We start from the raw sequence: 72,089 nt of genomic DNA on the forward strand, positions 1-72,089 counted from the left end.
CTTACTATAGTGCCGCAGATCACCATTACCACTAACTAGACGAGCCTTAGGTATTGGACTATTGGAGTACACTAGTGCTCCCGCAATAAATAAAATGGAAAACCAAAAGCCTACTCATGTTTACCTAGAGGACCTATCACGAGGAAAGTCAAGTTTCATTTAGTGGTTTTCTAGGTTTGCTCAGTCTCTCCCCATTGAATGATCATCGGAACCATCACTAAGAAATGAATTGAAAATGTAGGTACAAAAACATCAATCATCATACAAAGTTGAAGTTTTGAAATAGACAAGAAGGAAAGGTATTCAGCTGCCAAAAAAATAGTAATTAGAATACAAGGAAACCTGTTCCTCTTGGTGAATTTTGTATTCTCTGTTTCTCATGTGTGAAGACATGCACTGCCATTGGACACTAAGCCACCCTAATCCTTACCTCTAATCTTGTAGAACCTATTGTGATGATTTGGATGGTCGGCTGTTGGATACACTGTTGGAGCTCTGAATAGTTGGGCTGCGCAATGAATAGGTGTTGTGTTACACACTCGCTGCAGTTTAGTGTAACCTATTAGCCTCATCTATAAATCCAACAAGTACCAGCTAAATAACCCCCTATGGTACTTGAAGTTAATCCACTGTTCACGGAAGCTCTTGACCTTCTAAACTAAAGTTGGCAATTTAACCGCGACCGACAGGGGGTCTATGTGGTATCAGAAATCTCTCTTATTAAGGCGATGTGGAAAGATGTCTTCTTTACTATCTTGTGTTCAAGTGCCGATATTTTATATGACCTAGATTTAAAGTAATTGATTATTGGTTAACGGATGCTGTTGTCCTTTGCCAGGAGCGCTACTGGAGAACTCCCTACCCGTCCAGACCAATTCCTAGAGCCCCTGAAGGGACGTCTTCATCAACTCCTGTTGCTGCCAGTACAGCTGTTCCAGCCTCCGAAGCTAACCTGACTGCATATACTAGCACATTCTTGAGCCAGCGAGCTGATACCCCATCATTGCCTCCGAAGGGTGATCCTCCTCCATCAGAGGATGATGATCTGGAACTGACTGTCGCTCCACCATCCCAACAGAATATGACCAATATGTCCTCCCAGAATGCGGTAGGCGTGATTCAAGTCATCTAAGCTAATTTTTTTTCTCTCTCTAGAAGTTACTGTGGGTATTTACAGTTCACCGAATAAGTACTAACATTCTATCAGCAAATACATCAGTATAATAAGATCATGAGTGACAAGACACAGTAGATGTTAAGCGCGTTAATGTGGGGGGTCTGTTGTGCATCTGCATCCCCTTTTCACTTGTGTTGGTACTTATCTAGGGATTGGTGCAAGCTTAGCCGATTGTTTTCACTGCACTTGTGTTGCTAATTATCTTGTGTACATGCATGGTTCTCTCTACATTAGGCCCAGACAGAAGGCATCTCACATTATGATATTGAATATTATCAATGGGGGGAAACAGAATGTTGGCTGGCACTGCCACCATTATTATTGGCTTTCCACCCGGCAGTTGGTACTGTCGTAGCACAAGAGTAGCTTGGTGTATTTCTGGTGTGCCTGAATGTAGTTGTTATGTGGAGAAGCAATACTTGGTGCAGATTGCGAGAAATTTGTAATTTTGCCACTCTCAGTTTTGGCTTCCTGTTATTATGCCATCATGTGTCTATGACTGGTGGGACCATATGTGTCTATGACTGGTGGACCTGATGGTATATTGGCGAAGCCCACAAATAGGGCTGGGCAAAATACTCGTGGCTCGTGAGCTCGCTCGACTCGTGGCCAGCTCGGCTCGGCTCGACTCGGCTCGTTTCAATTTTATCACGAGCTGATCTAACATCTCAGCTCGGTTCGTTAACGAGCCAGCTCGACACGAGCTCGAGCCAGCTCGTTAGCTCGAATGAGCTAGAATTTATCTGTAAAACAAAGCCTATACTTGTATTGGATGAATTAATAAGTGATGAACTATGTTAGTTTAGGGTTTAAATGTTGTGATATATAAAATTATGAGTATTGTTAGTCTTTTCTAGTGTTAAATTAGTATAAAATTAACTAGCAATTGATTATATTGTTGTATATATACATGTATAATATTTTTTGTTCTGGCTCGCGAGCTAAACGAGCCAGCTCGAGCTCGCAAACGAGCCGAGCCGAGCTGGTTCTCTGGCTCGGTTGCTTAACGAGCCGAGCCGAGCCAGCTCGTTTCCTTAACGAGCCAGCTCGAGCTCGGTCGAGCCGAGCCGAGCTGGCTCGATATCCACCCCTACCCACAAATCATAATGGCAAAATTACCAATGTCTCACAGATCGCATATTAGACTGTATTGTGTTATGTGGCCCGAGGCCCGTTATGTGTAATGGGTTCTGTTATGTGTTATGGGTCTAGAGCCCAATCTATGTATAGCCTATTAGATGTTTTTTGTTCGTGGTATCTATTCCCTTTCTTTTCTGTTTGATTGGGTCAGTCCGTAACGGTTCACACCGTAAATGGATACGGAACCATATCCTTTTGTTACCACTCCCTAGCTAGTGTTAATACATAATGTTAACTAACCAAACATATCTCGCTTTCTGTTTCCGTTGTCATGTAACCAATAGCAGTGGGATTCATTCATGTTATGTTAACCGCTCCCTACCGCCTTATAGTTAGAGAAAGGTGAGCGAGATCTGAGTCGTTGGATCTTATGTTAGCGATTTAATTAAACAAGGGGGTACACTAACTTGTAATTGTGATGCTCATCTCTAGCTAGATCATCAGCCACACGTCTTCCTTCCACCTCCCAACACCCAGCAGCTTCGACGAACAACAACTCACTATGCCCAGAGCACGGTGAAACAATCAAGGGTGGTCTTACCGAGGATCAAGGCGGCAATGGCGTGACCCTCGATGAATAACGACTCAGCGGCGAGGCCGACACTCTATTGAGCAATTACGATAACTTCAATCCTCCTCTCGCTTGACTGGGTTGCGGCACCCTTTTGTGTACTCTCTCGAACACCTCGGTTTCTCTTGAGGTTCAAGCTATAATACAAATAGGTCCTGGATTTTATAAAACATACCCTAAACTTTTAAATAAGTACTTGTTCGCTTCATATTAAAGTCGACTGTTTACGACCTAGTAGGTTATATCTAGATTTGTTTTCGTTATACCTTGTTTACACTTGGTTTACTTATTATTGGGTAGACTTACTAGTGCTCTACTTGGTTTTTGGGTTAATGTTATTGTCGGAGGTAAATTTCAGCCAGGTGGCGGAATGCACCCGCCTAATTCTAAGAATGAGGGGGTGCATAGGGTTTGCCTGTGGAGATGGCAAGGACACAAGAACATTCAAAGATTTAGAGTGGTTCGGACCGTCAGAGCGTAATACCCTATATCCAATGTGAGTTGTATTGCTTGAGAGCTTGAGCATGGTGAGTCTGAATGAGCTTGTCCCTTGTAATGCATGTGTTTTATCTTTTATAATTCAAGGGTGGCACGTACAAGTGTGTTGAGAAGCCCCGACAGGTGGGCCCCAGCGACCTAGTATAAAACAATGTACAACATGGAGCCTTAAATGTTGCGACCGATGGAGTTCTTCTCCCTTGGCCTTCACGTGGATCTTCTGATCTAGCTGCCTTCGTCCTGTCTGCCGGCTCAAGCCGGCTACGGAAGGGAGTCTGGTACACTGACGTATGTAGGGGCTGGCCATGCTAACGTGCACAGGAATTATGGTGATGGACCTAAGTTGTCGCCTTCGGTCGATGGTGCAGTGGGCACTTTACCTGAGCCAGTGGTAGTTCATGATTTCCGCCCACGCGTGCGGCGCTGAGACACACCGCTCGCCTCGGTAACACGTGGCTTACTGTGCGAGCCATACGCGTGGCACTGACACACAACTGTTTTCCTCGGTAACGCGCGAAGCGGTCATTCGAGCTTGCGCGACCGGCCAAAAACCTGCCCATGCCCTGTGCACAACAGGGCACGCCTCAGCCGCTCGCATTGAATGTGGGCGGCGAGCTTGCTTCCAATCGAAGGCTTGTGCCCACGGGCCACGTGGCGGCTTCAGACCTCTATCTAAGCGGAGAGCAGGGACCAAGAGCATATGCTGACTTGATGACATGCCCCCATGACTAGGCCCATATGGCGCACGGGGAGGTCCGGGACCCTCGCACGAGGGTCCAAACAGCACACGTGGAGGTCGGGGACCCACATGCGGGGTCCAGACTCATGGTAGTAGTCCCTGAGCATTTTTATCCCTGTGGCACGTGGCGGCACCAGACCCATCTCCGAGCAGGGAGCGGGTCTGGAGGCCAATGGCCTCGTTAGACGGGTATGGACCCATGGGCTCGGCTACTCAGTTTCTTAGTACGTGGTTAGAGATAACCACACGAGTGTCTGCCTTGACACAGTTGGAGAGGGTACCCTGCCGACAATTATATATGAAACATTGATCATGTTTTATTATTGTTGGTTTATTTATTATGCATGATAAGATCACCTTTTTATTTGGAACATGGAGCGACAACCCGAGAAAACAATGCAACCACAAGGACTACTATGACTTTGGTTTTGGTTGATTAATTAGGGAAGCTAGTTATGGATTAGCCTTAATCAAAAGGGGCAAGAGAGGAGGCATTACTCAAGTATAGGGAGGTTCTCGAGCTGATCTGTTATGTGGTAGTTCTTCAGACAAGGGATTCCTATACCGTCAAGTTCTGTGGTTGTTCTTGCGTATCCTTGGGAGTCGCATTTGACTACTTTCAGGTAGATCCTATGGTATCTTCAGGTTACTATCGACTACATGCTTCTTCTTCTTCGGTGCTTCTCCACATATGAGTTGGTTGTCTACACCGACGCTAATTGGACCGAGTGCACTAACACTCGCCGGTCTATCCCCGGTTGTGCGATGTTTCTTGATGACAAAACCTCATCTCTTGGTCCTCCAAGTATCAGCCTGTGGTCTCCCGCTTCGGTGCTAAGGGCTGAAGCTGAGTATTAGGATATCGCTAATGGGGTGGTTGAGGCGAGCTGGCTGAGCCAGCTCCTTCAGGAGTTTCATAGCTCCCTTACTAGGAGTACGCTTGTCTACTGCGGGAATGTTAGCGTCGTGTACCTCTCCACCAATCCCGTCCAACACCAGTGTAAGAAGCATACTGAGATCGATCTTCACTTTGTTTGTGAGTGTGTTACCGTTGGGGTCGGGGACGTTCATTTCCTGCACATCTCGACGATCTCGTGGTTCACCAATGTCTTCACCAAGGGGCGTCCATCCTCAGTGTTCTCAGAGTTTCGATCGAGTCTCAACTACTATCATGACTAAAATTTTAACGGCAGGTGAAAGTCGCCTAGAGGGGGGGTGGATAGGCGAAACCTGAAAATTAAAACTTTATCCCCCAACTAGATCCTTTGATTAGTGGTTAGAACAAGATGAACAATTATTGAAGTATAAAAACTAAGTTCTTGCTAGTAAAGAGTATAGCTTTCAAATAATGCGGAAGTGATAAATCAATACAACTAATAATTCTATGATAACAAAGCAAGAAAGCTTAGATGAAAAAGAGCACTAACTCAAGTTCTTTTCTTGCGGAGTGTTGCTTCACTTAAATGAGAGTTTAACTTGAAGCAACACCAAATGATATGAGCAAAGAATAGTGCAAGAGAACTTAGAGTAAGGGAAAGCAAACAAATCACAAGCAAAAGCACAATGAACACGGGTGATTTGTTTTACCGAGGTTCGGCCCTCGAAGGCCTAGTCCCCGTTGAGGAGTCCACTTAAGGACGGGTCTTTTTCAACCCTTTCCCTCTCTCCCGATCACACAAGGATCGGCGAGCTCTTCTTCTTCTCAAGGATCACTCTCGATCCCACAAGGACCACCACAATCTTTGGTGTCTCTTGCTAGCTTTTACAAGCCTCCAACACTTTGGAGGAAGTTCGAATGGGAGTCAAAAACTCCACGCGCAAATGAACACAAAGATGTAGCACACACTATCTCTCAATGAATCTCACAAGGCGCTAGGGCTAAACTCAATTGAGTAGCTCTCAATTGCTTGCTCTCTCTTTTGTGGCACTTGTGTTGGTTGTAGTGGACTAAATCTTGTGTATAGGATGGATCAATGAATGTATGTGGTTGGGAGGGCTTGAGTATGTCAACTAGATGACTTGGAATGTTGCTTGGACTCCCACACCTTGAAGTGGCCGGTTGGGGTGGTATTTATAGCCACCATCCAATTTTGTAGCCGTTGGAGAAGCTGCTGGCGATGGGCGCACCGGACAGTCCGGTGCACACCGGACATGTCCGGTGCCCAGCCACGTCATCCTATCCGTTGAGATTGGAGCTGGTCGACCGTTGGAGGCTTTGTCCTCATGTGGCACCGGACAGTCCGGTGCACACCGGACAGTCCGGTGCCTCTCTGATCCTCTGCTCTGACTTCTGCCGCGTGTACTGTTCTGCACTGTTTACTGTCAGAGTCGACCGTTGGCGCGAAGATGACCGTTGCTCCGCTGGCACACCGGACAGTCCGGTGCACACCGGACAGTCCGGTGAATTTTAGTGGAGCGGCTGCCGCGCGAACCCGAGGCTGGCGAGTTCTGGAGACCGCGCTTCCTTGGAGCACCGGACATGTCCGGTGCACACCGGACAGTCCGGTGAATTATAGCGCGCCGGCTTCCGAGAATTCCCGAGGGCGAAGAGTTTGAGTCTGAGTCCCCTGGTGCACCGGACAGGTACTGTTCACTGTCCGGTGGCACACCGGACAGTCCGGTGCGCCAGACCAGGGGTGCCCTCGGTTGCCCCTTTGCTCCTTTATTGAATCCAAAACTTGGTCTTTTTATTGGCTGAGTGTGAACCTTTTACACCTGTATAATCTATACACTTGGGCAAACTAGTTAGTCCAATTATTTGTGTTGGGCAATTCAACCACCAAAATTATTTAGGAACTAGGTGTAAGCCTAATTCCCTTTCAATCTCCCCCTTTTTGGTGATTGATGCCAACACAAACCAAAGCAAATAGAGAAGTGCATAATTGAACTAGTTTGCATGATGTAAGTGTAAAGGTTGCTTGGAATTGAGCCAATATAACTTCTTTACAAGATATGCATGGAATGTTCCTCTCTTATGTAACATTTTGGACCACGTTTGCACCACATGTTTTGTTTTTGCAAATCCCTTTTGTAAATCCCTTTCAAAATAGTCGAAGGTAAATGAATAAGAGTTTGCAAAGCATTTTTTAAGATTTGAAATTTTCTCCCCCTGTTTCAAATGCTTTTCCTTTGACTTCAACAAAACTCCCCCTAAAAGAGATCCACCTCTTAGTGTTCAAGAGGGTTTTGATATACCATTTTTGAAATAATACTTTCTCCCCTTTTTGAACACAATAGGATACCAAATGATAAATACTTTTGGAAAGCACTAAGTTTTTGAAATTTGTGGTGGTGGTGCGGTCCTTTTGCTTTGGGCTCATTTCTCCCCCTTTTTGGCATGAATCGCCAAAAACGGAATCATTAGAGCCCTCGAAGTAATTTCTTCCCTTTGGTCATAAGTAAATGAGTTAAGATTATACCAAAGGCGAAGTCCGGTCTTTTAGCTTTGGGCTCTTACTCTCTTCTAGAGACGAAGTCCTTTTCTTTGATGCTTATTTCTCCCCAAGGAATAGAGAGTTGCTTGGAGTGATGGCGAAGTATGATATACGGAGTGGAAGCCTTTGTTTTCGCCGAAGACTCCATTTCCCTTTCAATCTACGACTTAGCATAGTAATATACTTGGAAACATATTAGTCGTAGTCATGGTACGGGAATAATAGGATATATGCATTTGTACCAAAATGAAAGAGATATGATCAAGAGATATGTCAATTAAGCATGATCATAGTTCTATATAACATAGATTTCTCCCCTAAATATGTGCCTTGAGAGGAATACATATTTTGGCCTTAAATGCCAAGTGCACATAATTAGGTTAATGAGAACAAGTCTATATCATAGAGAAAGTGAAGTGCATTGAGTCATAGAATATGAGTGATGCTCAAGACAGTTTATGCACTTATGAAAGCATGTTGCGAACATTTTAAGCATTTTCCTTTAAGGATTTCAAAGAGACTTAAGGACCATCCACCTTTGGAACAAAGGTAGCTTATCCTCGTCACAAGGTTAAGCTTTAAGCTCTTTGACAATAGAATCACTTCATCTAGTTTTAGCAAAGATGCAATAATGCATGAGAGAAAATTTTTTTAAGAGGTTAAACTAGGTATGAAGCAGGGATAAATGCAAAGGACATGCTTTCTCTTCCTTATGTATAAGATATGCAAAGAATGCTTATAAGAGGAAGATTTAGGTACAAGTTTAAATGAAAGGAAGTGATTTTACCCTTTTGTACCTTCTCATAGAGACGCTCTCTTCATTGTGCTTTGTCCTTAGTCTTAGTTGCTTAAGACCTATACTCAATGACAATATATGGAAATACTTTGCACAAGAGAGAGTTCTACAACTAGTGATCTTCTTCAAGTTATTGTTAGCATATATCAAATGGATCACAAGTTGCATAAATGAATCATGAATTCTCCTTTTTCCTTAGTGCATATCAAGATAGATGTCAATTAAAATTACCAATTGAGATCAAATTGAAATTACATGAGGCACTAAGAAACATAAGTGATAATCGAAGTTGTTCAATGATCAACCAACATGCGATCAAGAAGACAACAAAGACATTAAATTTTCAATCAAGCTTAAAAATAGGAGAATCCAATAAGCATGCTACCTTTTTTAAAAAATGAGAGCAATGATCCTTGATAAAAGCGATATTACTTTAACAAGTTTGATAGATGTGAAGTAGCATACTATATGAGAAACATTATTCTCATGCATGAGACTATATGAAATTACTAAGATAAAGCAATAGTCTCAACATAATCAAAGTATAATAATGGACTCCCCCTAAAGATATGCATCAAGTAATTTAAAGAAATGATTTCGATGCATTCACTTTTAAGAACATAAAGGGAGAAGCATTATACATTTTGATCAAGGCTCATAAATTTAGCAATAAACAACTTAAGCCTTGCAACCTCATAATGAAAAAGGATTTAGAATGCTTACAACCACACCATTGATTGTTGTGAAAACCTTATTGTCCAAGTAGGTGTTGTTGTCCTTGATGTTCTTTCTTTTTCATTTGAGTGTCCTCCCTTTATATTTGTCTCTTTTTCCTTCCAAACTTATTGAAAATACTCAAGAGATATGTTAATAGCGCAAGGGAGTGTATGATGAAAGATGATTACTTTAGATAATTAGCATACAAAATTTATCATCCACAAGTCACACAGACATGAAGCAAAATCCTCAACATTAGTGCATTTCATTTGAGAAAAATGAGTGAGCACCTTTTAAGCATTTTAATAATCATTGGAGATTTTACTTTATCATATTGAAGTTAGTTAATCATCACTTGGAAGCAAATCAATATGATAACATGTATATAAATATCGCAAAGGCATTAAATAGATTCTAATGGACATAAGCATTAAGAAAATGATATTTGAATGCACACTTAGTTAATTTCGGTCCAATAAAGAATCTATTCCTCTCAAGAGTAGAGTATGATAACTTAGATTAAATACTCATTGAGATGGGAACTAAACTTAATTTAAGAAGATGAGTTCCCATACCTTTGCTTTTATCTTTCTTCTTTTGAGTGAAGATCAACCCATGAGGCTTGTGTACTTTCCCTTCTATGCATATTTATAAGTAAGCTCAAGAGATACGTTAGCAACACAAGCACTAGTTTCCATTTAGTAATCATTTTGATAAAGAATGAGAAGTTAGATTAACAAAACATGGAAACTCCATAGCATGAACTAGATTATTCATAGATGATGTTATGCTTAATTTTAACTCATAAAACAAGCATAACTAATCCTTTGAGATTATAGGAATAAATCTAAATCATGATTTGGAAAGCGATAAATGTGAAAGAATCATATCCAATTGAGCAATAAGAGATAGAATTTCCTAGACATGATGAGATACGCATTTCCATAGAGAAACTTATTCTCTACAAGTGAGACTACTTAAATTACTTAGATAAAAACAATAGTCTCACTTTTCTAGCTATAGAGAGAATTTTTCCTTTTATAAGTGTCCTAAGTATTTGAATTTCTTATATGACACCTTATTCTTTTAAGAACATGAAATATCTCTTTATACCTAGAACATGGCAATAATTTAAAAACATGTAGATTGTCATAATATAGAATTGATAAATACACAATCTACCATATGAAAGGAATTTCTTCAAAGAATGATGACATAATTTTAAAACATCCTTAAGTGCTTTCTATTTCTATGTGACTACACAAGACACATGACAAATTAAGATAATTGCACTTAAGAATATAAATGTTACCATCCTTTGACTTTCCTCCATGTTGTAGGCTTTGAAATTCCGCACATGATAATTCTTTAATTCCTACAACATCAATATCTTCCCCGAGATGATATGGGTTTTGAATAACATATTGAAACAACCTTGGGTCAATCTTGAATATGTAGATCATTTGAAGATTGATAGCTTGAGTTGATAAGAATTGAATTAACTTCCTCAAACACCCCAAAGGTTCATATCATCTCCTTCTCCTACAAATCTTGTCAAGCACATTTTGGTACCCATCGCTTGATGGGTCCGTTAAGGTTAGTAAACAAAGATCTAGGAACCCAAGTGTCCTTTGTGCTAGCGCTTGGTAAACTTGTTACCTTTCTAGCACAAGTTGCAATTTTGGGTTGCCTAGTTACATGAAAATTAATTGACAAGCTAGGAGTGGAATTGTTACCAATGGGACAATCCTTGCATTGATGTCCCTTTCTTCGGCATGTGTAGCATAGGCGTTTTTCAAGTTTTGAAGTTTTCTTCTTTCCTTGCTTGTTGCCTGCTACATGGTTAGTAAAAACTTTCTTTTCTAACCCTATGCCTTTTTGTTTTAAATGGGGACAAGATCTAAGCAAGTGTCCCTTCTTAGAGCATTTAAAACAAAGTCTATCATCCTTGTTAATAATCAAGCCATTAATATAGGGACATGACCTAATCAAGTGCCCCATTTCAAAGCATTCACTACACCTCTTAATGTGAAGTGTGGCTTGATCATTACCTTGGATGTTACCTTTTGTGGAGGCGTGGTTGAGGCTTTTGGAGGAGGTGTTGAATTTCATCTTTTGTTTCCTCCTCATGGCAATCCTCAAATCCTTGACATTTTCTTTAAGGGATGTAGTGCATGCCACGGTTGTTCCCGTCTCAAGCTTCTTCACCATGTGATCACGGTTATCTTGAGAAGGTTGGGCAATGCATTTCCCTTTTAGTTGTGTCAAGCTCTTCTTTAGCCTCTCATTTTCTTCTTTGAGCTTTTGATATGAATCATCATTTGTTCCTGCAAATTCTAGCTCAAAGGAAGATTTGCTTGTTGACAAACAACAAGCATTAGCACATGGTAATATAGTATTAATTTGAATACATGTGCACGAGTGAGGTTGTTGGGATTTTAAGTTCTCTATCACAACCTCATGAGCAATGTTTAATATGATATGATTATCCATAAGATTTTCATGAGAACATAAAAGCATATCATATTTATCTTGAAAAGCTAGATTTTCAACTTTTAGCTTTTCTACTTGGTCCTTGAGCAAGGTATTCCTATTTACTAATTGAGAGATACAATGTGAAGCGTTATCTTGCTCAATTGAAATAGTTTCATACCTGTGGACCAAATCAACATGAGAGCACTTTAGCTCCTCATGTTCTTTAGTCAACTCGTCAAGGTGTTGCATCTTTATGGAGAGAATATCTTCTAGCCTTTGACGAGCTTCGCTTTGTTCTCTCGCTCTTTCTAGAAGTTTGAGCATGACCGCCTTATCTTTTTGGCTTAGGCGAGTGTAGAGATGCACAAAGCTTCTTTCTTCCTCCTCATCCTCATTTGTGCTCCCGCTATCATTTTCATTAGCCACACAACACATGTGGGAATCGAAATGGGAAGACAAACCTTTTGGAGAGGTGGATTCATCGTTTGGTCTCCATTGTTCATTTTCTTCTTCTTCCTTGCAAGGGTTAGTATCACAAATACCAAAGGAAGTAGAAGCACAAAATGAACTATCATTTTTGGACTCATCAAATTTGCTTCTAATTCTAGTCCAAATATCATGCGCATCATGGACGGATTCATCATAGTTTGATATGAAGGCACGATAATCTTCTTTGCTAAGAGAATTGTTTAAGATGTCAAAAGCTAGGTAGTTTAAGCGATAACATCTTTGATCCTCCTCGGAATTAATTTTTCCATTAAAACTAGAGGGAAAAATACTCTTGTCAATAATTTGTTCTAATTGAGGATGTATGGTTCTAAAGGCATTTATCACACTAGTAGACCATGAATCATAATTAGAACAATCATCAAGTAATATCTCAAGAGTTACCTCCTTTTGAGTTGCGTTCGTTGGAGGAGTCTTCTTGTTCTTTTGGGATCTTCTACGAGCCATCACTTCGAGTTGTTAGACTCAAGATGAAGTGCCTAGCTCTGATACCAATTGAAAGTCGCCTAGAGGGGGGGTGGATAGGCGAAACCTGAAAATTAAAACTTTATCCCCCAACTAGATCCTTTGATTAGTGGTTAGAACAAGATGAACAATTATTGAAGTATAAAAACTAAGTTCTTGCTAGTAAAGAGTATAGCTTTCAAATAATGCGGAAGTGATAAATCAATACAACTAATAATTCTATGATAACAAAGCAAGAAAGCTTAGATGAAAAAGAGCACTAACTCAAGTTCTTTTCTTGCGGAGTGTTGCTTCACTTAAATGAGAGTTTAACTTGAAGCAACACCAAATGATATGAGCAAAGAATAGTGCAAGAGAACTTAGAGTAAGGGAAAGCAAACAAATCACAAGCAAAAGCACAATGAACACGGGTGATTTGTTTTACCGAGGTTCGGCCCTCGAAGGCCTAGTCCCCGTTGAGGAGTCCACTTAAGGACGGGTCTTTTTCAACCCTTTCCCTCTCTCCCGATCACACAAGGATCGGCGAGCTCTTCTTCTTCTCAAGGATCACTCTCGATCCCACAAGGACCACCACAATCTTTGGTGTCTCTTGCTAGCTTTTACAAGCCTCCAACACTTTGGAGGAAGTTCGAATGGGAGTCAAAAACTCCACGCGCAAATGAACAAAAAGATGTAGCACACACTATCTCTCAATGAATCTCACAAGGCGCTAGGGCTAAACTCAATTGAGTAGCTCTCAATTGCTTGCTCTCTCTTTTGTGGCACTTGTGTTGGTTGTAGTGGACTAAATCTTGTGTATAGGATGGATCAATGAATGTATGTGGTTGAGAGGGCTTGAGTATGTCAACTAGATGACTTGGAATGTTGCTTGGACTCCCACACCTTGAAGTGGCCGGTTGGGGTGGTATTTATAGCCACCATCCAATTTTGTAGCCGTTGGAGAAGCTGCTGGCGATGGGCGCACCGGACAGTCCGGTGCACACCGGACATGTCCGGTGCCCAGCCACGTCATCCTATCCGTTGAGATTGGAGCTGGTCGACCGTTGGAGGCTTTGTCCTCATGTGGCACCGGACAGTCCGGTGCACACCGGACAGTCCGGTGCCTCTCTGATCCTCTGCTCTGACTTCTGCCGCGTGTACTGTTCTGCACTGTTTACTGTCAGAGTCGACCGTTGGCGCGAAGATGACCGTTGCTCCGCTGGCACACCGGACAGTCCGGTGCACACCGGACAGTCCGGTGAATTTTAGTGGAGCGGCTGCCGCGCGAACCCGAGGCTGGCGAGTTCTGGAGACCGCGCTTCCTTGGAGCACCGGACATGTCCGGTGCACACCGGACAGTCCGGTGAATTATAGCGCGCCGGCTTCCGAGAATTCCCGAGGGCGAAGAGTTTGAGTCTGAGTCCCCTGGTGCACCGGACAGGTACTGTTCACTGTCCGGTGGCACACCGGACAGTCCGGTGCGCCAGACCAGGGGTGCCCTCGGTTGCCCCTTTGCTCCTTTATTGAATCCAAAACTTGGTCTTTTTATTGGCTGAGTGTGAACCTTTTACACCTGTATAATCTATACACTTGGGCAAACTAGTTAGTCCAATTATTTGTGTTGGGCAATTCAACCACCAAAATTATTTAGGAACTAGGTGTAAGCCTAATTCCCTTTCAGCAGGGATGTTAGACGGTAGGATGTTACACTGTGTATTGTATTGTGTTGTGCTGGCTGTTATGGTTTTGTTATGTGTTGTGGGCCTAGAGCCCAATACATATATAGCTTGTTAAGATTGGAGGAAAAAACTTAGAAGTGGCTACTGTACATTGTATCCTAGTTACTAATCAATGGAATCTAATTATTCCCATAGATCCTCCTCTTTCGTTGAATTGAGAGAACCCTACTATATGAATCAAGGTTGTTCGCTTCGGATTAAAGTCGCATGTTTAAACTACTGCAATCTATATAGATAAAACACTATAGAAGAAGTAGAAACCGATACAGATTAAAGCCAAGTGAACATGCTAAAAGTTGTTTAGCATTCTCGGCTTGCATCAGTCGCATCATATCCTTGGGAGTCGCACCTGATTACTGTTAAGTAGATCCTCAGGTACCTTCAGGGTACTATCGACTACATGCTTCTTCTTCTTCGGTGCTTCTCCGCATATGAGTTGGTTGTCTACACTGACGCTAATTGGACCGAGTGCACTAACACTCACCGGTCTATCCCCGGTTGTGTGGTGTTTCTTGATGACAAAACCTCATCTCTTGGTCCTCCAAATGTGAGCCTGTGGTCACCCGCTTCGGTGCTGAGGGCTGAAGCTGAGTATTAGGATATTGCTAATGGGTGGTTGAGGTGAGCTGGCTCCTCCAAGAGTTTCACAACCCCCTTACTAGGAGCACGCTTGTCTAGTGCGGGAATGTTAGCATCGTGTACCTCTCCATCAATCCCATCCAACACCAGTGTAAGAAGCATACTAGGATCGATCTTCACTTTGTTCATGAGCGTGTTACTGTTGGGGACGTTCGTTTCCTGCACGTCTCGACCATCTCGCGGTTCACCGATGTCTTCACCAGCAAGAGGCGTCCATCCTCAGTGTTCTCAGAGTTTCGATCAAGTCTCAACAACTATCATGACTAGAATTTTAACTACAGAGATGTTAGACGCTAGGATGTTACATTGTGTATTGTGTTGTGTTGTGTTGTGCCGGCCGTTATGGTTTTGTTATCTGTTGTGGGCCTAGAGCCCAATGCATATATAGCCGGTTAAGATTGGAGGAAAAAACTTAGAAGTGGCTACTGTACATTGTATCCTGGTTACTAATCATGGAATCTAATTATTCCCGTAGATCCTCCTCTTTCGTTGAATTGAGAGAACCCTACTATATGAATCGGTCGCATCCCCCTTTCCCCCCACAATTGACTGGCCATCCAAATTATTAGAACGCGCATGCACAAAAGCGAAGAAAACTCAAAAGAATTAAAAAAAAAAGCGGCACCCGCGCACTCATCACGTACGCTAGAATTAAGTAATATACAGCAAAAGTCTCGGCATGCATCAAACTGCTGTCGGTTGTGGTTCTCGAGCCGAAAAAAGGTGAAACTGGAAGAGGACCGGAGAAGACGATCGACGCAGAGACAAGGCAGCAGGAACGACGACTGAACAACAGTGATGAACTGTCGGCTAGAATTGATGCCCACTATATACTACTACACGACCACACTGCGTTTCAAACCCTAACAAACTCTGATGTTGCAAGTGCCGAAAACGAAGGATGGATCGGCCGGTCGATGGTCGTTGGATATGTACATGTCAAAGTGATCGATCGGTCGATTGCTTCGTCATCGCACTATTATTCTGTGGCTAGCCCTAGCTGCATCCTTACGAAAACTAAACCCAGAGACCACCGCATGCTGCAGCTGAGAGACAGAATCATGACACACTAGTAGCTAAGCTAGCTAGTATAGTAGTCGTGCTGATGTATGCGGCTATATATTATTACGAAAACTTATGTGTAAAGTCTTCATCGAATGTTTTTCAGATTTTGCCAAGTAATTCAGACACTCGACAAATCAGCTGTTTCCGTAGTGAAGCTAAGGCTCATCGTCTGTCATGCCGCAGCTGCCCCTCTTATTTATGGAATAATATATAAGCAATTAGGGACTGAAGGAGTAGTACATGTATGTGAAGTAAACCTATAGCAGTATTATTCATATGGTATATATAGTAAAGATATAAAAAAACCGAAGGAGAGAAACTAAAGGGCGCTTTATTTTTACTTTAATCCGTCGGTCGTCCACAGTGACATGCGATGGATCGTATCGATCAGCTGCATGTGACGCTCCAGCTAATTCCTTTGCTTTGCACAAGTCCAACCCCCACCTAATTAATGACCCACACGCACGCAGCTGAATATCTATCTATGTATGCGTGCAAAAGTTCTCTCTCGCGTTGTTTCACCGACGAAATTAATCTACTCCAGTTGTATATTTATTCACACACGTACTCATGGATTATGCATGCATATACATGTGTGTAGTTGGATCGAATGAGACATTACTGTTCATTTCCACATATTTTTTCCTAGACAGTTATACATGCATTTCCACATATTATCCCTCCTCCCATGTTGTTGAGGGACTTCAGCAAACACACTTACCACTACCGGAATCGACGGCTTTGTCGAGTGCCTGAAGCACTCGGCAAAGCCTTAAAAACACTCGGCAAAGGTTTTGCCGAGTGTGACACTCGACAAAACACTCGGCAAAGAGGGCTCGGTACACAGTCCATCGGCAAAACCTTTTTTGCCGAGTAATTTTTCTCGGGCACTCGACAAAGAAAAGCAGCCGTTACGGCGTCGGGTGACGGAGACAGTGTAACGCCCTGAATTAGGGGGTAGAATTTTTTCTTCTTTTCTCTCACCAAATTCAGGCGTTACTCTTTCCTTTTTCCCTTTTCTTCTCGCTAAGCCTTGTTTTTTTTCAAAAGTTATAGCGAGAATTAGCTCGACATCTTGTGTAAGCAAAACCTAGAACTATTTTTATTTGTTGCATCATACCGGATTATGCACTCTTTTGTTTGTGGTTGAGTGAAGTGGAGAACTAGGCATATAAGAAATTGTGGAAATTAGAAAAAGAAAAGCCTTTTCTTTTTCTCTCTCCCCCCTTCTCCCCTTTTGGCCCAGCCACCCCCTTCCCCTTGGCCCATGCGGCCCAGCCGCGCGCCCCCTCCCCCCTTTGGGCCCAGCCGGCCCAACCGCCCCCTCCCCTTTTCTTTTTTCCAAAAATCCTCCCCGCGGGCCCCGCCCGTCATCCCTCTCTCTCCCTCACCCTAACCCTAACCCTAGCCGCCGCCGCCCCTCCCCGGCGCCGCCGCCGCCGTCCTCCCCTCCGGTGAGGCCCTCCCTCCTGCCTCCCCCTCCCTCCCCCTCCCCTCCCTCCGGCGCCCTCCCCGCGCCTGGCCCCGGCCCCGGCGAGCTCGGCCCCGGCCCCGACCTCGCCCGCCCGGCCGCTCGGCTCGGCCGCCCCGGCGCCCCCGTCCCGCGCCGGCGTCCCCCGTCCCCGACCCCGCTCGGCCCCGCGCCCGGCCCCGCCCGCCCGCCCTGCGCCGCTCTCCGGCGAGCCCGGCCTGGCCACCCCCGGCTCGGCCGCCCCGCGCCCGGCCGCCCGCTCGGCCGCCCGCGCCCAACCGCCCTCGGCCCCTCGCGCCCGGTCGCCCGCCCCTCGCCCCGCCTCGGCCACCCCCGGCCCCGGCGCGCCCCGCTCCGGCGACCCCGCCCCCGTCCGCCCCGCCCTCGGCCGCTCCAACGAGCCCCGCCCCCGTCCGCCCCGCCCTCGGCCGCCTCGCCTCCGGCGAGCCCCGCGCCGCCCCGGCTCGGCCGCCCGCCTCCCGGCGAGTTCGGCCGCCCCCTCCGGCGAGCTCGGCCGCCCCGTGCCCCGGCTCGGCCGCTCCCGTCGCGCCCCGGCTCGGCCACCCGGCCTCGCCCGGTCGTGTCCTTGCCCGGCCGCGTCCTCGCTCGCCCGTGCTCGCTTGCCCCGGCGCGCTTGCCCGCTCGCCCCGCCGTGCCTTGCTCGCGTCGTGACGGCCCCGGCGTGGCCTCGAGCTCGGCCCAGCGTGCCTTTAGCGCGCGGCTTTGAGCTCGGCTAGCGCTCGGCCCCGACGTGCGCACGGCTAGTTCGTGGCGTGTGCGTGCGGCCTCGCGCGCGTGCTCGCGTAGTGCGCGTGCCTTGGCACGACCCGTCGTGCCCCGTCTACCCCCCCCCCTATGTCCTATGTGCGCTAATCACGTGTTTATATTTATAAGATAGGAGTCTCAATTTGGAAATTGGTTACGTTAGTTAATTTGTATAGCTAATCATCTATCTCATTCAATGATAATCTACTAAAAGTGGTCACGTTTACATTAGTGCATGTAGCTAATTCTTTTGTTAGAACCAATTGGAACTAGAGCACGTGACGTCTAGTTATTCGTTTACCTGTAGTGCGTCCCGGGCATAAGCTTTAACTCTCGCGAGACCTTTTCTCATTTCTTTCTAACCATGGTGAATTCATTATCGTATGTGATATTCTATGCATATTTACTTTATTTGTTCTCTTGTATGGTGTACTGTTTGTTTCCTAATTTGAATGGATGGATGTATGTATGCTTGCAATCGCATAGAGAACGATCCGGTTGAAGAGCCCGAGGAACTCGCAGGAGAAGCCCCTGAGCAGCAGTCGGTTGGTGGAGGCAAGTGTCCCTTGACCTATCTCTGTCCTATTCATTCTTTAATTCACCTCCCGCTTTACACATTTATGCCTAAGGATTGACTAGCTTTGTTATCCATGTCCTTGTTTACCTATTTGGGTTGGATTATTATTGTCTAGCTTTATGCTATTGCTTAACTCTAATCAATGAACATGATGAGATTATCTATGATACGCTGTTTCCCCTCTCTTATGATGATGTTATACTTGTGGTCTTCAAGGGGGCTCGAGCGGTTTCTCGAGTGCCTCTCCGTAAGGACCTGTTCTATGGATGACCGCCCGGGAAAACAGTGCAACCATGAGGGTGGAATGGGATGCCCTTAGCTGAATAATTAGAGGATCCAGGGTGTAGTTCACTTAGCCGTCGTGCCGTCAATGGGGCTCGGTGTATGCGGCTCGCTCTGCCAAGTTTGGGTTCGCCCCTTGGGGAGGAGTGCGGTGCATTTAGGAAACCTAACGGGTGGCTACAGCCCCGGGGAATCTTTGTAAAGGCTACGTAGTGATGCCCTGCTAGGCCACCTAGGTAGTGGTTAATGGGGAGTAGCTCTCTCCGGGCAGAATGGGAATCACGGCTTGTGGGTAAAGTGCACAACCTCTGCAGAGTGTTTGAAAACTGATATATCAGCCGTGCTCGCGGTTATGAGCGGCCAAGGGAGCTCCAGTGATTAGTGGTACTTGATCAGAGACATTATGGTATAGGTGGCTATGAGATCGATGGTTCTGGTTATGACTATGGTGCTGGTAAGTGGTATTCTTTCCGTTTGGAAAGGGTACATCGGGCTAATAACTTGGGTTAATGCTAAAACCTGGCTTTCTATTAGTAAATAATAATCTGACCAACTAAAAGCAACTGCTTGACTTATCCCCACATAAAGCTAGTCCACTACAGCCAAACAGGATACTTGCTGAGTATGTTGATGTGTACTCACCCTTGCTCTACACACCAAACCCCCCATCCCCAGGTTGTCAGCATTGCAACCACTGCTCAGGAGAAGATGAAGCTGTGGAAAGAGACCTTCAGGAGTTCCAAGACTACGACGAGTTCTAGGCGTGGGCTAGCGGCAACCCCCAGTCGGCTGCCTGTGAAGGCCGCGTTTATCTACGTTTCTTTTCCGCACTTTGATTTATTGTAAGGACTATATGGACGTCTCATACGTATGATATAATCGACTATTATTTCCCTTTTTAATACTATTTGAGCACTATGTGATGATGTCCATGTTATGTAACTGCTGTGTACGTGAATAACTGATCCTGGCACGTACATGGTTCGCATTCGGTTTGCCTTCTAAAACCGGATGTGACATAAGTGGTATCAAAGTCGTGCTGACTGTAGGACCGCTAACCTAGAATAGAATGGTCGTTCTAAGGATTATAGACCTCTGTCCTTGCCTTGACTTTGATATCCCTTCAAAAGTTGGTCATACCGACCAAACCTATGTTTTACTATATATTATACCTTGCTGAAAATTATGTTTTATTCTAATCCTTCATTTATTTATGGTTCATTACTTGCTGGTCATATTAATTCTGTTCTCACTCTTTTGCTTGCGGTGTCTTTTGTAGATGGCTCGACTTAGACACACTGCACGAAAGTCCGTCATCCCCTTCTTACCCTCCCGCCTTGCTGAGCGTCCGCTTTGCCGTCTCGTGGCCAGACAGTCCAACCACTTGGAGAGACTGCACCACCGCCTGCATGAGGAGCAGGAGCGTCGACGACAGGAGCTGCAGGGCTCTTCTTTCTCGCTCCAACAGGAGATAGAGTCTGTGAGGAGCTGCTCCCCTGTGCTTCCCCTGGAGGCGCCCCCTGCACCGCCACTGGGCGCCCCAGCCTCTGGAGTAGCTGCTGGAGGAGACCCAGACGATGGAGGTGGCGACGACAGCTCAAGCCACGACACCGACTTCTCTGCCGACCAGGAGCCGGAAGGATGGGTTGCTCGACCCATCACTCGCGACGCTGCTCGCGGGTGTCACTTCCATGATGCGCTCGACACCCTGCTACGTCGGGCACTTAACCGGCGTACTTGGTCCATCGAGTATCGCTGTGTGGTCTACCAACATAGTCGCGGGGTCTACCCGGACCGCTGGTAGGCGACCTGCTTGGTGCACCACCCGGAGAACAGTCTCCAGGGTGCAGAGGCCTGCTCAGAGCACTATTCTATCTCTGAGCGGGACTCAGCTGAGGCGGCCATGCAAGATGCTGCACGGCGTGCGCTTTCGCACTACTGCTCGGTTCTCGGTGGGGTAGCTGACGGTCTTGACCTGAAGTATTACCCCCGCCGTCCATCTGGCAGCACAGGAGGCGTGATTGTTTCACCTGTTGGTGAGGACAATCCTAGGTTGAGCAGCACAGTCAACCTAGCCGCCGTGCTAAACACGGAGCTGGACCATGCATTAGACGAGCTGAGTAGGGCTCGTGCTGAGATCGCCCTGCTGCGGGCTGAGCGCGCGGAACGTCGTCACCTGGATGATGGTTCCCCCGCTCCCGTCGGGACTCAGCACCCGTACCGCTCACCTCGGCGTGGACGCCAGCCTTATGGCAATCCCGACTGCAAGACCAAGATAAATCTAGAACCATAGATCGTTAGAGTTGGATCTTGTAATTAATACGAAATATATACGTAGAAGCTACGGTCTTAGCGTTAGTCTCGCTCTTAGTTAAGTCTTAGTTAGACAGGGTAGTTTGCTATATCCTGTGCATTTATGTTTGTCATGATGAACTATGTTTGGTTTGGATCTTTGTAATGACTGTCACCAGAGTGTGGGTATCCCCTGCATTTTGGTTTACCTATTATGTTAATGGAGTTAGTTATATAGCTGGGAAACCTTTTATTCCACTTTCCCCTTTATCTGAGAAGCTGTGTGGTCTGTGTTAGAGATCAATGAAGATGCTCATCTGTACAGTGCTGTTGAAGAATTCTATACTCTTTTCTTATGCTGCAAGATTTGCCAGATCAGTTCTAATGTGTGGTTGCATTCTGCAGATGTCAGAGAACAGGCGCAGAGGAGGAAGGCGTGCTCAGCAGGAGCGAGCCGCTCAACAGGAGGAGGTGCCCCAGCAACAGCACCTGCCGCCCCCGCCCCCGATGTCGATCGAGCAGATGTTTCTGATGCAGACTCAGGCAGTTCAAGCCATCGGTCAGACTCTGGCCGCCATTCAGCAGCAACAGCAGCAGGCCCCACCTCAGCCTCAGATGCCTCAGATGCCCAGAGACAAGCGTGCTGAATTCATGAGAGGTCATCCACCAACGTTCGCTCATTCTTCTGACCCCATGGATGCTGAAGACTGGCTGCGCACTGTGGAGCGGGAGTTGCACACCGCTCAGTGCGATGACAGGGAGAAAGTCCTGTATGGTCCCCGTCTGTTGAGAGGAGCAGCTCAGTCATGGTGGGAGTCTTACCTCGCCACCCATGCCCACCCCGACACCATCACCTGGGAAGAGTTTAGAGGTAGCTTTCGTCAGTACCATGTTCCTGCAGGTCTGATGACGGTGAAGAAGGAGGAGTTCCTGGCCCTTAAGCAAGGGCCATTGTCTGTCAGTGAGTACCGGGACAGGTTTCTGCAGTTGTCTCGCTATGCTCCTGAAGATGTCAACACCGACGCCAAGCGGCAGTACCGTTTCCTGAGAGGCTTGGTTGACCCTCTGCAGTACCAACTGATGAATCATACCTTCCCCACATTCCAGCAACTGATTGACAGAGCAATCATGACAGAGAGGAAGCGTAAGGAGATGGAGGATCGTAAGCGCAAGATCAGTGGACCCCAGCCTGGAAGCAGCAATCGTCCTCGTTTCTCAGGCAATCAACCTCAGCGTTCAGGCAGAACCAGCATCCACCTCAGCAACATCAGTAGTCCAAAGGCAGTATCCTCAGCATCAGTACCAGAACCGTCAGAGCAATCAGTCAGGAGGTCAGTTTCAGAGGCAGAATCAGCAGGCACCTCGTCTTCCTGCCCCAGCCCAGCAGAACAGTCAGGCAACACCAGCTCAGGTCGGAAACAGAGCATGTTTCCACTGTGGAGAGCAAGGCCATTGGGTGATGCAATGTCCGAAGAAGGCAGCCCAGCAGCAATCAGGCCCCAATGCCCCAGCAAAGCAGAACGTGTCTCAGCCTGGAGCGGGCAACCGCTCTCAGCCGCGTTATAACCAAGGGAGACTGAACCACTTGGAGGTTGAAGCAGTTCAGGAGACCCCCGGCATGATAGTAGGTATGTTCCCAGTCGACTCCCATATCGCAGAAGTGTTATTTGATACTGGAGCAACACATTCTTTCATTACTGCATCATGGGTAGAAGCACATAATCTTCCAATTACTACCATGTCAACCCCCATTCAAATTGACTCAGCCGGTGGTAGAATTCGAGCCGATAGCATTTGTTTGAATGTAAGTGTGGAAATAAGGGGGATAGCGTTTCTCGCTAACCTTATAGTAATGGGTACTCAGGGAATAGATGTCATCCTAGAGATGAATTGACTAGATAAGTATCAGGCAGTTATCAGTTGTGATAAAAGGACAATCAAGTTGGTGTCCCCACTAGGAGAGGAAGTTGTGACCGAGTTAGTCTCGCCTGAGCCAAAGAAAGGAAGTTGTTATCAGATGGCTGTCGATAGCAGTGAAGCAGACCCAATTGAGAGGATCAAGGTTGTGTCCGAGTTCCCAGATGTGTTTCCAAAGGACTTACCGGGTATGCCACCAGAGCGGAAAGTTGAGTTTGCCATAGAGCTTCTTCCTGGAACCGCCCCTATCTTTAAGAGGGCTTACAGAATATCTGGACCAGAGTTGGTTGAACTTAAGGAGCAGATTGATGAGCTGTCAGAGAAAGGTTACATTCAGCCAAGCACCTCGCCTTGGGCCGCTCCTGTCTTGTTTGTGGAAAAGAAAGATGGCACCAAAAGGATGTGTATCGATTATCGAGCTCTGAATGAAGTCACGATCAAGAACAAGTACCCTTTACCCAGAATAGAAGATCTGTTCGACCAGTTGAGAGGAGCCAGTGTGTTCTCCAAGATTGATTTGAGGTCAGGTTATCATCAGCTCAGGATCCGACCTTCGGACATTCCGAAGACGGCATTCATTACCAAGTATGGGTTGTATGAGTTCACTGTGATGTCTTTTGGCCTAACCAATGCACCAGCGTTCTTCATGAACTTGATGAACAGTGTATTCATGGATTATCTTGACAAGTTTGTGGTGGTATTCATTGATGACATTCTAGTTTATTCTCAAAGCGAAGAAGAGCATGCAGGTCATTTGAAGATGGTATTGCAGAGATTGCGAGAGCACCAGTTGTATGCAAAGTTGAGCAAATGTGAATTCTGGATCAATGAAGTCCTGTTCTTGGGTCACATAATCAACAAAGAAGGATTGGCCGTGGATCCGAAGAAAGTGGCAGATATTCTGAACTGGAAAGCGCCAACGGATGCTCGAGGAATCAAGAGTTTCATTGGAATGGTCGGATATTATCGGTGATTCATTGAAGGGTTTTCGAAGATTGCGAAACCAATGACAGTGTTGCTAGGCAACAAGGTTGAGTTCAAGTGGACCCAGAAATGTGAAGAGGCATTCGAAGCGCTGAAAGAGAAGTTGACAACAGCGCCTGTCCTAGTCTTGCCTGATGTGCACAAGCCCTTCTCGGTGTATTGTGATGCTTGTTACACAGGTTTGGGATGTGTGTTGATGCAAGAGGGAAGAGTTGTGGCTTACTCGTCCCGACAGTTGAAGGTTCATGAGAAGAATTACCCAATCCATGACCTAGAGTTGGCAGCAGTCACGCACTGAAGACATGGAGGCACTACCTGTATGGACAGAAATGTGATGTTTACACAGACCACAAGAGTCTGAAGTACATATTCACTCAGTCAGAGTTGAATATGAGGCAGCGAAGATGGTTAGAGTTGATCAAAGATTATGAGTTGGAGATTCATTACCATCTGGGCAAAGCGAATGTAGTGGCAGATGCTTTGAGCAGGAAGAGTCAAGTCAATCTGATGGTCGCTCGTCCGATGCCTTACGAGTTGGCCAAAGAGTTTGACAGGTTGAGCCTCGGATTTCTGAACAATTCGCGAGGAGTCACAGTTGAGTTGGAACCTACCTTGGAGCGCGAAATCAAAGAAGCGCAGAAGAATGATGAGAAGATCAGTGAGATCCGGCGACTGATTCTAGATGGCAGAGGCAAAGATTTTCGAGAAGATGCAGAAGGTGTGATATGGGTCAAAGACCGCTTGTGTGTTCCCAATGTCCAATCCATTCGAGAGTTGATTCTCAAGGAAGCTCATGAGACAGCTTATTCGATTCACCCTGGTAGTGAGAAGATGTATCAGGATCTGAAGAAGAAATTCTGGTGGTACGGAATGAAGAGGGAAATCGTAGAGCATGTGGCTATGTGCGATAGTTGCCAAAGAATTAAGGCAGAGCACCAGAGACCTGCGGGATTGTTGCAACCGTTGCAGATCCCTCAGTGGAAATGGGATGAAATCGATATGGATTTCATAGTCGGATTGCCTCGCACTCGAGCCGGCTACGATTCCATCTGGGTAGTAGTGGACCGCTTAACCAAGTCAGCCCACTTCATACCTGTCAAGACCAACTACAGCAGTGCAGTATTGGAAGAATTGTATATGTCTCAGATCGTTTGTCTTCATGGTGTGCCAAAGAAGATAGTGTCAGACCGAGGAACGCAGTTCACCTCTCATTTCTGGCAACAGTTGCATGAAGCCTTGGGCACACATCTGAATTTCAGTTCAGCTTATCATCCGCAGACAGATGGCCAGACCGAAAGGACCAATCAAATTCTTGAAGATATGCTGAGAGCCTGTGCGTTGCAAGATCAGTCCGGATGGGACAAGAGATTGCCTTACGTAGAGTTTTCCTATAACAATAGTTACCAGGCCAGTTTGAAGATGTCACCATTTTAGGCGCTCTATGGAAGGAGTTGTAGAACTCCGTTGCAATGGGATCAGCCTGGAGAAAAGCAGGTGTTTGGGCCAGACATTTTGCTTGAAGCCGAAGAGAACATCAAGATGGTCCGAGAGAATCTGAAGATAGCGCAATCAAGGCAGCGAAGCTATGCAGACACAAGAAGAAGAGAGCTGAGTTTCGAGGTCGGAGACTTTGTCTATCTGAAAGTGTCACCGATTAGAGGAGTCAGAAGGTTCGGAGTCAAAGGCAAGCTAGCACCCCGCTACATTGGTCCGTACCAAATTCTCTCAAGGCGTGGAGAAGTGGCATATCAGCTCAGTCTGCCAGAGAATCTGTCCGCAGTGCATGATGTTTTTCATGTGTCTCAGTTGAAGAAGTGCTTGCGTGTGCCAGAAGAGCAGTTGCCAGTGGAAGGTCTCGAAGTCCAGGAGGACTTGACCTACGTTGAGAAGCCAGTGCAGATCCTTGAGGTTGCAGATAGAGTCACCCGAAGGAAGACCATCCGAATGTGTAAAGTCAGATGGAATCACCATTCTGAGGAAGAAGCAACCTGGGAGCGTGAAGATGATTTGATGGCTAAATACCATGAGCTCTTTGCTAGCCAACCCTGAATCTCGAGGGCGAGATTCTTTTAACGGGGATAGGTTTGTAACGCCCTGAATTTGGGGGGTAGAATTTTTTCTTCTTTTCTCTCACCAAATTCAGGCGTTACTCTTTCCTTTTTCCCTTTTATTCTCGTTAAGCCTTGTTTTTTTTCAAAAGTTATAGCGAGAATTAGCTCAACATCTTGTGTAAGCAAAACCTAGAACTATTTTTATTTGTTGCATCATGCCGGATTATGCACTCTTTTGTTTGTGGTTGAGTGAAGTGGAGAATTAGGCATATAAGAAATTGTGGAAATTAGAAAAAGAAAAGCCTTTTCTTTTTCTCTCCCCCCTTCTCCCCTTTTGGCCCAGCCGTCCCCTTCCCCTTGGCCCATGCGGCCCAGCCGCGCGCCCCCTCCCCCCCTTTGGGCCCAGCCGGCCCCCCTCCCCTTTTCTTTTTTCCAAAAATCCTCCCCGCGGGCCCCGCCCGTCATCCCTCTCTCTCCCTCACCCTAACCTTAACCCTAGCCTCCGCCGCCCCTTCCCCCGCGCCGCCGCCGCTCCTCCCCGGCGCCGCCGCCGTCCTCCCCTCCGGTGAGGCCCTCCCTCCTCCCTCCCCCTCCCTCCTCCCTCCCCTCCCTCCGGCGCCCTCCCCGCGCCCCGTCGCGCCCGGCCCCGGCCTCGGCGAGCTCGGCCGCGGCCCCGGCGCCCCCGTCCCGCGCCGGTGTCCCCCAACCCCGCTCGGCGCCGCGCCCGGCCGCGCCCGCCCTCCCCGCGCCCGCCCTCCCCGCGCCCACCCGCCCCGCGCCGCTCTCCGGCGAGCCCGGCCCGGTCGCCCCGGGCTCGGCGAGCTCGGCCCCGGCCCCGGCCACCCCCGGCTCGGCCGCCCGCGCCCAACCGCCCTCGGCCCCTCGCGCCTGGTCGCCCGCTTGGCCGCCCGCCCCTCGCCGCGGCTCGGCCGCCCCGCCTCGGCCACCCCCGGCCCCGGCGCGCCCCGCTCCGGCGAGCCCCGCCCCCGTCCGCCCCGCCCTCGGCCGCCTCGCCTCCGGCGAGCCCCGCGCCCGCTCGGCCCCGCGCCGCCCCGGCGAGTTCGGCCGCCCCCTCCGGCGAGCTCGGCCGCCCCGTGCCCTGGCTCGGCCGCTCCCGTCGCGCCCCGGCTCGGCCACCTACCCCCACGCCCGGCCTCGCCCGGCCGTGTCTGTTGGGTCTATGCTTCGGCGCCGAAGGTCTTCAAGGGAGAAGTGGCTTAAAATGTGTGAGCAGGTATCTTCGGACTCGTATCAGAAAGGGAAAAGCTGCAAAGGTTGACACAGCGCCGAAGCTGTGAAGCAGGAAAGCTTCGGCATGTTCGCAGAAAAGGGAACCGACTTAAAGATGAAAAGGCCATTTAGACCTCGATAGAGTGCTATAGAATTATCACCAAATGTAAAGGGCATGTATGTAATTTTGTATGGGTTGTACCCCGTGTCTATAAATAGGTGAACAGTACCCCCGTACTGTTCACGTTGACTTGGCATTTGCTTCTGCGTCACACTTGTATTTTCATCTCCTTCCAAGCCGAAGGTATATTTATAATTCGATATTGTCTCTATTTCTCTATGATGATATAATAAAGTTAAATGAATGATGTTATATGATTATTCATATTATCTTTTATGTTTCATATGCTTCGTCTTTCATTATCGTATACTGTGATGATGAAGGTTCGTCCTTCATGACCTTCGTCCAAAGATCGTTATATCCTAAGGGAAATAATGTTTCAAAGGACGAAGGACTTTATCGTTTAACATTTTCTGTGTTGCCTTGTTCTTAACTCATAGCATTTGAGAACAAGTCCCCAACATTGGCGCCCACCTCCGGTGAACTCACTTCCACTTTTTGAGCTGATGGCTTCGTTCAACGACCAAGCTGGAGCTGCTTCGGATCCGAAGCTGGTGCTCCCGATCACAGGTGGCTCGTCCTCAGAGCCAGCTAACAAGAAACAGAAGAAGGAAGCACAGAGAAGGGTACAGCATGTTGGGGTGCAAGGACCCTTCATCAAGTCAAGATGGTCTCACATTCCTATTACCTTCTCTCAAGAGGACCTTCAGCTCAAAGATTACCCACACAACGATGCCATGGTTATCTCTTGTGTTATCAAAGGATTTCTGGTCCACAATGTCTTGGTTGACACAGGCAGTGCAACTGATATCATATTTGCTAAGGCCTTCAGACAAATGCAGGAGCCAGAAGATAAGATTCATGATGCTACACATCCTCTCTGTGGCTTCGGAGGAAGACAGATTGTAGCATTGGGCAAGATCACCATGTCAGTGACCTTCGGGTTCATCAACAACACTAGAACTGAGCAAGTTGTGTTTGACATTGTCGACATGGAATACCCTTACAATGCAATTATTGGTCGTGGTACTCTTAATGCCTTCGAAGCAATCCTTCATCCTGCCTATCTTTGCATGAAGATACCTTCGGATCAGGGACCCATCGCTATCCATGGAAGTCAGGAAGCTGCAAGAAGGGCCGAAGGTAATTGGACTGACTCAAAAGCAATCCATAACATCGATGGAGCTGAAGCTTGTGAACAGTACAAATTCAGAAGGGAGAAAGCAGCTTCAGCAGACCAGCCGAAGCCTATGCTCTTATGTGAGGACATAGCAGAGCAGAAGGTGATGTTAGGCTCTCAGTTATCCGAAGAGCAGGAGAAAACCTTGATAAGGTTTTTGTTCAATAACAAGGATGTTTTTGCATGGTCAGCCAATGATCTCTGCGGAGTTAATAGAGATGTTATCGAGCACTCACTCAATGTCGATCCATCCTTCAGACCCAGAAAGCAAAGGCTTCGGAAAATGTCAGATGATAAGGCCGAAGGTGCTCGCAACGAAGTCAAAAGACTCCTCAGTGCAGGAGTTATCAGAGAAGTGAAGTACCCAGAATGGCTGGCTAACACTGTTATGGTAAAAAAGGCCAATGGCAAGTGGCGAATGTGCATTGATTTTACAGATCTTAACAAAGCTTGCCCGAAGGATGAATTCCCACTACCAAGGATAGATTCTTTAGTTGATGCAGCAGCTTCTTCAGAGCTCATGAGTCTGTTAGACTGTTATTCAGGCTATCACCAAATTTGGATGAAGCAGGAAGATGAGCCGAAGACTAGCTTCATAACTCCAAGTGGCACATATTGCTATCTTCGGATGCCTGAGGGGCTCAAAAACGCTGGAGGAAGTTTCAGCCGAATGACTGCGAAGGTTCTCCAATCTCAAATAGGCAGAAATGTGCTAACTTATGTTGATGACATCATTGTCAAAAGCACGAAGCAGGAGAATCATATTGCTGATCTGCAGGAGACCTTTGCCAGTTTCAGGCAAGCTGGCTTAAAGTTAAATCCAGAAAAATGCGTCTTCGGAGTGAAGAAGGGGAAATTTCTTGGATGCTTGGTTTCAACAAAGGGGATTGAAGCTAATCCAAGTAAAATTGAAGCTATACTTCGGATGGAGCCACCAACCACAAAGAAGGGGGCTCAAAGATTGACAGGAAGATTGGCATCTCTCAATAGATTCATATCCAGATCAGCAGAGAGAAACTTACCATTCTTCGAAGTACTGAAGTCAGCTGAAGTCTTTCAATGGGGACCAATCCAACAGAAGGCCTTTGAAGAGCTAAAACAGTACTTAATAGATCTAACAACATTGACTCCACCAATGCCAGGGGCTCCTTTGTTATTGTATGTGGCAGCTTCGCACTCAGCGGTAAGTGCAGCGCTGGTCCAGGAGAAGCTTGATGGTCAAGTCAAGAGGCAGGCCCCAATATATTTTGTATCCGAGGTTCTTAGTTTGTCAAAGAAAAATTATACAGAGCTGGAGAAGGTATTGTATGCTGTCTTGATGGCCTCCAGGAAGCTTCGGCACTATTTCCAAGCTTACAACATAATTGTTCCTTCATCACAACCTCTGAAGGATATTATGAGGAATCGAGAAGCTACTGGAAGGATTGGAAAATGGGCTGCAGAGCTCAATGAATTTTGTATTGAATATGTTCATAGATCTTCGATTCAGTCACAGGCGCTGGCAGACTTTATTGCTGATTGGACGCCAGGGACTCAGGAGCAGGAAACGAATAAAGACAACGAAGCCTGGACAGTGTTTTGTGATGGATCTTGGGGAACCTTCGGAGCAGGAGCGGCTGCTGTGTTGGTTTCACCTTCCAAAGTCAAAATTTGTTATGCGGCAAAGCTTGATTTTAATTGCACAAATAACATTGCTGAGTACGAAGCATTGGTTCTAGGTCTTCGGAAGCTAAAAGCAATGGGAATCAGAAGGGCCATACTTAAAACTGATTCCCAGGTTGTTTCGGGTCATATTGACAAAAGTTGTAAGGCTAAGGATCCGAAGCTTGAAAAATATCTGGATATGGTTCGAAGAGTCGAAGCTTCCTTCGAAGGGTTTTCTGTCAAGAATATCCCTCGAGGACAAAATGAGCATGCTGATCTGCTAGCTAAGTCAGCAGCACAGGGGCTGCCTTTACCTTCGGATGTGTTCTTCGAAACAATAAAAGCACCTTCGGTGGAACTTCTTGAAAGAGCAATTCTTAATATATCTCCTGTTTTTAGCGAAGATTGGAGAACCGAAATCATCTCTTACCTTCAGGGTAAATTTCTTTCAGATGACGAAGCTTATAACAAGAGGATAGAGGCAAGAGCTCGTCCATATGTCATGATAGAAGGGGAGTTGTACAAACATGGAGTTTGTGCTCCGCTGCTCAAATGTTTATCCAGAACCGAAGGTATAGAGTTAATGAAAGAAATACATGCAGGCCTGTGTGGATCTCACATCGGATCTAGGCCGTTACTTGGAAAAGTTTTCCGTCAAGGGTTTTACTGGCCGAAGGCAGCTTCGGATGCAGCAGAATTGGTTCAAAAGTGCGAAGGTTGTCAGAAATGTGCAAGAGATCAAAAACAACCTTCGTCCTTAACACAGCTCATACAACCCACTTGGCCATTGCAAAGGTGGGGTCTTGACTTGTTAGGTCCGTTACCACCGGCCCAAGGGAACCTGAGGTATGTTGTAGTAGCTGTGGAATATTTTTCTAAATGGATTGAGGCGAAGCCTTTAGCCACAATAACTTCGGCTACCGTCCAAAAGTTTTTCTGGCAAAATATTGTTTGTCGTTTCGGGGTGCCAAAGGCTATCACTGTGGACAATGGAACACAGTTTGATTCCGAAGCTTTCAGGGATTTCTGTGACCAAATTGGTACGAAGATCCATTTTGCATCAGTTAGGCACCCGGAGTCAAATGGACTCGTTGAAAGAGCCAACGGCATTATAATGACAGGAATAATGAAGTTGATCTTCAATCAACCCAGAGGAAAATGGCCAGATCAGTTAATCAAAGTGGTGTGGAGCCACAACACGACAACATCAAGGTCTACAGGCTTCACTCCATTCAAGTTGTTATTTGGTGACGAAGCAATAACTCCAGAAGAAGCTAAAACCGGGTCAATAAGGATAGTAGCTTCGGCAGAATCAGATTCCGAAGCTGCTTATTCTATAGAAAAAGATGCTTTAGAAGGGATCAGACTGCAAGCCGTGGAGAATATCAATAAATATCAAGCTGAAACAGTTAAATGGTGGGATAGAAAGGTTCGGCTAAAAAATATTGGGCCAGGGCACTTGGTGCTTCGGAGGGTGGCCAACTCGGAAACAGTGGGCAAATTGCAGTTGAAATGGGACGGGCCTTCTTAGTAGCATCTTCGTCGAGACCCGGTTCATACAGATTGAAAGATATGGACGGCAATGACATTCCTAGATCTTGGAATGCGGATGAGCTTCGGCGATATTATGTATAATTCGATGTAATTTTTCATATTTTTAGTTCTTCTTTCATGGCACCCTTTTCCTTTCCGAAGGGGGAGAAAGGTTTTTAATGGGGCCATCACGTGTAATTTTCTTTTTTAGTTCTATAAGAGCAAAATCCCCCAAAGAATGTAAATGTAAAAGCTGTGACTGCACCATCGAGTGCCAACAAAAAAAAAGAAAGAGAAGCTCCAAAGACGTTCCTAAGGGAATGCAGAGCTTACAGCGAAAAGTCAACGCTGATTCCGCCAAAAGTAAAGGCGAAGAAGCTCCAAAGACGTTCCTAAGGGAATGCAGAGCTTACAGCGAAAAGTCAACGCTGATTCCGCCAAAAGTAAAGGCGAAGAAGCTCCAAAGACGTTCCTAAGGGAATGCAGAGCTGAGGTGTGATTGTTTTTAAGAAAATATTGGCTATGAATATGGCTTCGGATACGTGTTTGGCCATTCATTTGCACATCACATTACATCATAGCATTTGCATTCATAAACATTCATCTAGGCATATGTAGGATAATCATCTTCATCGCATAAAATGGTTGCTTCGGCAAGAAGAGAAAAAAGAAAGGGAAAAATTTCTATGAAGGAGAGCTTCGGAGAAAAGGAAAATGTTGTTTTCTATGAAGGAGAGCTTCAGAGAAAAGGAAAATGTTGTTTTCTATGCTTCGTTGCGTACGAAAAGAAGGGAAGGTGTTTTTTCGCCTTCGGCTCAAAAAAGGAAATTTCGTCCACATCAAAGCATTTCTCATACATCAGTGAAAGGTTAAGGATATATTACAAGGTATGAACAGCATACATTAAAAACAAGTTTTTGTTTACATTTACAAAAGTTATCTCAAAAGTTTTTCAAGTACTGTCTGCAGTCTACTATCTAAATCTCCAAGGAGCTTCGGCTTCGGCGTTATTTTTGATCATCAGCTTCGGCTTCGTCATCCTACATGAATAAGGTCGTTTGGAAGTCAGAATCAAGTTTACAGGAAAAGGTAAGCACAAGGTATGATTTCTTACTGGATCAAGGTGGCTACGAGCTTCGTCTCCAGCTTTCTCTCGACCACCTTTTGTCCATATCATTTTTACAAATCGATTCGAGATGCTTCGGGCGAGATCAGGGATGTCATCCAGGATTGATGGTGACAAAGTAAAATTTGGCCTATTGACAATTTTCCCATGATCACAGCCAGCCTTCATGAAGGCTGCAGCAGTCCCTCGAGAAGCCACCCAGGCACAGAAGTCACCATGCCCAGCTATGACTTCGTCGAGCTCGTCAATCTCCCCCTCAATGTGTTCGAAGGTTTTTGGTAGATCTTCAGCTGAGGGGGTAAATTTTTCGCTGCTAGCTCCAACCGAGTAAAAAATCTTTCTTAGTCGTTGAATGCACTTGTTGCTAAATTCCAGGCATTTTTCTTGAAGATTTGTCAGTAGTTTTCTCAAATCCGAATTTTGCTGAGCTTCGACTTCAAGTTTTGCATTGAGATCTTGTTTTTCTCGTTCGAACTGCTCAGACTGGCGGAGAAGCTTCGAGTTCAGTTCTGATATTTTTGCTTCAGCTTCCGCCAGTAAGCCTTCGGCTGCCTGGAGCTCAAAGTTCTTTTTCTCAAAAGCATCTGATTGCTCCTTTATTTTGTTTTTCAAATTTCCGATTATAATTTCATGCTTTTTATCTTCAAGATCTTGCTGCATTTGCAAGGCTTTGCTCAATAACATACTCTACACAAACACAACTTTCGTTAGACATGTTTTTATTAGAAGCAATAAAGGTTAAGGGACAAGACATTCACCTTGAAGTTGGAGTAAAATAAACTACCAACGACATGTTGTCGTCGGTAGCGGCTGATGTCTGCTTCAAGCTTCGGGAATCCAATACTCTTGGACAGAGTACTGATGACTTTGGCCCCTGTTTGGTCCCGAATACACTCTAATTTCTCGTCATCAACGCCTCCGAAGAGGAGTGCCCCAGGTTTGTATCCACAGGATTGGGCATACTCTTTAAGCTCTTCTATTTCAGCTTTTGTTAGATGTTCTCCAACTAAGTTTTGGAACGCGAAAGCTTCGTTTTCTGAAGCTTCATCAGCAATTTCTTTTCCTTTCTTTGACGCTGCGGTCACAGTCTCTTCGGCAGCAGTGGCAGCTTCTTCTGCAGCCATGTCTAGCAGCATTTGGTCAATATGTTCAATTGTGCTCTCTAAATTCAAATCTTCAGCTGAGGTAGCTTCGGCGGCTGCGGCCTCCGAAGGTGCAATTTCAATATCTGCCCCCTCTAAAGCTGCTCGTGTTTTTTGGGCCGAAGCTCTTGGCGGTGTTTTGTCAATTACCTCTGCCACGGTAATGATTCTGTGTTTCCTTGCCTTGATTGTTTTCTCCGATTTCTCGGGCTCCTTGTCCTTCTGAAAAAACTTTGTCAGTTGAGGACCCAGTGGACTTAGCTTCGCAGGTAAGGATTCAGTCATTACCTTCAGAATTTCCTCGACAACAGCAGCAGAAGGTGATGCGGGAGTTTCTTTTGCTTCGGATATTTGTTGCTTCGGAGAAGAAGCTTTCCTTTTCTTCGGAATTTTCTTCGTTACTGGCTCTTTTTCACCTTCATCTAAGGCTTCAGTTACCCTTTTCCTTTTTTGGCCTCCGGCACCTTTGTTCAAATTTTCGTAGTCTGGGTATTCGAAACCCAAGGCGTCCAACACTCGATTTAGCCTTCGTTTCGGACGAGTGCCGAAGGCTGCGGTCATCAATTGATCTTCTTTTTTGGAATAATTGCCAAGTATTTCATTACACATTGCTTCAGTCGTATCTAGCCACTCTTGGCAGGGTGCTTTAAAGTACTTTTTAAACTTGAAATAGTAAGGTAAACGTACGAGTTCACCTTCTTTCTTTTCCCCCTGTAGCTTCGGCATTTCCCATTCTCTCAAACTGGGAAAAACTTTGAATGCTAAAAACTCTTGAACCAGGTCCCTTGTGCTGATATGCTCTGCAATGATTCTGAATTCACTCATTGCTTGTTGTGTTGGACCTTCGGGTGTCATATTGCAGCGAGGTCGGGTTTCTCCGAAGATTAATTCCAGCGGGCTTTGAACAAGCTTTTCCTTGTCCTCATCAACCTTGACATAGAACCACTCTGATTTCCAGCCCGCTGCCCACTTGCTTCGGTAGCTAATTACAGGGAACTTTGTAGTTTTCCGATAGGCAAAGTTATAGCAACCAAAATTATCGTGTAATCCATCTTTTCTAGCCTTTGTTTGATAATGTAGCTCGTGAACCCGGCAGAAGCTGTCTGCAAATGGTTCCACTGCTTGGCTTCGGAGTGCCCAGATGTAAACAATAAGCCTAACGATAGCGTTAGGGGTCAGCTGATGAAAATAGATACCGAACCTCTTCAGTACCTCTCCAATAATCCCATGTAGGGGGAACCTTAATCCAGCCTTTAGAAAACTTTTAAAAATAACAATCTCATCCTTCTCTGGCTTCGGGGTAGTCTCTTCTCCACCGAAGCGCAACAACTTCTTCTGATTTTCAGTAAAAAAGCCCGCTTTTACCATCTTGGACAAGTCAGCCTTCGAAACAGTAGATTTCCCGAAGTCCAAGTGGCTCGGTTTGCTTGGCATGGCAATGCGGTAATCATCTTCGGAATCAGTTTCCTCAATATCTTCTTCCTCTGCTTCAGCGATTGCTTGTTCTGCTTGTTTTGCATCATCATGAGGGATCTTTTCTGAAGTCACTAGACCCGATCGTTGCATGGCTTCGGAGATGGGAAGAGTCTCCGAAGCTTCAGTTTCCTCCCCCTCGCGCTCAACTCTGGCGGTAGAGCGGACTCTGGCCATTCAATTATGAACTTGTGAAACTTTAAAATTTTCTTCCTCCGAAGCAGGTTTCAAACTGGAGCTTCGTTCGTTTCTAACAGACAAGCTTCGGCGATGGTTAAAAATTTTGGCAGGAAAACAGTGCAAATAGCAATGAATGCTGTGGTAACTTCACACCTACTCGTCTGTTTATATAGTGTTGCAGGTAAGAAGGCGAAGCGCCAGAGTTTTTACACCAGGCGCACACCCGCTTGCGCTCGCTGCGCGGTGGACCGCAAGGACAAACAGTAAACTCTGCAAAGTGGGACCGCTGCGTGCTGGGAAATTAAATCGTTTCTCGGCAACGAGCTAAGGGAAGGTGTTTTTTGGACCTTCGGCTCCCCGAAGCTTAAGAGACTTTTTTCACGGATCAAGCTCGTTACGAAAAACGATCTAGCACCGCGAAAGGGGCTACTGTTGGGTCTATGCTTCGGCGCCGAAGGTCTTCAAGGGAGAAGTGGCTTAAAATGTGTGAGCAGGTATCTTCGGACTCGTATCAGAAAGGGAAAAGCTGCAAAGGTTGACACAGCGCCGAAGCTGTGAAGCAGGAAAGCTTCGGCATGTTCGCAGAAAAGGGAACCGACTTAAAGATGAAAAGGCCATTTAGACCTCGATAGAGTGCTATAGAATTATCACCAAATGTAAAGGGCATGTATGTAATTTTGTATGGGTTGTACCCCGTGTCTATAAATAGGTGAACAATACCCCCGTACTGTTCACGTTGACTTGGCATTTGCTTCTGCGTCACACTTGTATTTTCATCTCCTTCCAAGCCGAAGGTATATTTATAATTCGATATTGTCTCTATTTCTCTATGATGATATAATAAAGTTAAATGAATGATGTTATATGATTATTCATATTATCTTTTATGTTTCATATGCTTCGTCTTTCATTATCGTATACTGTGATGATGAAGGTTCGTCCTTCATGACCTTCGTCCAAAGATCGTTATATCCTAAGGGAAATAATGTTTCAAAGGACGAAGGACTTTATCGTTTAACATTTTCTGTGTTGCCTTGTTCTTAACTCATAGCATTTGAGAACAAGTCCCCAACAGTGTCCTCGCCCGGCCGCGTCCTCGCTCGCCCGTGCTCGCTTGCCCCGGCGCGCTTGCCCGCTCGCCCCGTCGTGCCTTGCTCACGTCGTGACGGCCCCGGCGTGGCCTCGAGCTCGGCCCAGCGTGCCTTTAGCGCGCGGCTTTGAGCTCGGCTAGCGCTCGGCCCCGACGTGCGCACGGCTAGTTCGTGGCGTGTGCGTGCGGCCTCGCGCGCGTGCTCGCGTAGTGCGCGTGCCTTGGCACGACCCGTCGTGCCCCGTCTACCCCCAGACGCCCCGTCTACCCCCCCCCCCCCCCCCCCGTGTCCTATGTGCGCTAATCACGTGTTTATATTAATAAGATAGGAGTCTCAATTTGGAAATTGGTTACGTTAGTTAATTTGTATAGCTAATCATCTATCTCATTCAATGATAATCTACTAAAAGTGGTCACGTTTACATTAGTGCATGTAGCTAATTCTTTTGTTAGAACCAATTGGAACAAGAGCACATGACGTCTAGTTATTCGTTTACCCGTAGTGCGTCCCGGGCATAAGCTTTAACTCTCGCGAGACCTTTTCTCATTTCTTTCTAACCATGGTGAATTCATTATCGTATGTGATATTCTATGCATATTTACTTTATTTGTTCTCTTGTATGGTGTACTGTTTGTTTCCTAATTTGAATGGATGGATGTATGTATGCTTGCAATCGCATAGAGAACGATCCGGTTGAAGAGCCCGAGGAACTCGCAGGAGAAGCCCCTGAGCAGCAGTCGGTTGGTGGAGGCAAGTGTCCCTTGACCTATCTCTGTCCTATTCATTCTTTAATTCACCTCCCGCTTTACACATTTATGCCTAAGGATTGACTAGCTTTGTTATCCATGTCCTTGTTTACCTATTTGGGTTGGATTATTATTGTCTAGCTTTATGCTATTGCTTAACTCTAATCAATGAACATGATGAGATTATCTATGATACGTTGTTTTCCCCTCTCTTATGATGATGTTATACTTGTGGTCTTTAAGGGGGCTCGAGCGGTTTCTCGAGTGCCTCTCCGTAAGGACCTGTTCTATGGATGACCGCCCGGGAAAACAGTGCAACCATGAGGGTGGAATGGGATGCCCTTAGCTGAATAATTAGAGGATCTGGTGTGTAGTTCACTTAGCCGTCGTGCCGTCAATGGGGCTCGGTGTATGCGGCTCGCTCTGCCAAGTTTGGGTTCGCCCCTTGGGGAGGAGTGCGGTGCATTTAGGAAACCTAACGGGTGGCTACAGCCCCGGGGAATCTTTGTAAAGGCTACGTAGTGATGCCCTGCTAGGCCACCTAGGTAGTGGTTAATGGGGAGTAGCTCTCTCCGGGCAGAATGGGAATCACGGCTTGTGGGTAAAGTGCACAACCTCTGCAGAGTGTTTGAAAACTGATATATCAGCCGTGCTCGCGGTTATGAGCGGCCAAGGGAGCTCCAGTGATTAGTGGTACTTGATCAGAGACATTATGGTATAGGTGGCTATGAGATCGATGGTTCTGGTTATGACTATGGTGCTGGTAAGTGGTATTCTTTCCGTTTGGAAAGGGTACATCGGGCTAATAACTTGGGTTAATGCTAAAACCTGGCTTTCTATTAGTAAATAATAATCTGACCAACTAAAAGCAACTGCTTGACTTATCCCCACATAAAGCTAGTCCACTACAGCCAAACAGGATACTTGCTGAGTATTTTGATGTGTACTCACCCTTGCTCTACACACCAAACCCCCCATCCCCAGGTTGTCAGCATTGCAACCACTGCTCAGGAGAAGATGAAGCTGTGGAAGGAGACCTTCAGGAGTTCCAAGACTACGACGAGTTCTAGGCGTGGGCTAGCGGCAACCCCCAGTCGGCTGCCTGTGAAGGCCGCGTTTATCTACGTTTCTTTTCCGCACTTTGATTTATTGTAAGGACTATATGGACGTCTCAGACATATGATATAATCGACTATTATTTCCCTTTTTAATACTATTTGAGCACTGTGTGATGATGTCCATGTTATGTAACTGCTGTGTACGTGAATAACTGATCCTGGCACATACATGGTTCGCATTCGGTTTGCCTTCTAAAAATGGGTGTGACAGACAGCGTCTTTGCCGAGTGTCCCAACCTTTGCCGAGTGTCTGTCTGACAGCACTCGGCAAAGAATCCACCAGAGGGGTCCCCATGTCAGGTACGAGTGCTTAGTATGGCACTCGGTAAAGTGTGCTTCTTTGCCGAGTGCCAGAGCCATTACACTCGACAAAGAACCTATACCAGTGCCCAGGTCTTGGTTCTTTGCCGAGTGCTATGGCCCTGACACTCGGCAAAGCACCTCTTTACCGAGTGTCACACTCGGCAAAGTGACCAGTATACATCTTTTTTATTTGGTTTCAATGTGGATCTCTTAGGTTTCTACACATAGTGCGTCACAGTTTTCTCGAAACCTTATCAAATTTTTATCACAGCCTCTACATATGATATCATGACACGTGGACAAGTTTCATGATTTTCTGACTTTGTTTGTGTTTTATACAATTTTTAAACATATGGATGGCAAGTTCACGGCCATGTTTAGTGAGCATGTTGCTCGAAGTTTTCGGACCGTTCCTGAAATCGGTCGTAACTTGTACTAAATAACATGTGTATCATTTTTGCATGCACGATTATCCAAGTTTCGAGTGACTTGCAGTTCAAATCTAAATTTTTCGAAAAAATTCAAATAAACGAACTAAATCTACTAGCTAGTGAAAACACTGTTATAATTGTCCCAAAATGGTACATGTAGGTCTACATAGTGTAGGAACATACCACAAAAAGTTTGGTGGCCAAAATAAAAATATACTTTGCCAAGTGTTAATAGAAGACACTTGGTAAAGACCCTCTTTGCTGAGTGCCAGATATTTGACACTCGGCAAAAAATATGCTTTGTCGAGTGCCGCTTTCGGCCCTCGGCAAAGGCTGACGGCCATCAGCTGTAGACGGCCGCTAACGGCCCTTTGCCGAGCGCCATCTTTGCCGAGTGTTTGCCGCTCGGCAAAGCAGTCTTTGCCGAGTGTCCCGTACTCGGTAAACAAGCTCTTTACCGAGCGCAGGACTTTGCCGAGTGCGGCTCTCGCAAAGCCTTCTTTGTCGAGTGCCCGATAAAAAGCACTCGGCAAAGACCCGGATTTCGGTAGTGTACCCTGGCCCCACAACTAGACCATTATTGGTGCCATGCTGCCTAGCCCACTCGCTCATGCCACCACCGTAAATCAGTGGCGGAGGACGGAATAATAATTAGGTATGGCTGAAGAAGGATAAAAAAGAAAAAAACATGATGCAACATGTAGGACTTGAACTTAGAACCTATTGATTGCAAGCAGCATGCACTTACCATTACATCAAATATGATTTTTAGGTATGACTCTAGCCATAGTAGGCCATAATGGATGCTCCGCCACCACTACCGGAATCAGCTTCTTTGCCGTGTGTTCTAAACACACGGCAAAGGCTATTTTACACTCGGCAAAGCCTTTGCCGAGTGTAACACTCGGCAAAGAACGCTCGGCGAACTGTACATCGGCAACAGCTTCTTTGCCGAGTACTTTTTGTCGGGCACTCGGCAAAGACTTTGCCGAGTGCCATTTGGCACTCGGCAAAGAAAAGTCACCGTCACGGCGCCAAGTGACGGTGACGGATCCTTTACCGAGTGCCAACGGCGACACTCGGCAAAGACTGGTCTAGTGGACCCCACAGCCAGTCTCTGTGCCGAGAGCCCTAGTAGGCACTCGGCAAAGGAGGTTTCTTTGCCGAGTGTCTGGTGGACTGGCACTCGGCAAAGAACCCTCCAGTGGGCCCCTTTGCCAGTCCCTTTGCCGAGTGCCTTGGCAACGGCACTCGGCAAAGACATCTTTGCCGGTTCCCAGGTTTCCTTCTTTGCCGAGTGCCATTGTCAGCACCCGGCAAAGATGGCACTGCGGTAAATCAATCTCCGGTTTCACATCTAAAAGCTCACCGGAATATGTATATGAACTCTAACCTAGTAGAGACGTACTAGAGACCTCACCGGAAATGAAGAAGATGACACCAGAAAGACGTTGGACGACGACGCTAAGCCATGGCATTCATTGATTGGTGACGAAAATGGTTGAGTGTCGCTAGCTATATATTGCTAAAACACTCAAGTTTATTACTATACAAATGTTCCAAATAGCCCGCTATACATTTTATGTATACTCTACCACTACAATATTGCCGATTATTTTGCCGTTACTGATGATATAGCTATGTGAATCCCGCTATTTGGCTTAGCCACGAAATATGTTCGGCACCGCGAATATTTCATTTATCTTTGAATAGGAGGAGATTTAATCCCCACGAATTCCACTAAATCTACCTCTAACCAAACAAAACGCTAATTAGGGGCATAAATCGATGCTAACTTTTAATTATCCGCAAACAGAAAGAGACTGTTTGAAACTAACGAACGACGCAACTCAACATTGGAATTTATAGTGATACTCCGACCTTATACAGTTCATGTTGCCATGCACAATAATCTAACCAAGGATGCTCCTTAGTGTCAACTACATGTACCCCCCCCCCCCACACACACACAATATATATATATATATATATATATATATATATATATATATATATATATATATATACTTAGGTAAGTCATTTCGTTTATTATTTAGATTACAAATATTTGTAGAACTGTTTAAATTGATTTTATAAACTACAGTTCCACATTAGAGCGAGCTAATTAAAACCTGAAGCCATTCCAAACACCCCAATAATAATCAGCTACATGGCGAAAGGGCCTCTAGCGTAATGGTTAAGGCTTCCGAGTAGCACCTCCAGGTCCTGGGTTCGATCCCCCTCGGGGACGAATTTCTGGCTTGGTTAAAAAAATCCTCTTGCTGTGCCCCACCCGCTCCCGGGTTACGTCCTGCACGCCACCCTCCGGTTGGGCCGTTGCAGAGTGGGCGGTGACGGCCCGCTAGTGATGGGGGGCCAGGGTTCAGGGATTTTCTCGGCCGGGACCATGTTTCGGTCTCTTCTTAATATAAAACCGGGAGGGCGGTCTTTCCGTCCCCGGCCGAGTTCGTAATAATCAGCTACATGCATATGTCATGTTGCAGGAATATAATCAGAGCTGATAAACGGACAAGAAAAATGATGATCGATATCATTGTTTTCATCAGGCCGGCTAACTGTATATAAAAGAGAAGACTAAAGTAGCCATACGATAACGGACGACTATATATATTGTGCATGTAATTAAACAGTGAACTAATATATACACATATATATATAGCACCGCTGCATATGGGTCCCTTTCATGTCGTCGTTATCTGTCTTGGACGGACGTAGCTGTCAACATGGGCCTATTATGCCTGGCCGGCCATCTTAATCGTTTCAGGATGAAGCTGCCGTCGTCGATGGATCAGTCGTGTTCAGACACCTTGTTGTTCCTATAGCTCTCGTTGTCTATAGTAGCTACTACTAGCTGCTGCTAGGATCGGAGGGTTTGCACTGCCGAATGCTGGAGCACTGTTCACTGTGCCCTACTGCTGCTGCTCTGCTAGCTGGCCTGGCTAACGTCGTTGCACCTAACAATTAATGTTCATTCGATCGAGAAATATGGAGCCCAAATCAATCGATTACTATACTTCCTCAAAAAAAAAATTGTGTGCTCGCTCGTTGTTCTTGCATTATATTAATGGTCGGGCAAGGAATCAAATTACAGGGTGATCGAGCGCTCTGTACATGCGCATGTGCACACAAACATGCATGCATGCCGCATTTTGCATTGTGTGTGTGTGTTTGTGTGCTGTGGTGGCGATCGATCGATGTGACATGCCGCAGGGAACATTCTTGGGCGTGGTAGCTAGGTAGGTGGTGGTGCAACAACAAGGGCGGCCGCGCGACCAACAACTTGCACTGGTCGATCTCCACGACGACGGATCGACAAATTAATTTCATGCTTGCGTTCTAAGGAACCATGCATGCATATGCGAATTCAAACGCATGCATTGCATGCATGGGTACCTGCATGATGCATATATATAGAGAGAGGACCGGTTTTAGTAGTACATGATGCATGGATCGATCGATCAAGTTGTGCATATATATAGTATATTGATTATTAAAACCGGCGCATATGCAGTAGTACGACTCTTGTTGATTAGTGTTTAAGCAAGAGGTATGCCGTTCCTAATTAAGCAAGCAAGAGAGTATACCACGACCACTACATGCAAGCATGCCTGTGTTGCCGCTTTGCTAAGCCATCTCGTTTAGCGCTAATTAATCAAAGTGCATGCGCATATGTTTTGTTATCTGCTTCTCTAATAAGCCAGTTTCCAATAATAATATAATACACCAAGAGCTGTTATATATATGCATGGTGTGATATATATAATTAATTAGTTATGTGTTCATGCATGCGCAACAATAATGGTTACACCGACACCGACAGTTCTTGAGAGGCAAATTAAAATCACATGTACATGTACTAGTGTTGTTGGCAGCAGCTTGTTCCTACCACTGAAATAATATTTTATGTATCCATATCTTATTAGCAAAGTATATATAGGGCCTCCTTTGGAACGTGAGGATTTTTCTCATTTCCTGCGTTTTTTCTGTGAAAATGAATTGATTCCCGTAAAGTTTATTTCTCAGAAATTCCTACATTAATTTCAAAGGAGGGCTTTAGCCAGCAAGGCGCTGCACGGACAACCGAAAAGACAAATAAGCCTACCACGAGGGGATCGATCAGAAACAAAGAAGAAAGATAGAGATTATATGGAGGGATATTTCTTTACCCATTCACATATCGGTCTCACATATAAGGGCTTGTTCGGTTACACCAATCTAGGAGAGGATTGGAGGGGTTTAAATCTCCTCATAGTCAAAATTGGAGGGGTTTAAATCTCCTCCTAGTCATTTTTGACTTGGAGGGGATTTAATCCCCTCCGATCCTCTTCTAGTTTGGTGTAACCGAACATGTCTTGAAGAGTTGTACGTAGTTTTCTCGATCTACTATATATAGTACCTCTGTCCTATATGCATGGAATTGAAGATACTTCTCTTTGCATGCATGCATGCATGTGTGCCTTTCTCACTTGTGAGTGTCAGCATATATGCTAATTTTGATATCATGCATGGACAATATATACATATCCATGTGACACCATCTGTTACTATTGATTGGTGTTTATGACTTGCTGGATTATCAATACAAATACAATGGAGCATAAATTTATTTCGTTCTTACATTATGAAAACACTATATAGCAGTTATTGTAAAACCTTCAACACACCTAATGTTCATTTAATGTTATAAGTTTAGACAAAAAAAAGTTTTAGGTGGATTAAATTAGTCATGTTCTAATCTTCTCGTCGGATTGATCTAGTACTCCTGACTTTCGCCCTCTCCTCCTTAGTCCAGTCCTCGCATCTATATGTTCGGTCCTATTCAATCTGACGTCATCCGAACCAGTCTGCCACGATGCCGACCGCCACTGCCTCCTCCTTCCTGACGCTCAATGTTTTTCGATCCCAGGCCCTCCTGACACCCTCACCTCACTTGTTATCGTCACGACGCCGACACATCACTACCGGAATCGCGTTCTTTGCCGAGTGTCTAAGACACTCGACAAAGACTATTTTACACTCGGCAAAGGCTTTGCCGAGTGTTACACTCGGCAAAGAACACTCGGCAAAGATTTTATCGGCAAAGAGTTCTTTGCCGAGTGCTTTTTTTCGGACACTCGGCAAAGTCAAAAAGCACTCGGCAAAGAAAAACACTCGGCAAATTAAGAATCGAAAAAATTAAAAAAAAACAGCAAAACATTTTTTAAATTCTAGAAACAACTCTCCAATCCTACCCTATTACCTTACCCGTTGTCCTATCATTTTTCACTATTATTTTGAATCAAACTTATATGTTTTGTAAATGGTGAGATTCGAACTCGCAACCTCTCTCTCGCGCATACCCTCCTATACCACTACACTACTACACCAATTATGTTTATATTACGTTTTCATTCCCCATGTACTATAACAAATCGAGAGTAATTTGATTATTTAAGGCACTAAATGAGTTCATTTGAAAATGTGACCAACTATAAAGTTGCATAACTTTTTGAGATCTAAAAGTTTTATTTTAATAGTTTCTACATCCGAGACCGTTTATAAAATTTGAATTTTAAATTTAAAAACTTCACACGAAATTTTCAATGATAAGATGATTTCAAATCAAAAAATTGTCAACTACAAAGTTTCATTACATTTCAAGACCTACAACTTTTATTTTGGTGGTTTTTCCATCCGAGACGGTTTGAAAAATTCAAATTTCAAAATTCAAATATAGTTTTGCATAACAAGATGATTTCAAACTAAAACATTGTCAACTACAAAGTTTCATAACTCTTCAATACCTACAACTTTCATGTTGGTGGTTTTTCCTTTCGAAGTCGTTTTCAAAATTCAAATTTTAAATTTTTTAAATTCAGACGTAGTTTTCGTTGACAATATGACTTCAAATGAAAAGGTTGTCAACAATAAACTTCTATAACTTCTCAAGATCTACAAAGTTTATTTTGGTTGTTTGGTAATTTGTTTATCTCAGATGATGATTCTAACAATATGCACAAATTCTATACGTCTCTCTCGTAGTTTCATAAACTACGAGAGAGATATAGGTTTTATGAACAAATTTATTTTTATTTTGTCATATGAAGAAATGTTCAATATATAAATTGTACATCATGATGAGTTATACAAATTTGTAGTTGAAAACTTTTTCATTTGAATTAATTTACTACTTTAAAATGTGATTTTAAAATTGTCTTTGCCTAGTGTTGGAGAAAAAACACTCGGCAAAGAGCTCTTTGCCGAGTGTTGTATTTGTAACACTCGGCAAAGAGCCCTTTGCCGAGTGTCAAAAAAAATACACTCGGCGAAGAAACTTTGGTCTTTGCTAAATCCTTGGGTGTATCCCATCCTTTCAAGTCTCCTTTATTGCTTCTTCCCATGTCAACTTTGGTCTTTCCCTCTTCTCATTGCTATTGTGTCTTAGGATCCTACTACATACTGGCGCATCTAGAAGTCTTCGTTGGACATGTCCAAACCATCTCAACCGATGTTGAATAAGCTTTTCTTCAATTGGTGTTACCCCTATCCTATCACATATATAACTTAGAGTACTCTATAACTTATGCTTATTGACAACCTAAAACTATTTAGCAAAATAGTGTTGATAGTGATTTGATAATATCCTTTGTGTCGGGTGGCAAGTAGGTTGTTGTATAGCCATTTGAATAGTGTTTGAATTATAGGAAAAAAGTAGATTCAGGAATCGTTGTTTAACAAGGTTGAGTTGAAGGTATTGATTCTTCTAATTTCTAAGTGGTTTTGAAGGTTTTGTTAGATATTCAGTAAGATGAGTAGAATACACACATTTTTTTCGAACACGCAGGAGAACTGTGTACCATTTCTGTTATGTATGGCCAAGCCTATGTTAGGCGCAATAGGGCCAAGGCTGCCCAGGTGGGGCCCAAGGCCCAATAGCTAATAGATAAGCTCTATCTAGTTAGTTATACTTATCCAAAGTTAGTAGATAAAGATCAGCTCTATCTAGATAGTTATACTTATCCAAAGTTAGTAGATAGACTTGAGATAGCTCTATATATAGATCTGTAAACTCTGGAATAAAGATAAGCAGAATTCCAATCTATTCTGGCTTCCCAGAGGGAGCCAGAGTCTCCTGTGATCTTCTCCCTGCGCGCAACCCAGCCAGGATCACGACGGCGCCCCAGCGCCGCCACCCTGGTCGCACCAAATCCCCTCCCTACAATCTGCGCAATCTGCTCGGTAGAATCCGTAGTTCTACCAATCTGGTATCAGAGGACTCGACGATCATGAGTTCCTCCAAGTCGCCGTCACCGGGACAGCAGCCGCCGCCGGCCTCAAGCCCGCCCGCAGCGCCGGTCGTCTCCCTGGCCGCGTCCCTGCGTCGTCGGAGGCCATGGCGCTCGGCCCTCCCGGCGCGGCCATCAACCAGCAGGCCGCCCTCGCGCTCACACCGGCCCAGATCGCGGCGTCCTTGGCGGATCTCAGCCACGCCGTGCGCGATATGCAGATCACCATGAACGCCATGATGACAGGCCACCTCCCCTTCCCCAATCCACAAGCCGCCCATCCACCCCAGCCGCCGCACCCGTCCCTGACAGCGCAGCCACCGCCGGCCGCACTGCCCCCACCCACGCAGCCACCTGCGCCACTCCCTTCACTCGCCCGGCAACCAATTTCTTACCAGTACGGCATGCCGATCGACCCCGGGCCTTCATCCACCGCATCACCGACCACAACCCCCATCCATATGATCCGCTTCCCACCATCCCCATCCCCCATCCCATCTTGGGCGAGGGCGCGCCTACGGTTTCCCCACCAGTGTACTCTGAGGCACTCCCGCGACCGGCGCTCACGACTTCCTTACCCAGCAGCACCGTCGGTGGGCCTCCCGGGATGCTGTTAGGAGGCGGCGACGGCCCCCTGTTCCCGGGTCGGGGGCCCTTGCGCCCCCACGTACCCGCAGCGACAGCAGCGTGGTCACCGTACCACGGGCTGCCTCAGGACGACGACGTGGAGACCGTAGCCTACGGGGGCGCTGAGGCGAGCGCGCCTCCACGCTACTACAAACTTGATTTCGCCACATACGATGGCTCCGAGGATCCGCTGAACTGGCTAAATCATTGTGAGCAGTTCTTCCGGGGGCAGCTCACGCCAGCCTCGGATCGCACGTGGCTGGCCTCGTACCATCTTAAGGGGCCGGCACAGACGTGGTACTATGCCCTGGAACAGGACGAGGGCATGCCGTCTTGGGATCGCTTCGCCGAGCTGTGTCGCCTTCGCTTCAGTCCAGCAGTGCGCGGTTCTCGCCTTGCGGAACTGGGACGCCTCCCCTTCCTGTCCACGGTCCAGGAGTACTCGGACCGCTTCCAGGCGTTGCTGTGTCGAGCTCGGGACGTCTCCCCCATGCAGAAGACGGAGCTATTCGTGGGCGGCCTTCCCGAGTACTTGCGGGTGGACGTTGAGCTGCGCGACCCGCAGGATCTACAAACTGCCATGTACTTGGCACGGGCGTTCGAACGGCGCGCGGCGGCCTGGCCCCCATTCCAGCAGCGCGGGTCGCGACCACCGCAACGGGCGCAGGGCTCGAGTCGTGTGACACCAGCACCGCCCGGGGCTCTACCGACCGGTACGACGACACCAGGCGATAGTACGACTCCGACACGCTCGTTTCGCCGATTGTCCCCGGGCGAGCAGCAGGAGCGGCGCCGGCAGGGGCTCTGCTTCAACTGCGATGAACCCTACGTTCGGGGACACGTCTGCCAGCGACTGTTCTACTTGGAGGTCGACGACTTCCTCGACGAGGCGTCCGGTGAGGGTGGGGTCGACCCCCTTGAGGAGCCGGCCGCCCCAGACGTCACGGGAGCCAACGCGTTGGTGGTCTCGTTACACGCGCTGGCGGGCATCCGGACGGACAAGACGCTGCTGCTACCAGTCACCATCAACGGCGAGCGACTACTCGCGCTCATGGACACAGGGTCAACCCACAACTTCCTCAACGCTGACACGATGAGCCGCCTCAGGTTAGCTATGGCGGGTGGCGAGCACCTTCGGGTCACGGTGGCCAACGGTGACCGCCTACCCTGCGCCGGCATCGCCCGCGACGTCCCGTCATCATCAACGACGAGTCCTTCTCCATCACGTGCGTCGGGATGCGCCTGGGCTGCTTCGACTTCATCCTCGGCGTGGACTTCCTTGAGACGCTGGGCACCATCCAGTGGAACTTCTGAGCACTGACCCTGTCGTTCCAGCGCCAGGGCTGGCGCATCCACTGGCAGGGTGTGCGGGCCACGCAACAGCCTGCCCCGCAGTAGCGGGCTGTGGCAGTCGTCGACACTGCCCAACAGCCCCTCATGGACGTCCTTCTGCAGCAACATGGCACCATCTTCGACGAGCCCACGAGACTGCCCCCGGCCCGCCCCTACGACCATCGCATCCACCTGCTGCCCGGTACAGCTCCGGTGGCCGTACGACCGTACCGGTACGCACAACTGCAGAAGGACGAGCTGGAGCGACAGTGTGAGGCCATGCTCACACAAGGCATCATACGACCCAGCACGTCGCCGTTCTCCGCTCCGGTGCTCTTGGTTCGCAAGGCGGACCGCTCGTGGCGTTTCTGCATCGACTACCACGCCCTCAACGCCAAGACGTCCAAGGACAAGTTCCCGATCCCGGTGGTGGACGAGCTCCTCGACGAGCTCCATGGAGCCCGTTTCTTCTCCAAGCTGGACCTACGCTCAGGCTACCACCAGGTGCGGATGCACACCGATGACATCGCCAAGACGGCGTTCCGCACCCATCATGGCCACTATGAGTTCCTGGTCATGTCGTTCGGCCTCTCGAACGCGCCTGCTACTTTCCAGGCCCTGATGAACGACGTACTCCGCCCATATCTTCGGAAGTTTGTGCTTGTCTTCTTCGACGATATCCTGATCTACAATGCATCATGGGCGGAGCACCTCCAGCATGTGGGCATCGTCCTCGAGACATTGCAGGCACACCACCTCCACCTGAAGCGCTCCAAGTGTTCCTTCGGCGCCACATCAGTGGCCTATCTGGGCCATGTCATCTCCGAGGGTGGGGTCGCCATGGACGCCGACAAGGTCGCGACAGTGGCCTCCTGGCCGCCCCCGCGGTCTGCACGAGGTCTCCGGGGCTTCTTGGGACTAGCAGGGTACTACCGGAAGTTCATCAAAGACTTCGGCCTCATTGCAGCCCCGCTGACACGTCTCTTGCGACGAGACGCGTTTGCCTGGGACGATGACGCGACAACATCCTTCCACGCCCTAAAGCACGCCCTAACGACGGGTCCAGTGCTCCAGATGCCGGACTTCGCCAAGCTCTTCGTCGTCGACTGTGACGCGTCAGGTGCAGGGTTCGGTGCTGTCCTTCATCAGGGCGCGGGACCTCTCGCCTACTTCAGCAAGCCATTTGCAGCCCGCCACCTTAAGTTGGCGGCCTACGAGAGGGAGCTCATCGGCCTCGTGCAGGCCGTCCGTCACTGGCGCCCGTACTTGTGGGGGCGCCACTTTTTTGTTCGGACTGACCACTACAGTCTCAAATTCTTGCTGGATCAGCGCTTGTCCACAGTTCCTCAGCATCAGTGGACCAGCAAGTTGTTCGGTTTCGATTTCTCGGTGGAATACAGGCCGGGGCGCCTGAACACCGTGGCCGACGCCCTGTCCAGCCGCGACTCGGAGGCTGCCGTGGAGGACACGACTATGGCAGCACTGGCCATCTCGGGCCCGACATTCTCCCTGCTGGACGACATCAGGCGGGCGCTGGCAGCTGCACCTGACGGGCAGCACCTCCTCCAGCAGCTGCGGGACGGCGTATTGGCTGCGCCATGGTGCCTCGTCGACGGGCTGCTCCTGCACGGCACACGCATCTTCGTGCCGAACTACGACGACCTGCGCCACCAGGTGCTGACACTGGCGCACTCGGCAGGTCATGAGGGCATCCAGAAAACCCTCCATCGACTACGGGCAGACTTCTACATGCCACATGATCGCGCGCTCGTCCAGGACTGGGTGCGCACCTGCACCACGTGCCAGCAAAACAAGACACTGGCGCAGCAGCCGAGCGGCCTCCTGCAACCCCTTGAGGTGCCGTCCCAGGTGTGGGTCGACATCTCCATGGACTTCATCGAGGGGCTGCCCAAGGTGGCAGGCAAGTCCGTCATCCTCACGGTGGTGGATCGCTTCTCCAAATACGCCCACTTCATCGCCCTCGGCCACCCCTACACCGCGTCGTCCGTAGCACGGGCATTCTTCGACGGCATCGTACGACTGCACGAGTTCCCGTTGTCTATTGTTAGTGACCGGGACCCCGTCTTCACCGGGCACGTGTGGCGCGACCTCTTCAAGATGGCGGGGGTGACACTAAAGATGAGCACCGCCTTCCACCCACAGACGGATGGACAATCGGAGGTGGTCAACAAAATTATTGCGATGTATCTTCGGTGTGTCACCGGCGATCGACCGCGGGCATGGGTGGATTGGCTGTCCTGGGCGGAGTATTGCTATAATACCTCCTACCACACAGCATTGCGTGCCACTCCCTTCGAGGTGGTCTATGGCAGATCCCCACTGTCCATGCTACCTTACACGACAGAGACGACACGTATTGAGGCCGCAGACGACATGCTACGCTCCAGAGATGAGATGCTGGCCGAGGTGCGCCAGCGCCTTTTGCAGGCCCAGCAGCTCGCCAAGAAGTATTACGATGCCGGGCATCGGGAGGTCCAGTTCCAGGTGGGCGACTGGGTGTGGCTACGCCTGCTACACCGCACCTTTCAGTCCCTCCATCCGCGCGCGAAGGGAAAGCTGGGACCTCGCTACGCAGGCCCTTTCCGTGTCCAGGAAAGGATTGGGTCGGTAGCCTACCGCCTGCAGTTGCCAGATGGTGCTCGCATCCATGATGTCTTCCACGTCAGCCTGCTGAAGCCGCACCGTGGGGATCCTCCTGCAACTCCGGGGACGCTTGACCCAGTGATGGATGGTCGGCTGCTTCCTGTGCCGGCCAAGGTGCTTCGCGCTCAACTTAGGCGGGGCGTGTGGCAGGTTCTCGTACAGTGGCGTGGACTGGCTGAAGATGACGCCACATGGGAAAAGCTTGAAGAGTTTCGTGCTGCTTAACCCAACTTACAGCTCGAGGACGAGCTGTTTGAGAAGGCGGGGAGAGATGTTATGTATGGCCAAGCCTATGTTAGGCGCAATAGGGCCAAGGCTGCCCAGGTGAGGCCCAAGGCCCAATAGCTAATAGATAAGCTCTATCTAGTTAGTTATACTTATCCAAAGTTAGTAGATAAAGATCAGCTCTATCTAGATAGTTATACTTATCCAAAGTTAGTAGATAGACTTGAGATAGCTATATATATAGATCTGTAAACTCTGGAATAAAGATAAGCAGAATTCCAATCTATTCTGGCTTCCTAGAGGGAGCCAGAGTCTCCTGTGATCTTCTCCCTGCGCGCAACCCAGCCAGGATCACGACGGCGCCCTAGCGCCGCCACCCTGGTCGCACCAAATCCCCTCCCTACAATCTGCGCAATCTGCCCGGTAGAATCCGTAGTTCTACCAATTTCATTAATAGGAGAAGAAAAAAAGCGGGACATAAACATCCACACACTGACCCACACCCATACTGAGACAGCTGGAGTGCGCACAAGACACAGAGCTGAGAGACAGCCAAAACAGATAAAAAAACACCACCTGGACTAAACAACTAAGCCATTAAGAATATTACTCTGAGCTGTCAACAAGACTAGCCCCTTGGCGCCAGCAGAACTCCAGCACCAAAGCTCATTGCCGGCTGAGATCAGGGCTGTAGCAAGATATGGTGATTTGCCATTGAACACAGTCATTCCTTTGCCGCCAAAGAATCCAATCTCCCAACACAATAAGAGAGTTGAGCCCTTTCTGGAGCTCCTTTCCCATGGCGTTAACACAATTCTTCCACCAGTCATCGAAGATAACATCAGACGGCTGCGGACAAAGAGCAGTGAGCCCCATCTTTGGAGAAGAAAGAACCAGAACTGCCTGCTGAAAACACAGTTTACTAAGATATGATTAATCGTCTCATCTTCCTGTTCACAAAGGGGACAACAGCTCGGTCGGGAGAGATTTCTCTTAGCCAATCGATCCGATGTCCAGCATTGATTGTGGATCACAAGCCAGATGAAGAAAGTGAACTTAGGAGGAGCCCAAGTCTTCTAGACACGATCAAAAGCCTCCCACTGCAAGGATCCTTGGAAGATGGCTGCATAAGCCGAGGTTGCTAAATATTTTCCGGAACTGGACAGCCTCCAAAAGTGTCTATCTGGCAATGCCGGGCTGCAGGTTAACCCCTTCGAAAGCTTCCCAAAGAAGTGTGATTTCCATGAGCACCTCTCAGGATAAAACACCCTGAAGGTCTTGAATCCATCTTGAATCTGTCAAGGCTTCCAGAACTATTCTTTTGTTTATTATACTCTTCGAGACCATCAAGAAAAGGTTGGAGCCAAATCCTCCATCCGTTGCCCAGCCAGCCACCTGTCACTCCAGCTTACACATATTTGAAAAGTAAAGCTTATCCCTACAGCAAGCCATTTAGCAAACTGTTAAAAACTGAAAACCTGCAATAATGAAAGTTTTTGACTTTTTGCCCACTATCGTAGTTAATTTTTTATTTGAAAAAATCTTTATTGCATTGGATATTTATGATGTTTGTTTGGTTCTTGTTTACCTTTTTTGTTTAGACGACGACAACTTATATGGAAATCAGGAGAGTCATCTAACAATTTTTATTATTTTTGTGGGAAATTCTATTAGTGAATCATTCCAAGAGCCAACTCAAGAAGTTTTACTATGTTCAATTGAAGAAGAGATATGCATGCCTCTATTTCCATATCTGGTAATACTTATTAAATAGTTTTATTCTGCTTTGCTTCAGCTGTTCCTTGGACTGAAGAGGAGCATAGAACATTTCTTGCTGGTCTTGAAAAGCTAGGGAAGGGAGATTGGAGGGGTATAGCAAAAAAATTTGTTACCACCAGAACACCAACTCAAGTTGCAAGTCATGCTCAGAAATATTTTCTTAGACAAACTAATCCAAATAAGAAGCGCAGATCTAGTCTTTTTGACATGATGCCCAGAGAGCTGGTACTTTCTGTCAATCTTTGCAGTATTGCACTGACATCACAAAAAATGTTTTTAACCAATGCTTAACAAACCTATGAATTGCAGTCACCAACACCAAACTGCCCCGTATTACCACCATCCATGGCAAAAGTACATGACGTGGTAGCTATGACGAAACAACTCCAGAATAGCAACTTGGTATGCTCATGCTCCTTATATTTGATTTCAATAACATACTTCCATTACTGAATTGGAATTGCCAATCTCACTTTCAGGAAGGAGCCTCATCTTCCAATGCAGCTAATGTAGTATCTCAAGTAGGAAGAGATCTCCCCCCAGTTCCGTCTTTTAAGGCAACAAATATAGATTCAAGTTTCAGCAAATTTAGCCACATGGTAATGCTACTATATTATCTCTTCTGTTATACGTACTATTATGTGTTAATCCACTCCCAACAGAGTTGCTAAAAGCTGGATAGGAGATATTATATGGTTTTCCCTTGATTTATACATACCCAGTCACAAAAGCGTATTGTTTTGTATGTTGATGTGATCCCTGATACAGTACTTTGACCACTAATTATAGTATTAAACATATTCAAATATAGCAAGATTCTAATGAAAACTTTGCAAGGCAAATCTAGCTATACCATTTAAAAAAATTGAGTTATTACTAAATATATTGATGATAAAGTTGAAACATGTTGACTGCGTGCAACGAAAACAACCATGTTTGTGATGGGTTTGGATATTTATGGTCTTATGGAGTCCAAAAATTTTGGTGTTGGTCCACTTCTATGACTAACTGCTTTTTTACCCACACCCACACCCACGGTGAGTTCTTTTTTATATACTTACTTACACGACATCGGCATAATTATCTTACTATAGTGCCGCAGATCACCATTACCACTAACTAGACGAGCCTTAGGTATTGGACTATTGGAGTACACTAGTGCTCCCGCAATAAATAAAATGGAAAACCAAAAGCCTACTCATGTTTACCTAGAGGACCTATCACGAGGAAAGTCAAGTTTCATTTAGTGGTTTTCTAGGTTTGCTCAGTCTCTCCCCATTGAATGATCATCGGAACCATCACTAAGAAATGAATTGAAAATGTAGGTACAAAAACATCAATCATCATACAAAGTTGAAGTTTTGAAATAGACAAGAAGGAAAGGTATTCAGCTGCCAAAAAAATAGTAATTAGAATACAAGGAAACCTGTTCCTCTTGGTGAATTTTGTATTCTCTGTTTCTCATGTGTGAAGACATGCACTGCCATTGGACACTAAGCCACCCTAATCCTTACCTCTAATCTTGTAGAACCTATTGTGATGATTTGGATGGTCGGCTGTTGGATACACTGTTGGAGCTCTGAATAGTTGGGCTGCGCAATGAATAGGTGTTGTGTTACACACTCGCTGCAGTTTAGTGTAACCTATTAGCCTCATCTATAAATCCAACAAGTACCAGCTAAATAACCCCCTATGGTACTTGAAGTTAATCCACTGTTCACGGAAGCTCTTGACCTTCTAAACTAAAGTTGGCAATTTAACCGCGACCGACAGGGGGTCTATGTGGTATCAGAAATCTCTCTTATTAAGGCGATGTGGAAAGATGTCTTCTTTACTATCTTGTGTTCAAGTGCCGATATTTTATATGACCTAGATTTAAAGTAATTGATTATTGGTTAACGGATGCTGTTGTCCTTTGCCAGGAGCGCTACTGGAGAACTCCCTACCCGTCCAGACCAATTCCTAGAGCCCCTGAAGGGACGTCTTCATCAACTCCTGTTGCTGCCAGTACAGCTGTTCCAGCCTCCGAAGCTAACCTGACTGCATATACTAGCACATTCTTGAGCCAGCGAGCTGATACCCCATCATTGCCTCCGAAGGGTGATCCTCCTCCATCAGAGGATGATGATCTGGAACTGACTGTCGCTCCACCATCCCAACAGAATATGACCAATATGTCCTCCCAGAATGCGGTAGGCGTGATTCAAGTCATCTAAGCTAATTTTTTTTCTCTCTCTAGAAGTTACTGTGGGTATTTACAGTTCACCGAATAAGTACTAACATTCTATCAGCAAATACATCAGTATAATAAGATCATGAGTGACAAGACACAGTAGATGTTAAGCGCGTTAATGTGGGGGGTCTGTTGTGCATCTGCATCCCCTTTTCACTTGTGTTGGTACTTATCTAGGGATTGGTGCAAGCTTAGCCGATTGTTTTCACTGCACTTGTGTTGCTAATTATCTTGTGTACATGCATGGTTCTCTCTACATTAGGCCCAGACAGAAGGCATCTCACATTATGATATTGAATATTATCAATGGGGGGAAACAGAATGTTGGCTGGCACTGCCACCATTATTATTGGCTTTCCACCCGGCAGTTGGTACTGTCGTAGCACAAGAGTAGCTTGGTGTATTTCTGGTGTGCCTGAATGTAGTTGTTATGTGGAGAAGCAATACTTGGTGCAGATTGCGAGAAATTTGTAATTTTGCCACTCTCAGTTTTGGCTTCCTGTTATTATGCCATCATGTGTCTATGACTGGTGGGACCATATGTGTCTATGACTGGTGGACCTGATGGTATATTGGCGAAGCCCACAAATAGGGCTGGGCAAAATACTCGTGGCTCGTGAGCTCGCTCGACTCGTGGCCAGCTCGGCTCGGCTCGACTCGGCTCGTTTCAATTTTATCACGAGCTGATCTAACATCTCAGCTCGGTTCGTTAACGAGCCAGCTCGACACGAGCTCGAGCCAGCTCGTTAGCTCGAATGAGCTAGAATTTATCTGTAAAACAAAGCCTATACTTGTATTGGATGAATTAATAAGTGATGAACTATGTTAGTTTAGGGTTTAAATGTTGTGATATATAAAATTATGAGTATTGTTAGTCTTTTCTAGTGTTAAATTAGTATAAAATTAACTAGCAATTGATTATATTGTTGTATATATACATGTATAATATTTTTTGTTCTGGCTCGCGAGCTAAACGAGCCAGCTCGAGCTCGCAAACGAGCCGAGCCGAGCTGGTTCTCTGGCTCGGTTGCTTAACGAGCCGAGCCGAGCCAGCTCGTTTCCTTAACGAGCCAGCTCGAGCTCGGTCGAGCCGAGCCGAGCTGGCTCGATATCCACCCCTACCAACAAATCATAATGGCAAAATTACCAATGTCTCACAGATCGCATATTAGACTGTATTGTGTTATGTGGCCCGAGGCCCGTTATGTGTAATGGGTTCTGTTATGTGTTATGGGTCTAGAGCCCAATCTATGTATAGCCTATTAGATGTTTTTTGTTCGTGGTATCTATTCCCTTTCTTTTCTGTTTGATTGGGTCAGTCCATAACGGTTCACACCGTAAATGGATACGGAACCATATCCTTTTGTTACCACTCCCTAGCTAGTGTTAATACATAATGTTAACTAACCAAACATATCTCGCTTTCTGTTTCCGTTGTCATGTAACCAATAGCAGTGGGATTCATTCATGTTATGTTAACCGCTCCCTACCGCCTTATAGTTAGAGAAAGGTGAGCGAGATCTGAGTCGTTGGATCTTATGTTAGCGATTTAATTAAACAAGGGGGTACACTAACTTGTAATTGTGATGCTCATCTCTAGCTAGATCATCAGCCACACGTCTTCCTTCCACCTCCCAACACCCAGCAGCTTCGACGAACAACAACTCACTATGCCCAGAGCACGGTGAAACAATCAAGGGTGGTCTTACCGAGGATCAAGGCGGCAATGGCGTGACCCTCGATGAACAACGACTCAGCGGCGAGGCCGACACTCTATTGAGCAATTACGATAACTTCAATCCTCCTCTCGCTTGACTGGGTTGCGGCACCCTTTTGTGTACTCTCTCGAACACCTCGGTTTCTCTTGAGGTTCAAGCTATAATACAAATAGGTCCTGGATTTTATAAAACATACCCTAAACTTTTAAATAAGTACTTGTTCGCTTCATATTAAAGTCGACTGTTTACGACCTAGTAGGTTATATCTAGATTTGTTTTCGTTATACCTTGTTTACACTTGGTTTACTTATTATTGGGTAGACTTACTAGTGCTCTACTTGGTTTTTGGGTTAATGTTATTGTCGGAGGTAAATTTCAGCCAGGTGGCGGAATGCACCCGCCTAATTCTAAGAATGAGGGGGTGCATAGGGTTTGCCTGTGGAGATGGCAAGGACACAAGAACATTCAAAGATTTAGAGTGGTTCGGACCGTCAGAGCGTAATACCCTATATCCAATGTGAGTTGTATTGCTTGAGAGCTTGAGCATGGTGAGTCTGAATGAGCTTGTCCCTTGTAATGCATGTGTTTTATCTTTTATAATTCAAGGGTGGCACGTACAAGTGTGTTGAGAAGCCCCGACAGGTGGGCCCCAGCGACCTAGTATAAAACAATGTACAACATGGAGCCTTAAATGTTGCGACCGATGGAGTTCTTCTCCCTTGGCCTTCACGTGGATCTTCTGATCTAGCTGCCTTCGTCCTGTCTGCCGGCTCAAGCCGGCTACGGAAGGGAGTCTGGTACACTGACGTATGTAGGGGCTGGCCATGCTAACGTGCACAGGAATTATGGTGATGGACCTAAGTTGTCGCCTTCGGTCGATGGTGCAGTGGGCACTTTACCTGAGCCAGTGGTAGTTCATGATTTCCGCCCACGCGTGCGGCGCTGAGACACACCGCTCGCCTCGGTAACACGTGGCTTACTGTGCGAGCCATACGCGTGGCACTGACACACAACTGTTTTCCTCGGTAACGCGCGAAGCGGTCATTCGAGCTTGCGCGACCGGCCAAAAACCTGCCCATGCCCTGTGCACAACAGGGCACGCCTCAGCCGCTCGCATTGAATGTGGGCGGCGAGCTTGCTTCCAATCGAAGGCTTGTGCCCACGGGCCACGTGGCGGCTTCAGACCTCTATCTAAGCGGAGAGCAGGGACCAAGAGCATATGCTGACTTGATGACATGCCCCCATGACTAGGCCCATATGGCGCACGGGGAGGTCCGGGACCCTCGCACGAGGGTCCAAACAGCACACGTGGAGGTCGGGGACCCACATGCGGGGTCCAGACTCATGGTAGTAGTCCCTGAGCATTTTTATCCCTGTGGCACGTGGCGGCACCAGACCCATCTCCGAGCAGGGAGCGGGTCTGGAGGCCAATGGCCTCGTTAGACGGGTATGGACCCATGGACTCGGCTACTCAGTTTCTTAGTACGTGGTTAGAGATAACCACACGGGTGTCTGCCTTGACACAGTTGGAGAGGGTACCCTGCCGACAATTATATATGAAACATTGATCATGTTTTATTATTGTTGGTTTATTTATTATGCATGATAAGATCACCTTTTTATTTGGAACATGGAGCGACAACCCGAGAAAACAATGCAACCACAAGGACTACTATGACTTTGGTTTTGGTTGATTAATTAGGGAAGCTAGTTATGGATTAGCCTTAATCAAAAGGGGCAAGAGAGGAGGCATTACTCAAGTATAGGGAGGTTCTCGAGCTGATCTGTTATGTGGTAGTTCTTCAGACAAGGGATTCCTATACCGTCAAGTTCTGTGGTTGTTCTTGCGTATCCTTGGGAGTCGCATTTGACTACTTTCAGGTAGATCCTATGGTATCTTCAGGTTACTATCGACTACATGCTTCTTCTTCTTCGGTGCTTCTCCACATATGAGTTGGTTGTCTACACCGACGCTAATTGGACCGAGTGCACTAACACTCGCCGGTCTATCCCCGGTTGTGCGATGTTTCTTGATGACAAAACCTCATCTCTTGGTCCTCCAAGTATCAGCCTGTGGTCTCCCGCTTCGGTGCTAAGGGCTGAAGCTGAGTATTAGGATATCGCTAATGGGGTGGTTGAGGCGAGCTGGCTGAGCCAGCTCCTTCAGGAGTTTCATAGCTCCCTTACTAGGAGTACGCTTGTCTACTGCGGGAATGTTAGTGTCGTGTACCTCTCCACCAATCCCGTCCAACACCAGTGTAAGAAGCATACTGAGATCGATCTTCACTTTGTTTGTGAGTGTGTTACCGTTGGGGTCGGGGACGTTCATTTCCTGCACATCTCGACGATCTCGTGGTTCACCAATGTCTTCACCAAGGGGCGTCCATCCTCAGTGTTCTCAGAGTTTCGATCGAGTCTCAACTACTATCATGACTAAAATTTTAACGGCAGGTGAAAGTCGCCTAGAGGGGGGGTGGATAGGCGAAACCTGAAAATTAAAACTTTATCCCCCAACTAGATCCTTTGATTAGTGGTTAGAACAAGATGAACAATTATTGAAGTATAAAAACTAAGTTCTTGCTAGTAAAGAGTATAGCTTTCAAATAATGCGGAAGTGATAAATCAATACAACTAATAATTCTATGATAACAAAGCAAGAAAGCTTAGATGAAAAAGAGCACTAACTCAAGTTCTTTTCTTGCGGAGTGTTGCTTCACTTAAATGAGAGTTTAACTTGAAGCAACACCAAATGATATGAGCAAAGAATAGTGCAAGAGAACTTAGAGTAAGGGAAAGCAAACAAATCACAAGCAAAAGCACAATGAACACGGGTGATTTGTTTTACCGAGGTTCGGCCCTCGAAGGCCTAGTCCCCGTTGAGGAGTCCACTTAAGGACGGGTCTTTTTCAACCCTTTCCCTCTCTCCCGATCACACAAGGATCGGCGAGCTCTTCTTCTTCTCAAGGATCACTCTCGATCCCACAAGGACCACCACAATCTTTGGTGTCTCTTGCTAGCTTTTACAAGCCTCCAACACTTTGGAGGAAGTTCGAATGGGAGTCAAAAACTCCACGCGCAAATGAACACAAAGATGTAGCACACACTATCTCTCAATGAATCTCACAAGGCGCTAGGGCTAAACTCAATTGAGTAGCTCTCAATTGCTTGCTCTCTCTTTTGTGGCACTTGTGTTGGTTGTAGTGGACTAAATCTTGTGTATAGGATGGATCAATGAATGTATGTGGTTGGGAGGGCTTGAGTATGTCAACTAGATGACTTGGAATGTTGCTTGGACTCCCACACCTTGAAGTGGCCGGTTGGGGTGGTATTTATAGCCACCATCCAATTTTGTAGCCGTTGGAGAAGCTGCTGGCGATGGGCGCACCGGACAGTCCGGTGCACACCGGACATGTCCGGTGCCCAGCCACGTCATCCTATCCGTTGAGATTGGAGCTGGTTGACCGTTGGAGGCTTTGTCCTCATGTGGCACCGGACAGTCCGGTGCACACCGGACAGTCCGGTGCCTCTCTGATCCTCTGCTCTGACTTCTGCCGCGTGTACTGTTCTGCACTGTTTACTGTCAGAGTCGACCGTTGGCGCGAAGATGACCGTTGCTCCGCTGGCACACCGGACAGTCCGGTGCACCCCGGACAGTCCGGTGAATTTTAGTGGAGCGGCTGCCGCGCGAACCCGAGGCTGGCGAGTTCTGGAGACCGCGCTTCCTTGGAGCACCGGACATGTCCGGTGCACACCGGACAGTCCGGTGAATTATAGCGCGCCGGCTTCCGAGAATTCCCGAGGGCGAAGAGTTTGAGTCTGAGTCCCCTGGTGCACCGGACAGGTACTGTTCACTGTCCGGTGGCACACCGGACAGTCCGGTGCGCCAGACCAGGGGTGCCCTCGGTTGCCCCTTTGCTCCTTTATTGAATCCAAAACTTGGTCTTTTTATTGGCTGAGTGTGAACCTTTTACACCTGTATAATCTATACACTTGGGCAAACTAGTTAGTCCAATTATTTGTGTTGGGCAATTCAACCACCAAAATTATTTAGGAACTAGGTGTAAGCCTAATTCCCTTTCAATCTCCCCCTTTTTGGTGATTGATGCCAACACAAACCAAAGCAAATAGAGAAGTGCATAATTGAACTAGTTTGCATGATGTAAGTGTAAAGGTTGCTTGGAATTGAGCCAATATAACTTCTTTACAAGATATGCATGGAATGTTCCTCTCTTATGTAACATTTTGGACCACGTTTGCACCACATGTTTTGTTTTTGCAAATCCCTTTTGTAAATCCCTTTCAAAATAGTCGAAGGTAAATGAATAAGAGTTTGCAAAGCATTTTTTAAGATTTGAAATTTTCTCCCCCTGTTTCAAATGCTTTTCCTTTGACTTCAACAAAACTCCCCCTAAAAGAGATCCACCTCTTAGTGTTCAAGAGGGTTTTGATATACCATTTTTGAAATAATACTTTCTCCCCTTTTTGAACACAATAGGATACCAAATGATAAATACTTTTGGAAAGCACTAAGTTTTTGAAATTTGTGGTGGTGGTGCGGTCCTTTTGCTTTGGGCTCATTTCTCCCCCTTTTTGGCATGAATCGCCAAAAACGGAATCATTAGAGCCCTCGAAGTAATTTCTTCCCTTTGGTCATAAGTAAATGAGTTAAGATTATACCAAAGGCGAAGTCCGGTCTTTTAGCTTTGGGCTCTTACTCTCTTCTAGAGACGAAGTCCTTTTCTTTGATGCTTATTTCTCCCCAAGGAATAGAGAGTTGCTTGGAGTGATGGCGAAGTATGATATATGGAGTGGAAGCCTTTGTTTTCGCCGAAGACTCCATTTCCCTTTCAATCTACGACTTAGCATAGTAATATACTTGGAAACATATTAGTCGTAGTCATGGTACGGGAATAATAGGATATATGCATTTGTACCAAAATGAAAGAGATATGATCAAGAGATATGTCAATTAAGCATGATCATAGTTCTATATAACATAGATTTCTCCCCTAAATATGTGCCTTGAGAGGAATACATATTTTGGCCTTAAATGCCAAGTGCACATAATTAGGTTAATGAGAACAAGTCTATATCATAGAGAAAGTGAAGTGCATTGAGTCATAGAATATGAGTGATGCTCAAGACAGTTTATGCACTTATGAAAGCATGTTGCGAACATTTTAAGCATTTTCCTTTAAGGATTTCAAAGAGACTTAAGGACCATCCACCTTTGGAACAAAGGTAGCTTATCCTCGTCACAAGGTTAAGCTTTAAGCTCTTTGACAATAGAATCACTTCATCTAGTTTTAGCAAAGATGCAATAATGCATGAGAGAAAATTTTTTTAAGAGGTTAAACTAGGTATGAAGCAGGGATAAATGCAAAGGACATGCTTTCTCTTCCTTATGTATAAGATATGCAAAGAATGCTTATAAGAGGAAGATTTAGGTACAAGTTTAAATGAAAGGAAGTGATTTTACCCTTTTGTACCTTCTCATAGAGACGCTCTCTTCATTGTGCTTTGTCCTTAGTCTTAGTTGCTTAAGACCTATACTCAATGACAATATATGGAAATACTTTGCACAAGAGAGAGTTCTACAACTAGTGATCTTCTTCAAGTTATTGTTAGCATATATCAAATGGATCACAAGTTGCATAAATGAATCATGAATTCTCCTTTTTCCTTAGTGCATATCAAGATAGATGTCAATTAAAATTACCAATTGAGATCAAATTGAAATTACATGAGGCACTAAGAAACATAAGTGATAATCGAAGTTGTTCAATGATCAACCAACATGCGATCAAGAAGACAACAAAGACATTAAATTTTCAATCAAGCTTAAAAATAGGAGAATCCAATAAGCATGCTACCTTTTTTAAAAAATGAGAGCAATGATCCTTGATAAAAGCGATATTACTTTAACAAGTTTGATAGATGTGAAGTAGCATACTATATGAGAAACATTATTCTCATGCATGAGACTATATGAAATTACTAAGATAAAGCAATAGTCTCAACATAATCAAAGTATAATAATGGACTCCCCCTAAAGATATGCATCAAGTAATTTAAAGAAATGATTTCGATGCATTCACTTTTAAGAACATAAAGGGAGAAGCATTATACATTTTGATCAAGGCTCATAAATTTAGCAATAAACAACTTAAGCCTTGCAACCTCATAATGAAAAAGGATTTAGAATGCTTACAACCACACCATTGATTGTTGTGAAAACCTTATTGTCCAAGTAGGTGTTGTTGTCCTTGATGTTCTTTCTTTTTCATTTGAGTGTCCTCCCTTTATATTTGTCTCTTTTTCCTTCCAAACTTATTGAAAATACTCAAGAGATATGTTAATAGCGCAAGGGAGTGTATGATGAAAGATGATTACTTTAGATAATTAGCATACAAAATTTATCATCCACAAGTCACACAGACATGAAGCAAAATCCTCAACATTAGTGCATTTCATTTGAGAAAAATGAGTGAGCACCTTTTAAGCATTTTAATAATCATTGGAGATTTTACTTTATCATATTGAAGTTAGTTAATCATCACTTGGAAGCAAATCAATATGATAACATGTATATAAATATCGCAAAGGCATTAAATAGATTCTAATGGACATAAGCATTAAGAAAATGATATTTGAATGCACACTTAGTTAATTTCGGTCCAATAAAGAATCTATTCCTCTCAAGAGTAGAGTATGATAACTTAGATTAAATACTCATTGAGATGGGAACTAAACTTAATTTAAGAAGATGAGTTCCCATACCTTTGCTTTTATCTTTCTTCTTTTGAGTGAAGATCAACCCATGAGGCTTGTGTACTTTCCCTTCTATGCATATTTATAAGTAAGCTCAAGAGATACGTTAGCAACACAAGCACTAGTTTCCATTTAGTAATCATTTTGATAAAGAATGAGAAGTTAGATTAACAAAACATGGAAACTCCATAGCATGAACTAGATTATTCATAGATGATGTTATGCTTAATTTTAACTCATAAAACAAGCATAACTAATCCTTTGAGATTATAGGAATAAATCTAAATCATGATTTGGAAAGCGATAAATGTGAAAGAATCATATCCAATTGAGCAATAAGAGATAGAATTTCCTAGACATGATGAGATACGCATTTCCATAGAGAAACTTATTCTCTACAAGTGAGACTACTTAAATTACTTAGATAAAAACAATAGTCTCACTTTTCTAGCTATAGAGAGAATTTTTCCTTTTATAAGTGTCCTAAGTATTTGAATTTCTTATATGACACCTTATTCTTTTAAGAACATGAAATATCTCTTTATACCTAGAACATGGCAATAATTTAAAAACATGTAGATTGTCATAATATAGAATTGATAAATACACAATCTACCATATGAAAGGAATTTCTTCAAAGAATGATGACATAATTTTAAAACATCCTTAAGTGCTTTCTATTTCTATGTGACTACACAAGACACATGACAAATTAAGATAATTGCACTTAAGAATATAAATGTTACCATCCTTTGACTTTCCTCCATGTTGTAGGCTTTGAAATTCCGCACATGATAATTCTTTAATTCCTACAACATCAATATCTTCCCCGAGATGATATGGGTTTTGAATAACATATTGAAACAACCTTGGGTCAATCTTGAATATGTAGATCATTTGAAGATTGATAGCTTGAGTTGATAAGAATTGAATTAACTTCCTCAAACACCCCAAAGGTTCATATCATCTCCTTCTCCTACAAATCTTGTCAAGCACATTTTGGTACCCATCGCTTGATGGGTCCGTTAAGGTTAGTAAACAAAGATCTAGGAACCCAAGTGTCCTTTGTGCTAGCGCTTGGTAAACTTGTTACCTTTCTAGCACAAGTTGCAATTTTGGGTTGCCTAGTTACATGAAAATTAATTGACAAGCTAGGAGTGGAATTGTTACCAATGGGACAATCCTTGCATTGATGTCCCTTTCTTCGGCATGTGTAGCATAGGCGTTTTTCAAGTTTTGAAGTTTTCTTCTTTCCTTGCTTGTTGCCTGCTACATGGTTAGTAAAAACTTTCTTTTCTAACCCTATGCCTTTTTGTTTTAAATGGGGACAAGATCTAAGCAAGTGTCCCTTCTTAGAGCATTTAAAACAAAGTCTATCATCCTTGTTAATAATCAAGCCATTAATATAGGGACATGACCTAATCAAGTGCCCCATTTCAAAGCATTCACTACACCTCTTAATGTGAAGTGTGGCTTGATCATTACCTTGGATGTTACCTTTTGTGGAGGCGTGGTTGAGGCTTTTGGAGGAGGTGTTGAATTTCATCTTTTGTTTCCTCCTCATGGCAATCCTCAAATCCTTGACATTTTCTTTAAGGGATGTAGTGCATGCCACGGTTGTTCCCGTCTCAAGCTTCTTCACCATGTGATCACGGTTATCTTGAGAAGGTTGGGCAATGCATTTCCCTTTTAGTTGTGTCAAGCTCTTCTTTAGCCTCTCATTTTCTTCTTTGAGCTTTTGATATGAATCATCATTTGTTCCTGCAAATTCTAGCTCAAAGGAAGATTTGCTTGTTGACAAACAACAAGCATTAGCACATGGTAATATAGTATTAATTTGAATACATGTGCACGAGTGAGGTTGTTGGGATTTTAAGTTCTCTATCACAACCTCATGAGCAATGTTTAATATGATATGATTATCCATAAGATTTTCATGAGAACATAAAAGCATATCATATTTATCTTGAAAAGCTAGATTTTCAACTTTTAGCTTTTCTACTTGGTCCTTGAGCAAGGTATTCCTATTTACTAATTGAGAGATACAATGTGAAGCGTTATCTTGCTCAATTGAAATAGTTTCATACCTGTGGACCAAATCAACATGAGAGCACTTTAGCTCCTCATGTTCTTTAGTCAACTCGTCAAGGTGTTGCATCTTTATGGAGAGAATATCTTCTAGCCTTTGACGAGCTTCGCTTTGTTCTCTCGCTCTTTCTAGAAGTTTGAGCATGACCGCCTTATCTTTTTGGCTTAGGCGAGTGTAGAGATGCACAAAGCTTCTTTCTTCCTCCTCATCCTCATTTGTGCTCCCGCTATCATTTTCATTAGCCACACAACACATGTGGGAATCGAAATGGGAAGACAAACCTTTTGGAGAGGTGGATTCATCGTTTGGTCTCCATTGTTCATTTTCTTCTTCTTCCTTGCAAGGGTTAGTATCACAAATACCAAAGGAAGTAGAAGCACAAAATGAACTATCATTTTTGGACTCATCAAATTTGCTTCTAATTCTAGTCCAAATATCATGCGCATCATGGACGGATTCATCATAGTTTGATATGAAGGCACGATAATCTTCTTTGCTAAGAGAATTGTTTAAGATGTCAAAAGCTAGGTAGTTTAAGCGATAACATCTTTGATCCTCCTCGGAATTAATTTTTCCATTAAAACTAGAGGGAAAAATACTCTTGTCAATAATTTGTTCTAATTGAGGATGTATGGTTCTAAAGGCATTTATCACACTAGTAGACCATGAATCATAATTAGAACAATCATCAAGTAATATCTCAAGAGTTACCTCCTTTTGAGTTGCGTTCGTTGGAGGAGTCTTCTTGTTCTTTTGGGATCTTCTACGAGCCATCACTTCGAGTTGTTAGACTCAAGATGAAGTGCCTAGCTCTGATACCAATTGAAAGTCGCCTAGAGGGGGGGTGGATAGGCGAAACCTGAAAATTAAAACTTTATCCCCCAACTAGATCCTTTGATTAGTGGTTAGAACAAGATGAACAATTATTGAAGTATAAAAACTAAGTTCTTGCTAGTAAAGAGTATAGCTTTCAAATAATGCGGAAGTGATAAATCAATACAACTAATAATTCTATGATAACAAAGCAAGAAAGCTTAGATGAAAAAGAGCACTAACTCAAGTTCTTTTCTTGCGGAGTGTTGCTTCACTTAAATGAGAGTTTAACTTGAAGCAACACCAAATGATATGAGCAAAGAATAGTGCAAGAGAACTTAGAGTAAGGGAAAGCAAACAAATCACAAGCAAAAGCACAATGAACACGGGTGATTTGTTTTACCGAGGTTCGGCCCTCGAAGGCCTAGTCCCCGTTGAGGAGTCCACTTAAGGACGGGTCTTTTTCAACCCTTTCCCTCTCTCCCGATCACACAAGGATCGGCGAGCTCTTCTTCTTCTCAAGGATCACTCTCGATCCCACAAGGACCACCACAATCTTTGGTGTCTCTTGCTAGCTTTTACAAGCCTCCAACACTTTGGAGGAAGTTCGAATGGGAGTCAAAAACTCCACGCGCAAATGAACAAAAAGATGTAGCACACACTATCTCTCAATGAATCTCACAAGGCGCTAGGGCTAAACTCAATTGAGTAGCTCTCAATTGCTTGCTCTCTCTTTTGTGGCACTTGTGTTGGTTGTAGTGGACTAAATCTTGTGTATAGGATGGATCAATGAATGTATGTGGTTGGGAGGGCTTGAGTATGTCAACTAGATGACTTGGAATGTTGCTTGGACTCCCACACCTTGAAGTGGCCGGTTGGGGTGGTATTTATAGCCACCATCCAATTTTGTAGCCGTTGGAGAAGCTGCTGGCGATGGGCGCACCGGACAGTCCGGTGCACACCGGACATGTCCGGTGCCCAGCCACGTCATCCTATCCGTTGAGATTGGAGCTGGTCGACCGTTGGAGGCTTTGTCCTCATGTGGCACCGGACAGTCCGGTGCACACCGGACAGTCCGGTGCCTCTCTGATCCTCTGCTCTGACTTCTGCCGCGTGTACTGTTCTGCACTGTTTACTGTCAGAGTCGACCGTTGGCGCGAAGATGACCGTTGCTCCGCTGGCACACCGGACAGTCCGGTGCACACCGGACAGTCCGGTAAATTTTAGTGGAGCGGCTGCCGCGCGAACCCGAGGCTGGCGAGTTCTGGAGACCGCGCTTCCTTGGAGCACCGGACATGTCCGGTGCACACCGGACAGTCCGGTGAATTATAGCGCGCCGGCTTCCGAGAATTCCCGAGGGCGAAGAGTTTGAGTCTGAGTCCCCTGGTGCACCGGACAGGTACTGTTCACTGTCCGGTGGCACACCGGACAGTCCGGTGCGCCAGACCAGGGGTGCCCTCGGTTGCCCCTTTGCTCCTTTATTGAATCCAAAACTTGGTCTTTTTATTGGCTGAGTGTGAACCTTTTACACCTGTATAATCTATACACTTGGGCAAACTAGTTAGTCCAATTATTTGTGTTGGGCAATTCAACCACCAAAATTATTTAGGAACTAGGTGTAAGCCTAATTCCCTTTCAGCAGGGATGTTAGACGGTAGGATGTTACACTGTGTATTGTATTGTGTTGTGCTGGCTGTTATGGTTTTGTTATGTGTTGTGGGCCTAGAGCCCAATACATATATAGCTTGTTAAGATTGGAGGAAAAAACTTAGAAGTGGCTACTGTACATTGTATCCTAGTTACTAATCAATGGAATCTAATTATTCCCATAGATCCTCCTCTTTCGTTGAATTGAGAGAACCCTACTATATGAATCAAGGTTGTTCGCTTCGGATTAAAGTCGCATGTTTAAACTACTGCAATATATATAGATAAAACACTATAGAAGAAGTAGAAACCGATACAGATTAAAGCCAAGTGAACATGCTAAAAGTTGTTTAGCATTCTCGGCTTGCATCAGTCGCATCATATCCTTGGGAGTCGCACCTGATTACTGTTAAGTAGATCCTCAGGTACCTTCAGGGTACTATCGACTACATGCTTCTTCTTCTTCGGTGCTTCTCCGCATATGAGTTGGTTGTCTACACTGACGCTAATTGGACCGAGTGCACTAACACTCACCGGTCTATCCCCGGTTGTGTGGTGTTTCTTGATGACAAAACCTCATCTCTTGGTCCTCCAAATGTGAGCCTGTGGTCACCCGCTTCGGTGCTGAGGGCTGAAGCTGAGTATTAGGATATTGCTAATGGGTGGTTGAGGTGAGCTGGCTCCTCCAAGAGTTTCACAACCCCCTTACTAGGAGCACGCTTGTCTAGTGCGGGAATGTTAGCATCGTGTACCTCTCCATCAATCCCATCCAACACCAGTGTAAGAAGCATACTAGGATCGATCTTCACTTTGTTCATGAGCGTGTTACTGTTGGGGACGTTCGTTTCCTGCACGTCTCGACCATCTCGCGGTTCACCGATGTCTTCACCAGCAAGAGGCGTCCATCCTCAGTGTTCTCAGAGTTTCGATCAAGTCTCAACAACTATCATGACTAGAATTTTAACTACAGAGATGTTAGACGCTAGGATGTTACATTGTGTATTGTGTTGTGTTGTGTTGTGCCGGCCGTTATGGTTTTGTTATCTGTTGTGGGCCTAGAGCCCAATGCATATATAGCCGGTTAAGATTGGAGGAAAAAACTTAGAAGTGGCTACTGTACATTGTATCCTGGTTACTAATCATGGAATCTAATTATTCCCGTAGATCCTCCTCTTTCGTTGAATTGAGAGAACCCTACTATATGAATCGGTCGCATCCCCCTTTCCCCCCACAATTGACTGGCCATCCAAATTATTAGAACGCGCATGCACAAAAGCGAAGAAAACTCAAAAGAATTAAAAAAAAAAAGCGGCACCCGCGCACTCATCACGTACGCTAGAATTAAGTAATATACAGCAAAAGTCTCGGCATGCATCAAACTGCTGTCGGTTGTGGTTCTCGAGCCGAAAAAAGGTGAAACTGGAAGAGGACCGGAGAAGACGATCGACGCAGAGACAAGGCAGCAGGAACGACGACTGAACAACAGTGATGAACTGTCGGCTAGAATTGATGCCCACTATATACTACTACGACCACACTGCGTTTCAAACCCTAACAAACTCTGATGTTGCAAGTGCCGAAAACGAAGGATGGATGGATCGTCGGCCGGTCGATGGTCGTTGGATATGTACATGTCAAAGTGATCGATCGGTCGATTGCTTCGTCATCGATCGCACTATTATTCTGTGGCTAGCCCTAGCTGCATCCTTACGAAAACTCTAAACCCAGAGAGACCGCATGCTAGCTGCAGCTGAGATACAGAATCATGACACACTAGTAGCTAAGCTAGCTAGTATAGTAGTCGTGCTGATGTATGCGGCTATATATTATTACGAAAACTTATGCGTAAAGATTTTATCGAATGTTTTTCAGATTTTGCCAAGTGATTCAGACACTCGGCAAAGCAGTTGTTTCCGGTAGTGAAGCTAATGGTCATAGTCGGCAAAGCAGCTGTTTCCGATAGTGAAGTTAATGGTCATAGTTGGCAAAGCAGCTGTTTCCGGTAGTGAAGCTAATGCTCATAGTATGTCATGCAGCTGCCAAGCAACTGGGGACTGAAGGAGTAGTACATGTATGTGTACGTGAAGTAAACCTATAGCAGTATTCATATGGTATATATAGTAAAGATATAAAAAAACCGAAGGAGAGAAACTAAAGGGCGCTTTATTTTTACTTTAATCCGTCGGTCGTCCACAGTGACATGCGATGGATCGTATCGATCAGCTGCATGTGACGCTCCAGCTAATTCCTTTGCTTTGCACAAGTCCAACCCCCACCTAATTAATGACCCACACGCACGCAGCTGAATATCTATCTATGTATGCGTGCAAAAGTTCTCTCTCGCGTTGTTTCACCGACGAAATTAATCTACTCCAGTTGTATATTTATTCACACACGTACTCATGGGTGATGCATGCATATATATGTGTGTAGTTGGATCGAATGAGACATTACTGTTCATTTCCACATATTTTTTCCTAGACAGTTATACATGCATTTCCACATATTATCCCTCCTCCCATGTTGTTGAGGGACTTCAGCAAACACACTTACCACTACCGGAATCGACGGCTTTGTCGAGTGCCTGAAGCACTCGGCAAAGCCTTAAAAACACTCGGCAAAGGTTTTGCCGAGTGTGACACTCGGCAAAGGATTTACCGAGTGTGACACTCGGCAAAACACTCGGCAAAGAGGGCTCGGTACACAGTCCATCGGCAAAACCTTTTTTGCCGAGTAATTTTTCTCGGGCACTCGACAAAGAAAAGCAGCCGTTACGGCGTCGGGTGACGGAGACAGTGTAACGCCCTGAATTAGGGGGTAGAATTTTTTCTTCTTTTCTCTCACCAAATTCAGGCGTTACTCTTTCCTTTTTCCCTTTTCTTCTCGCTAAGCCTTGTTTTTTTTCAAAAGTTATAGCGAGAATTAGGTCGACATGTAAGCAAAACCTAGAACTATTTTTATTTGTTGCATCATGCCGGATTATGCACTCTTTTGTTTGTGGTTGAGTGAAGTGGAGAATTAGGCATATAAGAAATTGTGGAAATTAGAAAAAGAAAAGCCTTTTCTTTTTCTCTCTCCCCCCTTCTCCCCTTTTGGCCCAGCCGCCCCCTTCCCCTTGGCCCATGCAGCCCAGCCGCGCGCCCCCTCCCCCCCTTTGGGCCCAGTCGGCCCAACCGCCCCCTCCCCTTTTCTTTTTTCCAAAAATCCTCCCCACGGGCCCCGCCCGTCATCCCTCTCTCTCCCTCACCCTCACCCTAACCCTAACCCTAGCTGCCGCCGCCCCTTCCCCGGCGCCGCCGCCGCCCCT

General features: G+C 45.8%; 2 protein-coding genes across 4 annotated transcripts in view; both read left to right on the forward strand.

Moving 5' to 3' along the window:
* LOC110467540 (MYBR84) overlaps positions 1–1,498 on the forward strand; it is a 12,153-nt gene extending 10,655 nt beyond the window's left edge. The window contains exon 6 of one of the 2 annotated variants that reach the window (XM_035963205.1): positions 839–1,498. In XM_035963205.1, the coding sequence (XP_035819098.1) occupies positions 839–1,132 (294 nt within the window). In that variant the 3' untranslated portion in view covers positions 1,133–1,498. The remainder of the gene's footprint in view (positions 1–838) is intronic. The other variant, NM_001352819.1, reaches the window with a different exon arrangement.
* A 47,361-nt stretch (positions 1,499–48,859) lies between these two features.
* On the forward strand, positions 48,860–55,970 carry LOC100216887 (uncharacterized). 2 transcript variants are annotated; one of them, XM_035962936.1, is made up of 4 exons: positions 48,860–53,736; positions 53,821–53,913; positions 53,991–54,110; positions 55,434–55,846. In XM_035962936.1, the coding sequence occupies exon 1, from the start codon at positions 48,949–48,951 to the stop codon at positions 51,730–51,732; it is 2,784 nt and encodes a 927-aa protein (XP_035818829.1). In that variant the 5' UTR covers positions 48,860–48,948; the 3' UTR covers positions 51,733–53,736; positions 53,821–53,913; positions 53,991–54,110; positions 55,434–55,846. The 2 variants fall into 2 exon arrangements, with proteins under 2 accessions (XP_035818829.1, NP_001352702.1); NM_001365773.1 differs by having other exon boundaries at positions 53,530–53,736; positions 55,434–55,970.
* The last annotated feature ends 16,119 nt before the right edge of the window (positions 55,971–72,089 follow it).

The sequence above is a fragment of the Zea mays genome, chromosome 10 (assembly GCF_902167145.1).
Source record: "Zea mays cultivar B73 chromosome 10, Zm-B73-REFERENCE-NAM-5.0, whole genome shotgun sequence".
NCBI lineage: Eukaryota > Viridiplantae > Streptophyta > Magnoliopsida > Poales > Poaceae > Zea > Zea mays.

Excerpts from the sequence above, each read along its gene's own strand:
- LOC100216887 (XM_035962936.1), top strand. The coding sequence starts at position 48,949 with ATGGACGTCCTTCTGCAGCAACATGGCACCATCTTCGACGAGCCCACG.